Source organism: Chenopodium quinoa, unplaced genomic scaffold (genome assembly GCF_001683475.1).
Source record: "Chenopodium quinoa cultivar QQ74 unplaced genomic scaffold, ASM168347v1, whole genome shotgun sequence".
NCBI classification, from domain to species: Eukaryota; Viridiplantae; Streptophyta; class Magnoliopsida; order Caryophyllales; family Amaranthaceae; genus Chenopodium; species Chenopodium quinoa.
In genome coordinates, this window is record NW_018742738.1 from 6,764,602 (window position 1) to 6,836,690 (window position 72,089).

At 39.3% G+C, this 72,089-nt stretch overlaps 2 protein-coding genes and 1 long non-coding RNA gene across 3 annotated transcripts; 2 read left to right on the forward strand and 1 right to left on the reverse strand.

Annotated features, from left to right (window-relative positions):
* The first annotated feature begins 20,991 nt into the window (after window positions 1-20,991).
* Window positions 20,992-22,115, forward strand: LOC110724171. Its single transcript, XR_002511880.1, has 2 exons — window positions 20,992-21,357; window positions 21,845-22,115. It is a non-coding gene; the product is annotated as an uncharacterized LOC110724171 (long non-coding RNA).
* A 2,849-nt stretch (window positions 22,116-24,964) lies between these two features.
* On the reverse strand, window positions 24,965-34,799 carry LOC110724172 (PRA1 family protein A1-like). The gene is made up of 9 exons (XM_021903573.1): window positions 34,611-34,799; window positions 34,168-34,361; window positions 30,554-30,594; window positions 30,370-30,448; window positions 29,538-29,624; window positions 29,372-29,460; window positions 29,219-29,290; window positions 28,972-29,095; window positions 24,965-25,343 (listed from the first exon to the last, which is right to left on the reverse strand). Exons 2-8 carry the CDS (start codon window positions 34,323-34,325, stop codon window positions 28,992-28,994), a joined length of 630 nt encoding a protein of 209 aa, XP_021759265.1. The 5' UTR covers window positions 34,326-34,361; window positions 34,611-34,799; the 3' UTR covers window positions 24,965-25,343; window positions 28,972-28,991.
* Window positions 34,800-69,314: 34,515 nt separating this feature from the next.
* LOC110724050 lies at window positions 69,315-70,715 on the forward strand. The gene has a single exon (XM_021903449.1). It carries the CDS (start codon window positions 69,315-69,317, stop codon window positions 70,713-70,715), a length of 1,401 nt encoding a protein of 466 aa, XP_021759141.1.
* The last annotated feature ends 1,374 nt before the right edge of the window (window positions 70,716-72,089 follow it).

A 72,089-nucleotide genomic window follows, 5' to 3' on the forward strand; every position in this document is an offset into this window, starting at 1 on the left:
GGAAATGTTTATGTGCCTTTTTCTAGGTACATGACTTGATATACTTTGGTGCATTGGCTTAAATCAACAATCAAGGAAGATTGACTCCTATTTTGCTTGCATATAGAAAGCAAGTTTCAATTCTTGAGGAAATTGGCTTTGTTGAATTGGCTCATTTGCGGGTATTTACACCCACCTAATCCGGTAATATATTTCCTTGATCTCTCTATAATGGTTGATGCCTTGTTGGACATGTGTTAGTAATGTTGGATTGATCTCTTTGTTTTCCCCTCTAGGGGAATATTTGATTTATGTTTGAGCATGTTGTCTCATTCAAGCTTGGGGGAGGGTATTCTATCATGTTTGGTGGAATGTTGATTCATATATGCCATGCACATTTGTATATGCATTTCCATGTTCTTTATTTTGAAAAAAAAAAACTCCAAAAAGATTTTTGTTTCTATCAAGGCAAATTGCATTGTGGTGTGTTTTGTTCTTGATTTGGACATAATACTTTTGGACTAGTATAGTTGAATGATTTTCTTCTTAAATGGTAATGGTGTGCACGATTTGAGAGTACGCTTGGTTGATTCTAGGATAAAGCCTGCTAAGGTATTTGGTTAGAACTAGTAGGACTATGAAACCGGATTCTACTTGTTTGTGGCATGTTGGTAGTTGCTTCCTATAGTCGAATTGACACCAATAGTGAGTTTTTGCTACATCCATGTGAGGTTCATTATTTTTCAAGCCTTCAACATATATTTGCATGAGCGACATAAATCCTTGACTATTGCGGACCTAATCTAGAATCTTGACTCATAATTCTCAAACTCGAGACTGAACCATTTAGGGAGGACAAAGGCATCATTTCGGGGTGGTAATTTTTCTTTTCTAGGATAGTTTTCTTATTTTTGATTTTTGGGTTTAAATTTACCTTCTTGCTAACCATTTGAGCCTTTTCCCTTATTTTCAAGCCACATCTTTAGATCTTGAGCCGTTTGTTTCATTTTCGTTTCCATTCTTGGTTTTTGTAAAGCAATTGATCATTATTGTTGGAGTTTGTGCTGGAGGAGTCTGGATATTTGGTTCTTTGAAAGCAAGTTTGTGTTGTGATTTTTGTGTGAATAATGGCAAGTGAATAAAGAAAAAGTCGTCCAAAGTTAAACAAAAGGCAAGGCCAATGCAAATGCAAAAATTGTAAGAGCCGTCCTAAGTTAATGAGGCATGGACAATTGCTTTGAAAGAAATATAAAAAAACAAATGAAAATAAGAAAAATCAAAAATATTTTGATGTGATTCTTTTCCCCTTTTCAAACATTGAGTACAATGCTTCCTTTAAGATTGGGGGAGAAGCGTTTACGCTTTTTGTATATATGATTGTGGTTATAGCTTTGAATAAGCTTGAGGGAGTTAGTTTGTTTTTGTTTGGCGATTGCTTGGTCATGAGGAGAAGGTTTGGTCATCCTTTGCTTCACTAATTAGGAATACCGCCATATTCTAAATTTTAAGCCTACCCTCAGCCTTTTGTCCTTGCATTACAACCTTTGGGAAAGTCCTTTTGACCTAGAGGTTGAGTCATATATTGGGGGAGGGCATTATGAGTTAAAGCCTAGGGAAAGGGGATGCATTGTTAAGACGTCGAGTAGCCCAAAATTATCACTTTTTCCGGTTCCTTCGTGGAACTTTTGAGATGCTCACTAGGGGAAGATATGACACTAGTAGGGAGAACGCGGTAAGACCGTTTGACGAAAGTGGATTACATTTCTCTAGTTCCTATGCTTAGCATATTTATGTTTCAATCAACCTCGGGTATCTTGGAACGTGCACTCCCTTACTTGTTTAGAAAGATTTACATTCATTTGTGCTTGTACATTTGGAAAAGTCCTTTCATGGACATGTGTTTGCTCTTCTTTTCTTTTGATTTCCTTCTCATGCCTTGCCTTGTTTGTATCATTATGAGAGTTATAGGTTAATCTCTTAGGAAACCTTTACGAGAGCATCACTCGTCCTCTAGGGCGATCTAGGGGTTTAAATGGCTTGTCTTTAGTTGCTAAAATTGACCGTGATTCCTACGAAAGTGAGTTAGTGTATTTTCCCATCTTCTCTAGTTTTCTTGTTTCTTTCTTTGCTTAAATAATGTCTTCATTTTTCCCTCGGGTTGGATTTTGTTTTGCTCGAGGACGAGCAAAAGTTTAACTTGGGGGAATTTGATCTGTGCCATTTATGGCACCTTTAGGCTATGTTTTCTTTATATTTTTATGCTTGTTTTTTGTCGTTTATGTCGTGTTTTTAAGGAATAATGCTCGATTTGCGTGTTTGTGTGTTAGTTTAGAGAAATGTGTGCTTTAATGGTTTTCTTATTATTTTATTCATTTCTCGGCTATTTCTCTCGCTTCTCCGTTTCTTTGTGTTGTTTTGTAGGTATGTCGAGTTCCCCCGGATTTAATAATAAAGGAGGGAGCTCAAGTGCATTCAAGGAATTTAACTAAGCCAAGTTAGGGAAGCCAAGCACGCAAGTCAAGCCAATCCAAGCAAGCTCCGCAAACTCCAGTTCTGAGGTGGCGATCTCGAGCGTCAAGGAAGCAAGCCTGAGATCCTAGAAGTGCAGCAGCCCGAGCACCCTTGTGCGCAGCACGAGCAGCCGCGCACCCAGCAGCGCAGCAGCAGCCGCGGGGTTGCTGCAGCCTCTAAGCAGCCATTCCGACCAGGAACTTGGAGAGGGCACGAGCTTAGCCCCGCGGGCGCGAGTTCTAGCCGCGGGCGCGGGCTTTGGGGTTTTCTCCTCCGCAGGCGCGGCCAATTTCTCTGCCTGCGCGGGTTTCTGGGCTTTACTTGCGATTTCATTTACTTTCTCCTTTTGTATATATATTGTACGGCCTTCTTTATTCTTCAGACATGAAATACTTTAGATTAGAATAGTTTCTCTCTCCTCAAAGGAGGATTAGCTTAGATTAGGAGTTCCTCTCACTAGATTAGGAGTAGTTTTAGAAAGAGAAAGTGAGGGATTTCAATGGTGATTGAGGGATTGAAGATACATGGGTGACAATTGTGCTGAAGATCTTCTCTATTATCAATGAGCATTCTTAACTCTATCTCACCTTATTGCTTTGTTTAATTTCATGTGTGTTTGGTTTCATTTTGATGTTTGATGCTTGATTAGTATAGTTGTTCTATATATTGTTGATTTTTTATTTCTTTAGTTGATTGTTGATAGATGATGATATTTGAGTAGTTGTCGGCTAGGAATTGGGTGAAACTTGTATGATTGATTAATTGTGATTAATTTGGGAATTGTGTTAATTAATTGTTGAGATTAAAGTGATTAATGAAGGTTTGCATGTGTGTAATTCGATTAGGCCTTGAGAATTATTCTAGATTGCATTGTAATTGCTAATGACACGAACAATTGATTTAGGAATTGCGATTATCGATTAGTTTTGATTGTGATTCTCTTGGTTTGTTATTCATAGTGAACCCTAGCTTAACAATTAGGAGATAGCTCTTTGATTCCAATTGATTGCTCCTATCGTTAGTCATCACAACCTTTGATGGGCATGATCTTTCCAAGTTGTTGCAATTGACATGATTACTTGTTGATCTTCGTTCCTAGTGTTTTATTTCCTTGGTTACTTGTTTTGTTAGTTGTTAGTATTCTCTCTTACCTTCGTCTTCGACCTAGCTTAGGCGCATAATTGAAAGTGCTTGAACATTACCGTTCCTTTGGGTTCGACCCTTGACTTGCCTCTATACTTGTATTTAGGTTTGTTAAGTATTTATAAATTTAGTTTGACCAAGGGAAGATTAGATAATGACCTAGTTTACGGCTCTATCATATAGGAGCTACAAAATAAGACTTAATGCATTAAGATGGTTCAACCGGGATTGGCAATGCGTGTGAAATGTGAAAGACTATGAAAATCTTTTTTTTTCCAAATATCATAACAATTAGATACTTTAAAAGCAAGGGAAGGAAAATTAAAAATATTAATGTACATAAGCTTATTTTATTTGAATAAGAGAGATAGTGCTACTTCATGTATGTCAAGTTTCTAGTAGCCTAATGCATTATAGATTTATAGGAGGAAGTTAACACTAGCCATTTGTTGATAGGTGATAATAAAACAAATAAAGTTTGGACCTAAAAAATAATTGAGAATTTGAGATACTTCATTCCATAGCAAGCAAATAGTACGTATTACTTCTATTAAAATAAATAAATAAAAAATTAGTGTGTATTACTTGAGCGGATTAATAATTGATAATTTGAGATACTTCCATAGCGAGCAAATAGTCCGTATTACTTCTATTAAAATAAATAAATAAATAAATAATTAGTGTGTATTAGTAGAGTGGATTAATTCATTCCTTTCAAATTAAATAAAATTAGAATGTATTACTTGTGTCTAAATTCCACCTTACAGAGCTTGAATTAATCTAAGCTTGCTTTTGCTTGCTGTGAAAAAAAAAAAAAAAAAAAAAAAAAAATAGTTGAATTACCTAAAAGTTTTGTGATCGGAAAATTAAAATTGAAACTATCAAATTATTTTATGAATGCAAAATAATATATTGTACGAAGTATAACTTAAAATAACTTCCTATTGACCCAATCATAATACGCTTAATTTTTTTATCTTATCAAAGATCAATAGTTTTCTACTGAACAAGCACTGTCATAATGCAAAACAATAAGCGCAAATTGTATCAAATGTATCTCACACATTACATCAATAACACTTTGATAAATAAATTCACCAAGGGACTCGAATCTAACCACTTAGAACTGATCCCTGATTCTGGATTAGACCAAATGATGAACCGGTTAGAGCATAAAGCAAACAAATCACCTTTTATTACTAATTACGTTAATAATTAGTACACTACTAGCTTCATTTCCTGCAATAACAAAAAATCAACAACAATTAGATTCACTCAACTTTATTTCTCGACATACAACAACAATCGAAACACAAACGATGTGCTCAAGCCGATACTAAGACAATGTACATAGTTTACACTAGGTACATAGTAATAACATATAACTTAGACTGTTGTGGGATTATTTGATTTGATAATCAAACACGTTTTGTTGTCTTTTCGAGCACCTAAACATGAGATTGTGCTTGCATCTATAATCCTTATAATCTCATAGTTGTACTTGAGGGTTTGGGACAAGGGTTAATAAAGGGGTTCATTCGGTCAAGGATTATTTGAGGGGTTACTCGATCAAGGGTTACTTGAGTGGTTCGAACAAGGGATACTCAAGGGGTTCACTTGGTCAAGTATTACTTGAGAGGTTACTCGGTAAGGGTTTACTCGAGTTACTCATTCAGAATTACTCGATAAGGACTAACTCAAGTAACCCCTGACCAAATAACTTGTGTAAACTCAACAACTCGAGTAACCCCTAACTGAGAAACTTGAGTAACCCCGACAACTCGAGTAATCCCATATCGAGAAACTCGAGTAACCCTTGTTGCACGGTACAACAAGCTGCATACAAAAATTTGTGATTTTATAATATAAAGTATAGTTAATAGGATATATTTATTTATTCGTAGGTAAGAGAAATAATAATAAAAATAAATTTGTAAATGGGGTTCGTAAAAGAGAAATAATAAAATAGTTGTGGAAACTTACCAAAGAAAGTAGTGTTGCAATTATTGTGAAACGGACTGTGGCAGGGTTACATGATGAATTAGTCGAGCAAATCGGTTAGTGGTTACTCAGTCAGGGTTATTATGTCAGGAGTTTGTTTAGGGGTTACTTGAGGGTTTAGTCAAGGGTTACTCAATCAAGGGTTCGGTTAAGGGTTACTTGAGGGGTCCAGTCATGGATTACTCGAGGGGTTCAGTCATGGATTAGGGGTTACTCAAAAAGGACTAACTCAAGTAATACCTGACCAAATAACTGGAGTAACCCCAGCAACTCGAGTAACCCTAGACCGAGAAACTCGAGTAACCCCGACAACTTGGAGTAATTCCATACTGAGACACTTGAGTAATCGTTGCTGCACGGTACAACATGCTACATACAAAAATTTGTGATTTTATAATATAATACTTCCTCCGTTCTATTAATATTGCAAGAAGGAGGAAATTACGCATCCCGAATCACATTTTATATGCTAAATATCTATAATTGTGTAAGAGTAAAAATTATAAAAAGTTGATATTGTGAAAGTATTTTATGAGACGAATCCAATAAGATCCCACATGACTATATTTTACTTGACGTTTAAATTTATATTAAAAGGTCAAAAAAGAGTGATGAACAGTGCAAAAAGTCCATTGTTGCAATATTAATAGAACGGAAGAAGTATATAGTTAGTGGGTGTAGACACCCATTTGTGTCTCCCCAAAACCAAACCCAGTGATGAATACCTTTCACGTCGAACCATAATCGAATGAGGTGAAAGTGTGAAAAGTCTAGTGTTGCGGTTAGTTTTTGTTAAAATTCTTTCTTTCTGTTTTCGAAAACCCACTCTATTTTATGAAAACGTCCATTCCAGTTTAGTTTGGTCCATGATAAGGGTCCAATAATGGTGTATTTGGATGGGGCTTGAAAAAAACTTTCCAACGATATATTATAAACCCAATTCCGATGGATAATGAGGAAGTTATGGCCAAAATACTAAACTGGGCCCAAACCGGATTTTACCTACGACCCAATGATCATGAGGAGGGTCCAAAGGTTTAATCCTATTCCTAAACTAATTAGGATTGATTAGAATCTTCTATAAGTTTCTAAAATATCTTAATTATCCTTTTTTGAAAAGATTAGATTAAGGAATTTGATTTAAATATAAACTTCCCTTTTTTATAAAACTTTCCTTTTTAAAAGTCCTAATTCTATTCGGATTTAAACATGTTCAAAGACAGTCAGATATTATTTTCGTGCCTCATAATTTTTATCCAAATTTTAGATGGTTGGATATATCTTGAAATTATCTTTCTAATTATATATTATAATAATAATTCCGAGTTATAACGGAAAAGATATGAATAAGATATCAAACTCTATCCAAAACTGACACCGTCTCACTATTTCGTTAATATCCTTTATTCTATAACATATTTTAATCTGATTCTAATTCGATTAGAAAGTAGACTTCAAGATCTTTCCAACGACATCTTATTCATCTTATTCCGATTCCTGGATCAAAAGATATGATAAAAACAAAATCCGCAAAAACTGTTGTCTACGAGTTTTATTTCGATTCGAATTTGGATTCTTTTCTTAATTATTCGACCCTCTTTTTTCCTATAAATAGAGGTCATATCTCCCATTTTTCAATCACCAACTCTCATCAAGATTTTCTTGATTATTCTCTCTCTTTTCTAAACTTTTTTTTCACATACAAAATTCCGCATTCGCAAGATCTAGAAACACCTAGCCATATTCGAAGTTGTCTTCGCCCTAGACGTGAAAGGTTTTAATTTCTGAGGGTTTGGTCCCAAATCTCTATTTCAATTATTTTATTTAATTGCTTCGGTTATTATTTTTCCTTGAAGTTACTAACGCGTGTATTTTGTTATTAGAAAGAGGTACGAGGCATCTAAGTAAGTACTTTATTGATTAATTGATATTATGATGTAGAAATCATGTTTACATTGTTATTATGATATTCCTAGTATCATGTCTACGGTAACTTTAATATTAAATATGATTCCTGCGATGCTTCTGATTAGGGGATTTTTATCCACCAATCACCGTCTGACAAGTGGACCAACCAGGTTCCGCCACGTGTCATTCACGAAGGCCAACAGGAGCTTGCCACGTGTCAATCACAGATACGTCCTCCACGGACCACTTAAGACACGCCATGTGTCCACCCATGCCAAATGGGACAACCGGCCATCAAGGCCCAATTCAGTCTAGAGGCCCGATCAGCCCTAGGTTTACCTTAAACCTAGAGAGTTGCACGCTTCCCAAGGCTATAAATACTCGATTAATCCTCATTAATCGGGGACCGAATAATTAAGAGATCAAGCAGAGAAGAACAGACTTATTAACAACCGGCTAATCTCGCTAACAACGCAGATTACCAACACTAAGCACTCTCACCTAGAGAGATCTCATTACCTTAATTTCTGTATTGATTACTCCTTAATCAGGTACTAACTTGACCGTTGGAGGCGGAGCTCTCAGGAGTCTCCGTTATTTTGCAGGTACAGGCGTCCGGTTCCAGTCTCGGAATTGTAACTCTCCCGCAGGACATCAGAAAACCCCGAAACATTTGGCGCCGTCTGTGGGGAGAGTACTTCAGAGAATGGCATCCAAGTCTGTACCGATTCCAGAAGAGAGGCGTCCCCTAGACGACCCTCAAGTTCAGTCGGACCATGATACCGAAAGTGAATTTGAAGTTGAAACTCATACAGCTCCAGACGGGACCCTAAGGGCCCGACGTACCCGTCATACCGAAATGAGGGAACGGGAGTATCTTCAAACAGGAAGCGAGCCAGCAGGCGCACCGCTTGCTCGGCAACAGCCGACTGATGGGTCTGCTCCCATCACAAGGAACGAACTCATGACCTTCATGAGGGACTTCAAGGGAGAGATCCAAGAGTTGATCAACAAAAAACCGCCTGCTTCAGTCAAAGAGCAGTCGGCCAAGAAACCTTCCACTTCACTAAAGAGGAAGCCAGTTCAAGGGCGAGAGGCGACTCCCCATCCTAAATCCAAGAAGCGGGAGCCGTCTGCTCTTGATTTCACAAAACTCCGTTATCCTACGGGAAATAGGAAACCGGTTCGTCATATTCAGGCGGACGGGTCAAAGCAAACGTTCACAGATGCTCGGCACCTGCTAGAGCAGAAGAAGAGTGACCGATTATCAGAGTCGGCTTCTACTTCAAATTTTCAGGACAGTTTGCGAAATGCCTCGATGAGGCCAACTCAGTCGTACCATGAGAGTCAGTCAGGCGGCACCTCCCGTCAGTCCGGCTTTCATAGTGCCCAGGCGGTACCAAACTTACCATTTGTGCCGCAACAACAGTATTTTATGCAGCCACCTCCATTTGGTGGACCTGCAGCAAAAAACGTCCAACCTATGGACTGGCAGCTACGGCTGCTTAGACTTGGTGAACAGCCGTCGGCCTTCTCCAAGGAAATTACTGAAGCCGCTCAGCCGGCCAAAGTAAAAAATATTCTAGTAGGCGCCTATGACGGCACTACTAACCCAGAAGACCATCTGATGGCATTCACCAATCTGATGTACCTTCAAGGGTTGGATGACCCCACCTGGTGCAAGTGTTTCCCAGCGACTCTCAAGGGAATCGCACAGCAATGGTTCGGCAACCTGCCGACTGGTTGTGTAAACAACTTCAGGACGCTTGCTTACTTATTTGCCTCCAATTTCGCTATGAACATCCCTGCGAAGAAAACGACCCTTGATTTGGGAACAATTCAGCAGGGCGAGAAAGAGGGGCTTCGTTCCTACATCAGGCGGTTCAACCTGATGAGAATACAGATTCAGGGGTTACCGGATGAGGTAGCTTATACTGACTTTTTTAGAGGTCTCAAAGACGGGTCTACCTTCAAATTTGATTTAGTTCGAAAAAGGGTGGCGACTCTTCAAGAGGCCTTGATTGAAGCAGAAGCCTATATACAGGCGACTGATCTGTGTACGATAAAACAGTCGGACGGGAAGAGGTTCGACAACAGAGAAGGACGACAGAAACAGTCGTCCAACAAAGATGAAAAAAGAAAAGAGGTCTGGGCGGCTGATTCCTCTAAACAGCCGGCCCAGAAAAAGAAAAAAGAATTCAAACCATACTCCCCAAAGTATGTGTTTAACAAGGATAACCAGTTTATCCTAAAAGAAATAAAGGGACGGCTCTCAATTGAGAAGCCGCTCCCCATGAAAGGTTCTGCGAGCAACCGGAACCAAGACAAAATCTGTGCTTATCATGATGACATTGGTCATCACACCAATGACTGCATCAGTCTCATGCGGTACCTAGACCGCTTGGCTGATCAAGGTGATCTTGACACTTATGTCAAGAAATCTACGGGGAATACTTCCTCAAAAAAGCAGTCGGCCAAAAAGAATCAACAGGCCGACAGTTCCGATACAGATGATGCGGTCGTCTACACCATTGCAGGCGGCTTCTCAGGAGGCGGCCCCACTATTAGGGGCAACAAAGATAATATAAGGCGGTTAGATGTAAATTCCGTTCACCAAGAACGGCCGTCTAAATATACATTTCCTGAGATTGTCATCACTGAAGAGGATCTAGGAGGAATAAGGGGGCCGCATGACGACCCTCTCGTTATTGAATGTAAAGTGGCCAACCAGAGAGTTGGTCGAATCCTCATAGATACCGGGAGCTCTTCAGATCTTATCAGCAGCAAATGTCTGTCAAAACTGAAATATCAGACGGACTGCATACATCCGGCCTCCCACCCTTTAATAGGTTTTGGAGGAGGAGTCGTCCACCCACTGGGACGAGTAGATCTACCCATCCGCCTGGGCGAAAAAGGGGAAGGACGACACATGGTAGTCCGGTTCCTAGTAGTAGAGGAACTCTCGGCCTACAACATGATTCTGGGTCGACCAACCCTGAATAATTCCAAGGCTGTTATAATCCCGTCACTTATGCTGCTTAAGTTTGAAAGGGACAATGGAACAGTCGGCTCCCTAAGGGGAGATCAGAGGATGGCCCGAGAGTGTTATCTCTCGGATGTCAAGCCCACTGTTATGGCCACTGGGTCAAGTGGAGAAAAAACAGACCTTGACAATGTCAAGGAAAGTGCGCCTGTTCAAGAAACAGGCGACAAAAAGAGAAAGGCACCCCAGACTGAGTCCGCAAGAAAAGCAAGAAAATAGCAATCATTGGCAGAGGACCGGCCGGATGAGTTCCGCCCTCAGCCGGCTGGTGAGCATGCGGACCTGATATTAGACGACTCCCATCCTGACCGAACAGTCAAAGTAGGGACGACTGCTCTGAGAAACCTTGGGGACGACTTTCACAACCTGTTGAAAGAATACAAGGACATCTTTGCATTTGAAGTCCATGAAATGCCAGGCATTAGTCCTGATCTGGCAGTACACAAACTCGCTGTGGATCCGAAAAAGAAGCCGGTACGACAAAAGAAACGGAACCATGGTGAAGAAAGAGGTCAGGCGGCAGCCGCCGAAGTCAAAAAATTACTTGATGCAGGGTTCATTCGGCAATGTTACTTCCCAGATTGGGTTGCAAATGTGGTACTTGTTAAAAAGCCGAATGGCACCTAGCGAATGTGTGTAGACTACACAGACTTGAACAAGGCGTGCCCCAAAGACAGTTACCCTCTGCCTAAAATTGATAACCTGGTCGACTCAACAGCCGACCATGCTTTGGTGAGCTTTATGGACGCCTACTCTGGTTTCCATCAAATTCCTTTATGGAAGAAAGATCAGGTGAAGACGGCCTTCGTCACTGATCAGGGGTTATACTGTTACACGGTCATGCCGTTTGGTCTTAAGAATGCCCCGGCCACTTTCCAGCGAATGATAAACACTGTGTTCTTTGATCAAATTGGGAGAAATGTCGAGGCATATATTGATGATATGATTGTCAAGTCTAAACTTCAGAAAGATTATCTGTCGGACTTCCGAGAAACTTTCTCCACACTCAGGCGGCACCATGTCATGCTCAATCCCAAGAAATGTGTATTTGGAGTTGAGTCTGGGAAATTTCTCGGATTCCTTATCAACCAGAGAGGAATAGAGGCGAACCCTGAGAAGGTACAGGCGGTCATTGACATGCAGTCGCCTCGTACCGTCCGAGAGGTTCAGAAGTTAACAGGTTGTCTGGCGGCCTTGGGAGGATTCCTAAGTCGATCAGGCGACAAATGCCTATACTTTTTCCAGGCAATTAAGAAAAAGGCAAGGTTTGAATGGGGGCCGGATGCTGAGGCTGCCTTCCAGAAATTAAAGGTTCACTTGCATTCCTTGCCGAGGCTGGTCAGCCCTTTGCCCAAAGAAAATCTCTACATGTACCTGGCCGTCTCTGATCATGCGTTAAGCGCGGTGCTCCTTGCTGAAAGGGACGGCTGTCAAGTTCCGGTCTACTTTGTCAGTCACGTACTGAAAAATGCCGAGTTGAGGTATCCCCTAGTGGAGAAATTTGGTCTTGCACTCTTCATGGCTGTTAAAAAATTGAAGCCCTACTTTCTGGCACATGCAGTCGTCGTGTATACCGACCAACCGATCAAGCGGCCCCTTACCACCATGGAGTCCTCCGGACGAATGATCAAATGGGCCATAGAAATGCAGAGTCTCGAAGTTACTTTCGAGCCTAGAAAAGCAGTGAAGGGGCAAGCCTTTGCTGACTATTGTAGAGATGACTCGTCCTCCTGACTCTCAAGTTCCAGACCAAGTCTGGAAGGTATATGTGGACGGAAGCTCTACTTCAAACGGTTGTGGAGCAGGCGTCGTATGTCAATCTCCAGAGGGCGACAGGTTCGAGTATGCTCTACGCTTCAGTTTCCAGGCTTCAAACAATGAGGCAGAATATGAAGCTTTACTAGCCGGGATCCGCATGTGTAAGGCGGCAGGGGCAAGGAAAATAGACGCCTGTTCTGATTCACAACTGATAGTGAGTCAGTACAATGGCGAATACGAAGCAACACATCCGGCCATGATCAAGTATTTACAGGCGGTCCGACAAGCAGTCGGCTCCCTTGAGGATTTCCATCTGATCCAAGTGCCGAGATCAGAAAACAACCAGGCAGATGCACTTTCGAAATTAGCATCATCCGCCTCCTCCGATACTCCTCGAACTGTGTTTTGGGAAGTAATGGAGAAGAGAAGCATCGAGGAAAATCCTATTGGAATTCTAGACAGAAGCTCAACCTGGATGGATTCAATCAGGGCATATCTGACAAACGGTACACTGCCGGATGATCCTCAACAGGCGGCAGCACTGAAAAAACGAGCCTCCTGTTTTGAATTGATACAGGGAGAACTTCACAAGAGGGGGCACCTTCAACCCTTCTTAAAGTGTGTTACTCCTGAAAAGGGACGAGAGATACTAGATGATCTTCACTCTGGTTTCTGTGCTTCCCATATAGGTGGTAGGATGCTTGCTCAAAGGGCAAGGCGGCAGGGCTACTTTTGGCCTACTTTGGAAGCAGATGCAATGGAGATGGTGAAAAAATGTGACAAGTGCCAAAGGTTTGGCAAATTAATTCACCGTCCGGCTACTGACCTCACTACCATTCACAGCCCACTACCGTTTGCTAAGTGGGGCATGGACATTCTGGGTCCATATGCGCCTGCTACAGGCGGCAGAAGGTATATACTTGTTGCCGTTGACTACTTCACTAAATGGGTAGAGGCGGAGGCTGTAAAGGGAATCAAGACGAAAGATGTAATTTCATTCATTTGGAAAAACGTCATCACTCGGTTCGGGGTTCCCATGTCTATGGTTTTTGATAATGGTCCCCAATTTGAGACGCCTGTTCTCAAAAGCTGGTTGGGAGACCAAGGAATTGCACATTACTTTGCATCTGTCGGCCGTCCACAAGCAAACGGCCAGGTAGAAGCCTTTAATAAAATCATCTCAGATGGTCTCAAGAAAAAGATTGAACGAGCAGGCGGCCTATGGGCAGATGAACTACCACATGTTCTTTGGGCCATTAGGACGACTGAAAAAGGGGCGACTGGAGAAACTCCCTTCCTCCTAACTTATGGTGCAGAAGCTGTTCTTCCAATAGAACACTACGAGCCGACTCTTCGGGTAATGCTATATGACGAAGAGGCAAACTGGGAAGCTATGCGCCTGGCATTAGACTCACTTCCTGAAAAGAGGGGCAATGCTGTTTTGCGCCATGAGATCTATCGCCTGAGAATGACCAGATCATACAACAAGAAAGTACACAGGCGTCCACTCAAAGTAGGGGACTTTGTACTTAGAAAAATGGAAGCAGTTGGTAGGGCTAATGAGTCTGGAAAACTAACTCCCAACTGGGAAGGACCCTACCGCATCTATGCGGAAGTCAGGGACGGTACCTACCGTCTGGAAACACCAGACGGACAACCGTTGCCCCGAACCTGGAACGTAGATAACCTTAAAAAATATTTTTTCTGAATGATGTAAAGTAAAGAGCTACTTAATAAAGTTTGCACTTACTATTCAATATTGTATTACGAGGGGCATGCCGTCTGTACCTTTACAGTCGGCTACTCTCCATTGAGTTTCACTCTTTATCTTTAGAGGGGCATGCCGTCTGTTCCTTTACAGTCGGCTACTCTCCATCGAGTATTTTACTCACAATACTTAGCTAAAAAGATTAGGGCCTGGCCGATCCTGTAACTAACAGGCGGCTACCCTTCTTTTACTTAGCACCTACGTTCACCAAGAACTTACCAAGGCCACCGGCCGAATGATCAGACCAGGCGCCAAGCCACCTGATCAAAACTACAAAACTAATTCGACCTGTCCCAACATCATAGCAGGCGTCCGACGGCATCCCTCCGGATGAAATTCGTCGCAGAGAGCAGCTCCCTTTTGGGTGGAACATTGTTCTATAAACTAATTACACGGCACCTATACGACTGTCCCCAAGGGCAACCACGTAGCCGTTTTTGAGACAAAGATAACTCTATCACTAACCAAACCAATGGTAGCAGTTGACATCTGAGTCAGATAACCGCCTGTATTACTTGGGATAAATGCAGGGGGTACCTATTGAGTTAATAGCCAACAAACATTGGCGAATCAAGGGGTCTAGCCGGCCTACGCCGCCTGGTACCTCTACTTCTCAAACAAAAGTGACGGCGACTGAGTAACTCCAAAGTTAACTCATAGTCACTCCTTCAAATTTGGTATGGAACCGAAAAAGTTTGGGTCGTCCGCCTGTTTTAAACAAACAAGGGCACTCGAACCCTTATTCCTACTGGATAACCTATTGAGTTAATAGCTTACATTGGTGAATCAAGGGGTCTAGCCGGCCTACGCCGCCTGATACCTCTACTACTCAATCAAGATTGTGACAAAGACTAAGTAACTCCTATGTTAACTTAATAGTCACTCAAACTTAGTATGGAGCCTAAAAGGTATGAGTCGTCCACTTGTTATTAATAAACAAAGGCTCTCAACCAATACTCTTGCTAGGTTAACAAATAACAAATTAAAGGCCAACATTGGCAATAAAGGGAAACAACCGGTACCCGCCGCTTGTTTTCCTACTTAATTCCTTGGCTACTAGGTAATTCTATTTACTTGGTCAAATTGAATAAAGAGTTCGAATACCGATTGATTAAATGGCCGACTGATCATCTATCCTGGAAACAGACAACCAGTCGTCCAGGGGCATAGGCGGCATACTTACTATTTGTACCTGTCTTAACGTTCGGCCATACACAACAGTCGGTCTAGTGAGCAAATTTCAAATACTTAGACAAATTTGAACCAAAACAAAATATTTGATTAAAATGAGCCGGCCATAAAAGACCAGCAGAATATTCAAAACCCCGGCCCCCTGGCCGGGTAATTACAAAGCAAACGGCACGCAGGCCGTGAAAAAAAAAAAAAAAAAAAAAAAAAAAAAAAAAAAAAAATATACTTAAAGCTTAAGAAGGGGGCAGTTCAGTATCAGCAGCAGCCGCCTGGTCAGCACTCTTCTTGCTGGACTCGGCCTTAGCTGCACCATCTTTTGATGCCTTACCCCCAAGTGGCACAAGCGCCACAACCGGCTCTTCCTCCTCCAACGCAACGTCCAACGCCTCTTCTTCAGCAGCCGCCAGGATCTGTTGATTATATATTTCCGAACACTGGCGGTACGTTCTTTCCCATGAGGCAAAGTCGGCACTGGGGAACAGTCGTTCCCAGGTCATGCGTTGGATTTGGGCAGAGTCTTCCACCATCTCCCGGACGAGCTCTTGTTTCTCTTGCTCGGCCTTGTCCGAGAGCTCTTGGGTGAGACTCTTCTCCTGGTTCACCAGGCGTTCTTTTACGTTAGCCAAAGATTTCTCCATGGCTTCGTAAGAGTGCATTTTTTGGCGAAGGGGTTTCAGCTCGGCTTTAAGGTTGGTGACGGTCCCTTCCAGCTCGTCAACCTTCTTTTGGGCCGCCTCTAGCTGAGCCCGAACAGCGGCGGTCGCCTGCGCCTGATAATAAAGAAGATCAATGGTCAGTACTTCATTTTGGGCAATTTGAAACATTGCCTTATCACAGCTGGAGGCGGCCATAGCCTTTGCGGCCTTTACCTCTTTGTTTTTCCGATCAATCGGCTTGCGAAGGCTGTTGACTCGGAGCAGGGCCTAAGTACAAAGAAAAACAGGCGTCAGTTTCCAATCAAAAGAGTTAACAGGCGTCCTAGAACTCAAAAGCTCAAAAAGGTGCTAAGTATACCTCAGCTAGGACCCCTGAAATTCCATCGAGGTCAAGGGTGCCGGCACCCTTGACCGCCTCCCTGTCAGATGGAGGAACTACTCTAACCATAGACTTGGCTACCTCAACCAAGTCTAGTCCCTGGGGGCCGGCTGCATTAAGCGAAAGGAAAAAACAAGTTAGATCTAATCAAGAAGGAAGCAAGGGTGAGTTTTAACAAGCAAGTGTCCATACATCTAGGCGGCCCCGCCTGGGTTTTTGAAGAAGTGGCCGGCTGCTTCTCAGCCGCCACTGTTTTCCTGGAAGACCCAGGAGAGCTTGCAACAGTCGTCCTCCGGGCCTTGGGGTCCGGCTGTTGCGAGGAAGAAGCCCTTGGAGTGCCAGACTGAAAACAAAAAGAGTTAGTATATGCATAAGACAACTAAAAGGAGAAGAGTTTTCAAAGCTTACCAAGGGTGCCTCCTTGCTGGGGGAGTCGGCATACGACTGCTTCATTAGCGAGACCCGCAGCATGGCCGCCGCAGTCTTAGATGCTGTTATTTTACTCATGGCGTCGGCTGAAAGAAATAAACAGCAAAGTTAGTAAAAATCCCAAGTAAACAAAGCGTGAAAAAACAGAGTATTCGTCAGGCCGGCTACCTCTAGAGCACCGACTGCCGAGGCCACAGGCGGCCAAGAAGTACTCGTCATAGAGCCACTTGAAGCTCGGGACGCAGTTTAGGGGTACTTGCTCTCGTACCCCTGAAGTAGAGTTCACCCTAGTCTCTACTTTGAAGAGTCCTTTGTCTAGGATCTCTTTTTTAGCTTTTGGGGGAACAGGCGGCATGCTGCGACCGCCTGCGAGAAGAGGCGGATCCCTGTTCCACTTGTTAAAACGTTTGTTCAGCTCCGTGTCTGAACTCTCGATAATAAGGAAGGTGTTCCGCCAATCCTTCCATTTGTTTGCCTTACCTCTCGTCATGAGGTAACCCCTATGGCTTGTTAATTGATACCAGCCGGTACCTCCCGACTTAGGGGTCCGGCTGAGATAGTTCATGTGGGCGAAAGCCTCAAAACTTGGCTCCACCCCGTTCAGTTCGCACCCGGCCACATAACCGAGTACGTTTACCCAAGAGTTGGGGGCTAACTGCCATAACCCCAGATCATACCCATCTAAAATCCGCTGAACAGCCGGATGTAATGGGAAGCGCAGTCCAGCTTTGATGGCCGCCACATAGCAGCCAAAGCAGCCGTCACCATAGCTGGTACCAGCCGGCCAGACGACAGTATCTTCTGGATCCGGCACAAACAGTAAATACTCCGGGCCCATTTTGTGGTTAGCAATAAAGCTCGCCACGTTGTCTCGCATGGTTGCAATCCGGCCCCGGGGCACCCTGCAGTAGTAGGGGGCGTTTTCCTCTCTGTAAGAGGCGGACGGCTCTGCCCAATTATCCCCCTTCTCCACTGCGTGAGAACTTCTCGCCTCTTGTAGGCGGCTATGTTTTTCTTCTGAGCCAGAAGAACTATGGTCAGAAGAGCTGGATTCGGACTCGTCCCCTGACGAGTCCGAAGAGGACGACTCCTCCCCTCTCCTAGAGGGGCCCGCCTCCTCTCCCTTAGAAGGAGCAGAAGGTAAATTAGACATGTCCACGGTAAGATGGGAAGGGAACACCTTGGTCCCTCTCTCAGAACTGTCAGCTTGACAGTCGCCTCGTTCTACATCTGGCGCCTGGTCAGATGTTTCACTAAGGAGCACCCTTTGGGAGGAGCCGTCTGAGTTTGATATCATAGCAGTCTTTTTTGTTCTGGCCATCACGTTCTGCATAGACACAGATTCAGTCGGACTTTGTATAAAGGGCAAAGATGGGTCCAGAAAAGGGCAGGCGGCACTCCTAGTCCTAGATTCAGCCGTCCCCGGTGACCGGCTGATCACTAACTTAGGGCGTGTCGTGTGCTTCCATGGTGCCATTTCAAAAAATAAAAAGAAAATTAAGAGTAAGAGAACTAAGTTACCTGAACGGGTGAAGGTTGATGAAGTCCTGAAAGTTCGGGTCAGTCGGCTTGTCAGAACAGGCGGTAGGCAGAAAAAGTCCGAAATGTCAGAGCAAGTTCAGGGGTCCGAATGTTCTCGCAAAAGTTCTCAAATGTGAAAATGACCGAAGTCAGCACTTCCTTTTATAGGCAAAATGAGAAGGCGAAGGGTCGCTTCCGAATTCAAAATTTGGGCGGGAAAATCTCTCGGCCGTCTGCAAGGTGACACCTGTAACGGGCCGTCGCCTGTCACCGTGCGACACCTGTCACAGGCGACACGTGACCAGTCGCGTGCCACCTGTGAGGGGCAAATGATTAGGGGATTTTTATCCACCAATCACCGTCTGACAAGTGGACCAACCAGGTTCCGCCACGTGTCCTTCACGAAGGCCAACAGGAGCTTGCCACGTGTCAATCACAGATACGTCCTCCACGGACCACTTAAGACACGCCATGTGTCCACCCATGCCAAATGGGACAACCGACCATCAAGGCCCAATTCAGTCTAGAGGCCCGATCAGCCCTAGGTTTACCTTAAACCTAGAGAGTTGCACGCTTCCCAAGGCTATAAATACTCGATTAATCCTCATTAATCGGGGACCGAATAATTAAGAGATCAAGCAGAGAAGAACAGACTTATTAACAACCGGCTAATCTCGCTAACAACGCAGATTACCAACACTAAGCACTCTCACCTAGAGAGATCTCATTACCTTAATTTCTGTATTGATTACTCCTTAATCAGGTACTAACTTGACCGTTGGAGGCGGAGCTCTCAGGAGTCTCCGTTATTTTGCAGGTACAGGCGTCCGGTTCCAGTCTCGGAATTGTAACTCTCCCGCAGGACATCAGAAAACCCCGAAACAGCTTCCTATGTTCTTCCTAATATTTATGATTGTTAGTATCATGTTAGGGTTAAAGATTTGATTTTTATTGCTTAGTGACATGCTAGGGTTTGTTATTAATCTTGTTAGTATCATGCCTAGGATCTTGCTATTTTTATTATGCTTTAATATTAACATGAACATGATTATGATTATAATTGTTATAATTTATGATGATTGTGAATATTATTGTTATTATTATTTTGATGATGATTATTTTATTTATAATTATTATTCATGATATTGATTATTTATTATGTTGCTTGATTCTTATTATTTATTGCTTGATCACACCTTTTATGAATGTTTAAAGGGAATTTGTACTTGTAATCACGCTTAATAAGATAATTAATAATCTTGTTAGGGTTAATTGTGATTATAATTCAAGTGATCACCAATAATAGTTTATTTGTGCATTAAATTCAACCGACATAGATAAACAGGTTTAGGGTTAATCCTATTGATTGTATGTTAATCAGAAAGCGCACATGAATACGAGCAGAATAAAGTTGAGGCCTATTATTAGGGAAGATTCAATATCTTTTAGGTTGGTTTTGTACCTTCATCCCCGAACCCTTATTTGGTTCATGACCTTATGGAGTTGACGATCTCTTGGATCGTTAAGAGGTGTAACCTTCACCTCGTGAATGGTTTACAAGTTCCTAAAAAACTTGTTGGCAGCTCTTTTGCTCTATCTTTTTCCCTTTTGGACGCCACCGTACTTTAGTGTATGATCACAGTGGGGTTCAAGCTAGTGGGATTTAAAGCTTGAAATTATTCCCTACAGTGGGATATATTTATTTGTTCATAGGAATAAGAAATAATAATAAAAAAAATGTGTAAATGGTTTGGTCATATGGAAATAATAAAATAGTTGTGGACTCTTACCAAAGAAAGTAGTGTTGAAATTATTATAAAGCAGATGGTGGCAGGGATTACCTGAGTTATTTTGTCAGGGGTTACCCGAGTTAATCGGTTAGGGGTTACTCGAGTTACTCGGTCAGGGGTTACTTGAGGGTTTAGGATAAGGATTACTCGAGGGGTTTAGTCGGTCAAGGGTTACTTGAAGGGTTACTCGATCAAGGGTTACTTGAGCGGTTCGGATAGAGGTTACTTTAGGGGTTTAGTTAGTCAAGGGATTCTTGAGAGGTTACTCGGTTAGGGGTTACTTGAGTTATTCAGTCAAGGGTTACTCAAGGGGTTACTCAGTCATGGGTTACTCAAGCTACTTGGTTAGTAGTTACTCGAGTAACTTGGTCAATGGTTACTCGAGTAACATTCTATACACCATGCTTACATATTTACAAGTATCATCCAAATGCTTCATTTTTATACTTCATTTTTACTCACTTTTATATATTTACAAGTATCATCCAAATGCTAAAATAATACGCTAAGGTATATTCCTTCTTAGACAACAAAATAGATATCTACTTACAAATTCTTATTCTATATTCAACGAGATTTATAATAAGTAAATCAAGTCAAGACATATAAAACATGCAATACTTAAAATTCGTTACAATAACACGAACTTCCATAATACATCTAAGTCAATAATACATACACTACTACAAAAATAGCCAAAGAGACCTAAGATAAGAGACCGCTTTATTAAATAACGGGTCTCTTTGTTTCAAGAGACCCAATATTAAAAATAACGGGTCTCTTTGATACAATCTTAGGGAGGTGGAAATTAAGAAAGACCATTTTTCAAAGATAACCGGTCTCTCTTGATTTTTTCATTTTTAATATAAAATTGGAGAGACCAGTTTTCTAAAAAAACGGTCTCTGGACCTACACCTTAGACCGCCTATTTAAGTTAGGCAGTCTCTTGCTTTTTTTTCCAGCTTTCACGCACTTTTATTTTCTTTTCTGTCACATTATCTTTAATCTCCTTTACCCCAACGGCCCAACCCACTCCTTAAAAACCCTAGCTTGCTTCTTATATCCACTATGTCTATTCCACTTCTTCCGCAACCACCTCTCATCTTTGCACTTCCATTACTCTCACTCACACTCCTTCATCCATTTTCTCTCCTCATCTCAACCTTTACCACCAACAACTTCGCCGCATACATCACCGCTTGTCGCACGGCAGCACCGTTTGCAATCAGCTTGTCATTCCCTTGCTCTGAACATTCAGTACTCTCTCTTTGGGTTCAAAGGTTTGTCTCTCTCCCCCATCTTCATCTTTTATATCTTTTGTATAATTATTTTCTGAATGAATTGATTTTCGATTTTCGATTTGTGGGTAATTTTTCCTTCTGTAATTTATTTGGTGAATTGGTTTTGAATTTTGAAATTTTATTTTTTGAGCAAACTCAATTTTCACATTTTTAGCAAACTACCAAACGGAAGAGTATATTGAAAGTGAAAGCCAGATCTCATTTCAAAATTTATTTTATTTATCTTATCAATTAAAGATGACTCATTTCAGCGAATTTGTTTAATTTCTTTTATTTTTCGCAAGTTATAAATGATTTTTATCAATTCAATGGGGGTAGAGTAGTTTTTTTAGGGTACTCCGTCATCTATATTGTGGATTTTTTAATTTGCTTTTGAAATTCTAGATTTGGATGTTTTTTTTAGGTGGAGGTAATTGTTATCTACAATTTTATTTCGGTTAAGCTAACTTTTATATGTTAATTGCAGCTTATTATAATCATATCGTTCAGTTCATATTTGAAGCTAAAGACGAAGATCTACACGAATCGGTTGTTAAAGTTCGCGATGAAGAAGATTAATGTTTTTTTTTTATTTAATTATCTGGGTTTCGCATAATTTGTACTTTGTACCATGTACAATATATTTAGGATGGCAATTTTACAATACATGTATAAAAATCAATTGGTTATTTTGATGAATTGTAATTTAAAATTTTTAAATTACGTTTTGAAATCAAATAAATAAGCTATTTTTTTTTTATTTGTGAATGACACCGAGAGACTTGTGAAGTGAGAAAAGTGGTCTCTCTTTTTAAAAACAAAAGTCTATGAAGTAAGAAAAGCGGTCTCAGCCTAACATCAATAACTAGTTTTAGTTTTCTCTTTCTAGAGACCGCCTATCAGCAATAGGCGGTCTTAGTTTTTTCATTCTAGAGACCGCTTTTATTAAAGCAGTCTCTTAGTCAAAGAGACCACTTAGGTAGAGATCGCCTCTAAAGCAGTCTCTTTGGCCCTTTTGGACGGGTCTCTTTAGCCTTTTTTGTAGTAGTGATAGGAAAAATTGACAAAAATAATTCCAACTTTTGGCCGTTCGCTCAAAATAATCCCAACTTTAGATTATTTTTAGGAAAAATTGATTCTAATAATCCCACCTTTGGTCGGTTCGCTGTTAATAATCCCACCTTTAGATTATTATTTAATAATGCCACCTTTATAGGGGATCTTCTCCTGTTGGTCCCTAACCTGTTGATAACCGGTTTTTACAGGTTAATATGCCATGTGTCGTGTTTTAATTGGTTGAAAAATAAAACCTAAAAAAAAAAAACTGAAAAAATAAAAAACAAAACAGAAAAAATAAAAAATAAAAAAACAAAACTGAAATAAAAAGAAAAAAAAACCCACCAGCCACCTCCTCGACTCCACCCACCTAACCTTACCTCAGCCCCACAAAAACCGGCCGGCCGCCACCCAAACCCGTGAAATGGCCGGTCGGAACCCCCCATTACAGAAACCACCACAGCCACCACCGACCAAAATCAACCCCCCAAATCATCTCCTAACCCGAATCCCATCCCCCAAAACCACCACAGCCACCACCCTAAAGTCCCACCCAACCGCCGAAACCCCCTCTACTCGCCGACAATCCCCTAAACCGCCGTATACCACCGGAAATCCCTGAAACTCTTACCCAAATTCAACCTCAAGCCATCTCTTGAAATAAATTCATTGTTTTTTTTTAATTCCTTGAAATTAAGGGCTTCGACGGTTTTCATGGGTGAGGGTTGGAATAGAGCCAGTTTTTGTCGGGGAAAGGTGGGAACGAGGTTCAGGTGGTGGGGATGGGGGTTCAGCGGTGGAGGAGGGGCTGCCGGAGGTCGGGGTTAGGGACCTTAAGGTGTTCGTTGGGGCTGGCTTGGTTTTTAAAAAAAATTTAGGTTTTTTTTTTACACCATTTTTTTACCAATAATTTAGTGACATGTGTCACTCAAATTTTTTTTTAAAAAAAGTTTACCCGTTGTTCAGGTTACCGGTCATGAGGGACCAATAGAAGAAGATCCACTATAAAGGTGGGATTATTAAATAATAATTTAAAGGTGGGATTATTAACGGCGAACCGGTTAAAGGTGGAATTATTAGAATCAATTTTTCCTTATTTTTAAATAATCCGAACTTTAGGGTTCATTGGGTGGAAAAAAAATTATTACTAAAATAACACCAAACTAGCTTTCCAACCCACGAACCACCCTCCCCACCACCAGAGTCCGACTACCCTCCTCCCACCGACACACCCCAAGCCACAAGCTTCTGCACACCTCTCCTCTCCAACGTAATTCCACCAATGCCAACACCTTGCTGCTACTACCAGCAACCAAGCAACCCCCATGATCTCCAACATCGCATCAGCAGCTCCACCCAACTTCACAGCCCACACAGCCACACCGCACCTAGCAACCCACCAAATCGCAGCCTTCACCGAACAAACCCTTCATCATACTACCGCCCAAATTACCTCGCCAAACTGCACCCCTCAATTACAGCAGCCCTACAACCATTATTGCGGCCAACCACCTTAAAAGCCTGACCACCGCAGCAACCAGCTCCATCTCGCCGCAACTATCAGCCCTTAACCGACCACTAATATCCAAACCAGTCTTCTCACACCGTTCCCACCATTTACAACCAGCTCTGCCCAAAAACCTACAACCCCTGCTCGCTACACAATTAATCACTTCCGACCACCCCTTCACAAATTTGCAAACGATCAAGCAACCCCAATTCGGCAATATTAATTGGGGATTTGGTGGTTCTGGGGGAATGGGGCAGGGGAGGGCGGTGCGGGAGAGGAGAAGAGGTCTGGCGGAGCTGGGGCAACGGCCTGGAACCTAGGTTGTGCCGGTGGGAGGAGTGCTGCCGGACGCGGGTGGTGGTGAAGTTGTCGTGGGCTGGGTTTTTATTTTTGTTTTTTTATTCAAGTTTCTTATTATTTTGAACCTTACGTGGTGACACTTGTCACCTAAAAACTATATATAAAAAAATACCTCTTGAACAGGTAACCGGTAACTTGACCCCTAAAGTTCGAATTATTTAAAAATAATCTAAAGTTGAGATTATTTTAAGCGAACGGATAAAAGTTGGGATTATTTGTGTCAATTTTTCCTAATACATATTAAAAACTATGCAAAAATAGTTATCTAAATTGTTGACTTATTTGAACAAATAATATTATGTAATTAAAAGCTATGCATACAAGGAAAGCAATTTGAAACATATTTTAATATAAAATGACTTATCTTACATATGTATCTCACGAATTCAAGCACAAAATAATAATGGCTAACCCAAATATATTTATTAAGTGATTCACTATTAGAATCCTAATTTTGATTAACAAAATGGTGCGCACTTTAAATTTGTAACAATAATATGAACCTCCATAATACAACTAAGTCAATAATATAGTTATCTAAAATGTTGACCTAATTATATACATAATAATACATAATGAAAACGATGCATGCAATACAAACAATTTGAAACATATTTCAATAAAAAATGACTATATTTTACATACTCATTCAAATAGTTTAAATTTCATAATACTACAAATTAAACCAGAAAATATTAATATCGAATCCAAATATGTTTATTTGATCCTTCACTAATGACATCCTAATTTAAATTTACAACACGGTGCGCGCGTAAAAAAAACTAGTAATGTAAAAAACCAATTTAAGTTACGCAGACATAAAACATACGAAGTGCTAGTTAAGTATAAACCACTAAACTGTGCATGCTTATACAACATTGCTTGTGCTTTAACAAAAAAATGACAGATGTGAAAATTTACAATTCCACAAGTTATCTGCCGAAGGCTTTTAAAGATATGTTACGACCTTTAGTTTCCAGCAAACTGAGGTATTTGTTGCCGCCACCGCTGGATGTCAAGCTTTAAGACAAAGGTCAGCCTCTCAATCAATGCTGTGAACCTTAAGAAGAAAAGAATAACACAATAAAAAAATGTTCCAAAAAAATTCAATCAAATCATACTATATTGAAAACTATACATCAGTCCTCAGAAATCTAAGGTCATAAAGCATTATTTTATCATAGTGTGTTAAATATAGGGGTTAATTCAAATATCATAGATTTGAAGCATCAATCATGAAATGCATGAATACCACATGCCTTATTATTCTATGTCAAAACAACCAATGAGTCAATTCAAAACCATTTGGAAGAGTGCTTAAGATTTAAATAGCATTTTAGAATCTGTCCCCCCCCCCCCCCAAAAAAAAAAAAAAAAAAAAACAAAAAATGTGACAATCTTACATATTCAAGTATCTTTATTTACTCAGGCAACAATATTTAAAAACATTTGAAGAACCAAATAAGATTATCTGTTCAACAAATTTCAGATTATAAAATATCTCCATTCTCCACTATATGTATCTGCACAAACAACACTAGGATATATATATATATATATATATATATATATATATATATATATATATATATATATATATATATATATATATATATATATATATATTCCAAAGCCAATAGTTGAACCACTCATATCCAGCACTCAAGCCAACAATTTTCCATCATTGTAGCTGAAAATCCAGCAGCTGAGTGTCACTTTAATCTCATGCCCAAATAAAGTAGACTTGCAGTGTATTAGCTACCGTAAAACATTAATTAATAATTGGATACCATTGGAACGTCCACTTCTCGTCAATGTGCTGCTCTGCCCACCCAAGGGTAGTGGAAAATGTGTAAGGGTAGCCAAATTGTGGCCCTTAAAGACAGTAAGGGCTGTTGTCATCTATGTAAGGGTTCTCACATGATAGACAAATGCAGGTAAGGAAGCTAGTCCCTTGTTTATAGTAAGGGTACTAGGACACATTTTGGGATATGGAATTTCAGTTCTTTAATGGTAAGTTAAATAGAGTAAGTAGAAATTATGGAGAGGAAAAGAATCAAACATTCTGTGTCTCCAGGACCAAGTTGGTTAAATACAAGCTTTGGTACTCTCCAAAAGGATAAGTTTAAGAATAAAATGGATATTCTCATTGCTTGGAAGTATGTTGATAAATGTAGTGGAGGTATCTTGAAAGTTGTTGTCCAAGTGTAAAGAATTAAAAGGGAGCAGTCAACAAGTAAAAAAAAAAAAAAAAAAAAAAAAAAAAAAAAAAAAAAAAAAAAGAAGAAGAAGATAAGATTGAAGAATTCAAAAGAAAAGCAAGGGATGACACCATTCTTAAGGTTTGAAGATGTTTGAGAATAAGAGGAATTGAATGGACGACACTTTTGAAAAAGTAATAAGATTTCATAGGAGGGGGAATAGCATCTTAATGAGTCATACTGAAAAAACTTTTGGATAAGAACAATAGCAACGTCTGAGGGATCAAACTAACGAGTCATGTTATGAATCTTTTAGAGCAAGTGATTTAACAAATGTTGAGAAGCTTAAAATTTAAGGAGAACCAATTTGGCTTTATTCTAGAAAGATCAACTATGAAGGCAGTTCATCTTAGGAATATGTAAAAAAAGCTCAAGGCAATAAAGGTCCTGCTGCGCCTAGGGCTCAATGCACTTCAAAATCTTTGAAGTGAGGCACACAATATAAAACAATTAGAGGAATTTGCTTATGTGCACCTCACTTGTGCCTCATGCACCTTAAGTAGTTAAGTGCGCCTCTTTCAATGCCCCTCGATTAGAGCTAAAAAGGCATTCTACTCTAATCCCCTAGAGCCTATTTTTATACATTGATCATAGGAGACAACAAATAGAGAACTATTGAGAAAAGAAAGATGGTATATACATGGTTTTTATTGATCTCAAGAAGGTACATGAAAGTACTTAGATGGTTTTTCATAGGAAAAGATATTTCACATAAATATATTGATTTGACTAAAAAGAAAGGATGTGAGAGCTAGCACGATTGTGTGAACTAAACTACCTTTGGGAAACCAAAAGAATTCTCTATTACCATAGGAGTAAAACAAGGTTCTACATTTAGCCCTTTTCTTTTTGCCATAATAATGCACAAATTGACAAGTTCAATTAGGGAAAATACAAATGAGATAAAAGAAAGCGAGAAGGGTAAGGTATTGTGGAGAAAGACTTGAAAATTTCAAAGATTTAGGTTAGGCAAAAATAAGAATTATTTGGTAAGCTACAAGCAAGGACAGAAACGTGAGATGGGAGGGTTTTACAAGGTCCTAATTTCTTACTCTATCTATGATCTATTATTCAAAAGTTTAGGAAATAGGATGGAAATATCTCATTGAATATAAAGTAAATTGATGGAAGTGGAAGGGTGTTATAAGGCTTCTATGCTTTTATGTGATTTAAGCACGCCCCATAGATTGATGGGAACATTCTACATTTCTACCTCACAACACTATTGTATGGTGTGAAAAGTTGGGTGTCCAACATTGTCATATTCGTTTTTTAATACAATAGAGATATAAGCTACATTGGATGTAAGGCCATACATGAAAGAATCCATTGAAAAATGAAATAATTTACTAGTAGGAAGAAATTAGAGGTAATGCCTATTGATGAGGTGAGGAAGGTGGTTCTGCCATGTAAGCCCGGAGATCGAGTGACAAGCTTAGTAAGAAACTTGTCTAATTATTGGGATTAAGGGGTAAGGAAAACCTAATAAAACTTAAAGAAGAGTGACCAAGTATTATGAGTATTATACTATGTGATTCTGTTGGGGATTAAGGAAAAATTGGTGGAATTGGAGTGGAGGAAAAACATATATAAAGTAATAGAGATGAGATGACGAAACTTTATATAAGTAAGTACATTTTTTTACCATTCCTTTTTCATTAAGTCATCAGTTTTGCAAACTTTTCTCCCCAAGTAAGGAGTAACCCAACCTGGTAAAGTACTACATAGTGAAGGACCAAGGAACTAGAGTCCACTCCCAAACTCCTATTGATAACCATCAGTTAAAGAAAAAGAAACATAACTGATCATTACAGTTGCTAGCCTTTTCATTGTCACCATCCTTCATTTATACTAATTTTGGATAGGAAAGTTTGGAGGAAAAGGAAGTGAAGGGAATTAAGGGATACATTTTCCCTTATTTGGTTAAAATGTGCGATAAGGGATCCATCTTCCTCTTTTAAGAAACTAAAGCAGTAAGGGATCCTTCTTCCTCTTTTAATTAAGAAACTAAATCACTCCATTAGTGGAAAGATTTGAAGGGAAAATGGGCGCTCAAATTTTCTCTCTGCTCACCACCCTTTCTAGTGCCTCTGTTTCCCTCCTACCTTTTTTCCTCCACAATTGCAAACCAAAAAGTGTTAGAAAGATAAAACTGCTCCATTTTAAGTCACAATTATTGTCCTCTCTATTTTGGTATGTTACACAATACTTAAAAGTATCAGTTATATCCAAACAATTTTAATGCACAGTTCCATTGCTCCACTATCAATTGACTTATCTAATGTTCTAGAATATATGAAAAGTCAACTACGATAAACACTATAGAACAAAATAGATTTATCACATACAGGAACTTAAACTGCTTAAACAACTGACGGTAGTACTTTTGAAAAAGCCAGCAGAGTCAAGAAACATGAATATACTTACATTATGTTCAGCTTAAAAAACTACAGCTCACTATAGTTTCGCCAAACTGCGCGAAATTCTTCTCGGAATGTATTTAAGCGTGCTTTCAAGTTTGGAGTCCTAAAGCTTGCATGAAGGAGAGTGGCTGATGGAAAAAGTTGGAGTCATTTTTTCAAGGCAATGAAATTGTTAAATAGAAATCCAAGATAAAAAAAAAAAAATAAAAAAATAAAAAAATAAAAAAACACAGTTAGAGAGAATCATTTACCAAGAAGTCCGATTGCAAATGCCCATAGAACAGTGAGAAGACCACAAGAAGCAAACCAAAGGAAAAAACTCACTAAAACAAGATGATTGGACATATTAGCAACTCTATATTAATTAACTTGGAGCAGGAACGGAAATTAAAGCATGGACTTACCCGAAGAAAAAATCAACACAAACACCCAACGAGGCCGTCCACAAATATATATTGCCCTTTTGGCTGAAGGACGTCCTCGGATGACAGGCCTGGTACATTCAAACTGTTTGTAAGAGACACAGGGACACAGATTTGGCTGGAATAAATACAAGAAGAAGTGACATACGTAAGTGGAGGCCTCATTTTTGCAGCCATGTGTGGAGAAAACCGCCTCACAGTCCTTGTTACCTTCTCACTAAATGTACCAGCAAAGCTACAAAAAATAGTATTGCCAACAAAATACATATTACACAAATGTCAATACCAGAGAAAAGAAGAGACTAACATGTGAACTAACATGTTATGTGAGTTATTTTGGGAAGGTAAAAAAAAGGGATTAGGTAATACAAATGAAAAAACATCAATCTGCATCCTAATACTGACTAATAGCCAAGTGAGAACAAGAACACAGCTTAAGAGGAAAATCACTTTTGCCCAATTAAGAAAATAAATAAATTAATAATGACCCTAGGGGACAGAGCTCTGTTACCTTGCTATCCTCAAATGATGATGCCAGAAAAAATGTAAAAATTTGTTAGACTGCAATTAAAAAATGTTCAATACAATAAAGTGAATAAAAATAAATACAACATTCGCAATTTCAAAGGGGCAACCATCTTTTCAAGGCCAAACTTCAAATAGTAATTCTTTCCAATATACGTTGACAAAAAATACATAAAAAATAAAGGAAAAAAAAAACTAAAAAACTGCTGGGAAAGACTAGTTCTCAAATATGAAAAAATGAAAAGAGTAGGTGAAATGTGACTTGTTACATGATAAGGATTAATGAAAATTTACTTTGATAACAACGTAATAAAAGATATCACCTCATAATTGACTAGATAATACTTGTACAACATTTATGGCATTTAACACTTAACAGCTAAAGGGATACGGTGGTTCTAGCAAATAATGACACAAACTATTTCATACGAAGAGCAATGACTACATGAGTATACCTGTCATTCAGGAAAGCAATGGTAAGTGCGGTTAAGGCAGCAGCAAAAATTGCAAGCGGCCTCCTGAGAAAACCCAGGCCTGCAAATTCGGTTAAATGTGTAAATGAAATGAAAGAATAGCAAAGCGTGAACAGTTTCAGCAAATAAGTCTTTCTTAGATAGAAAACTCAATGTAAATACTCACCAAGAATGCAGATAACCATGATAAAGTAGTTTGTCCGATAGCTGTTTAACACAAATTAAAACAATAACCAACATCAACAACATCTATTATCTTACCCAAGTATTTGTTTTTAAATTTGAAACAAGGGCCAACATGTTTGAATTTAGAGTTAATTACTAACAATTTTAAGGTCCAAACAATTCAATTCACCTACCTGAATAAAGCAAGTCCTAAAAATCAAGGCATAGGGACCATCTCCGAGATATGGACAAATGTACAGAGACATAGCAATTATATTATATTATTATAATATAAATTAACAAATAAACTCTGCCAGTGGGTTTCCCGTGGCCAGTCTCAAGCCTAGATAAAAGAGGAGGGTTACGATAAGGCAGCCAATGTAAACTTTGTCACATCGCTTTACATGAGCCACAATGATTATAGTGGATTAGGATAGGCAACCTTCTAGGAAGTCCTCATGCTAAATCATGTAGCCGACCACACTTATGTGACTAAGGTGTACAAGCAAAAAAGAAGAATATAAAATATATAAATACAAAAAGGTGCTAAAAAGCAAAACTAGTGAAAAGGCCAACGATATGCCATAAGGTTCTTTAAGGAACAGTTAAGTAATAGGTGATTGTTTAATACTTCTTGCTGCTAATAAATACTACACTTACATGTAATGTTTAAATTCTTCTGGTAACTAAAAACCTCCATTAGTATTTACACTGAATTCCTTTCCTTTATCATTTTCTAGATACAGAAAAGGCGTTGAAGCACGAGCATGGAAGAGGAGTTGCGCGCGCAAAAGAAGTGCACATGGGCAACAAGTTGCAAAAAATGATGCATCAGTGGATTGGCTCGAAGGAGATGAGAGCTACACGAATACAACATAAGAGTCAGCGCATGCAGCATGTGCGTGGACATTAAGCTGGGTCGAGCTCTGCATTTCTTGCGGCTAAGTGAATAAGTAACATGACTTATTTTTTGTTCGTAGGATCATTTCTTATGTCTAGAACTATATATACTCATGTTATTTCATTATTAGAGTATGATGAGAAGTTGAAAAAAAGAAAGAAAAGCCTTATGCAATTACTCACAGGCTTTGGACGGAGAGGTGTGAGCATTCAAGGTGTATTGAGAGCTCATCATCATCAAGTTATACTCCATAGTGGTTTGGTGGGTTTTAGTCAGATTCCCACAGTAAAATCTTGTTTCATTGCTTGTTTGTTTTTCATTCTTCGTTGTTATTGATTATTGTTTATCACAAACTTTTTAGCACATACTTAACCCTTAACACTTGTGGCTTGGACTCGGGTACCAATATCCAACACGAGTACATATCCAAGTAAAATTAAGTGTCTAAGGGTCTTACCAGGTGAAATGAAGATTGTAACATAGCCTTTGGCCACCATATATTCTATATAAAGGTATAAATTACATGCCCATATTAATTCATCCATGCCATATCAACTACGCACCAGCTTCACCCACCCCTTAAAACGTGGAGAAAAAATGTGCAACAAAGTATTACAACTTATCAAAATTTATTGACAATCATGGGTAGAGACAGTGAAAGAGTAGCAAAAAAAATGAGGGAGTGTGCATACACAAGAAGTTGTTATCAAGTTGAGGGACTGTCTAAGTTGATGACCAAATAATTATTTGTGTTTGAGAAGTATATTTAGAGATAGTATAGTTGTTTAGAGATATTTTCTAGAACACGTATTGTACCATTTATAGTTGTTATGGGGCTATCGCTATACTACAAAAATAATTTCAATAATAAAATTTCTTTCCCTCTTATTTTTGGAAAGGATTTTATGTGGAATTCTTGTGTCTGATTTTATTCATATTCTATATGACTTCTCCAAGCAAAAATTGTATGATTGTCCACCCTCTCACAACAAGTACGCCCTCAATTTCATACAATCAAATTTTTAATTACCTTAATTGTATCATTTGATACGCACGATATTACTTGCTTATTACAAATATTTTAAAAACACTAACACTTTGTTTGGATCGAAGAAAATGGATTTATAGAGGGAAAGAAAGAGAAGAGAAATGGAAAGACGGAGTATAACAAATGAGGAAGCAAGGAAGGAAATTGGAGAGGAGAAAAGTAGAAGAATTAAATTATAAGAAATTGAGAGATTTAAAAAAAAAAGTTTATCTTTCTTCCATCGCCTCCCCTTCCCTTCCCACCCCTTCCTCTCCCTCTCCATCCCCTTCTTTTACTTCCTAATTATCTATCCAAACAAATTGTAAAACTATGAATAAATTAAAGGAATGGAAAGGAAAAGAAGGGAAGGAAAATGGAGGAATGGAGCATCTTTTATTTGGATACAAATGAGGAAGAAAGAGGATTAGAGGGGAGAGAAATAAAGGTATTAAATTGTAAGAAATTGATCTCTCCGACAATGGCGAAATCTAGTAGGAAAACTCATCTTTCTCCCCTCCCCTTTCCCTCCCTTTCTTTACCTTCCCAATTATCTATCCAAACACACTGTATAACTATGCTTAGATTGAAGGAAAAGGAAGGAAAGGAAAGCAAGAGAAGTGAAATAGAGGGATGAAGTATCTTTCGTTTGGATATAGATGAGGATGGAAGAGGATTGGAAAGGGAGATAAATGGAAGGATTAAATTATAAGAAATTGACCTCTGTTACAACGGGGAGAGATTGGAAAGAAGACTATTCATTCTTTCTTCCCCTACCCCTCCCTTCCCTTCTTTTTCTTCCCCTTTCTTTATCAAAACACACTGTAATGCTTTGTTTAAATAGCAAAGAAGGAAGGAAAGGAAGGGGAGAGGAAAGGTGAGCTCCATTTTTCCTCCAAATCTCTCCATTTTTGGAGTAATTATACTTATTTATGAGGAAGGGAAAATGGATTACTCCCTCTCCTCCCCTTCCCCTTCCCCTTCCCCTTTACCTTCCTTCCTTCCTCTAATCTTTTACCCAAACAAGAGTGATTGTCCTCATCCCTTAATCTTCTCTTCTTTTCCTTTCATTTACTAGAATCCAAGCAAAGTGTAAAGCCAATACTTTGCAATGCGGCCACACTACTTCCATTACAAAAGAGTTGCAAAATTTCCCATTTAGATGAAACTTTAAAAAATTGACCATAAATTCTCACTATTATATAACAGAAAATAAATTCAAATGATATCTTAATGTTTAATCACAATATTGACTTTAGAATTTTTGTTTAATTAACACACAATTAAAGATATTCATGGTAAAACTAGTATATTCAAGCGGTGAACAGTAAGTACTGCAAAACGAAGTATTTAGCAAGGAACGAAGTATTTCAGGATAGAGGGAGCAAAAATAAAATAATAATAATTATCTCCCTAACTAAATAAAACTACTTTTCTACTTCATGAATCATGACTCTTCCGTTATCATTGAATAACACAATAGAAATACTGAGCTAACAATTTGACTGAAATTTAAGCGAATTCAAAAGGGCTTTACTCCTTACGAAAATCCATTACTACCAAATATATAGAAAGTACTAATAACATAAATACCAGCTCAAAAATCAAAGTAAAATAAATTAGCAACAAGAAGAAAACATACTAGTAGTAAAGATTGCATATATTAATTAGAAACAAGAAGGAAACATACTAGTAAAGATTGCATTTGAGGCGGCTGTTCCATTTGGCATAAGAGCGAGGAAGGGTAAATCTGGAAAAAAATTCAGAAAATGGTCGGGGTGGAGACGACCAATCAACTTCTCTCAAAGCGTCCATCAGATCCTCCGCTGTTACGCTTCCCCAATCCATTTGGTTCCCAAATCAATGTCCCCAGATTATAAGCGACTGAATTAAACAAATCGATTAAATAAAACGATTAAATTAGATAAAAAGATTGAATAAATCGATTGAATAAAAAATTTTATTAAACAAAAAGATTGAATCAATCGATTAAATTACGACTACAATCGACTGAATAAAACGATTGAATTATTTCTACGGTGTAATTGAACAAATCGATTAATTCAAAACTGCTATTAAATTGACAGATTCGATCAAAATTATTGCAGTAGAGGAGAAGTTCGAAAGCCTAACCGGACAGAGCAGTAGAAGAGCGGCGGTCAGAGGCGCAGCATTGCGGTGGTGCAGTGGCGCGGCTGTACGGTGGTGGATCGGCGCAGTAAACAGTTAAGACGTGAACCAGAATTTCAATAAAGTTTTTCTTTGGGAGGTAAAAGGCAAAACAAGCAAAACATAAGTGGGCGTTCGGTACACAAAATAGTACTTTCTCCGTATGCACATAAATAAATATAATATTATAAGTGGATGAATAAATTATTATAATAAAAGTATGATAGGGACCATGAAAAAGAAAGTATATGAGAGAGTATAGATATTTTACTATTTAAGTGAGAAAATAGAAGAGAGAGAAATGATAAAATAATTTGAGTGGGGTTTAAAGTAAGAGAGGGAAATAATAAAATATAGTATAACTTTACCAAATATAGAAGTGATGCATATAAAAAAAACACTCATAAAAGGAAAGTGATGCATATAAAAAAACAGAGGGAGTATGGGTTAGGCCTGTTCTTTTGAGCTTCTAAACAGAGCAGAGCAGGGGTCAGAAGTGCAGAGCTGATTAAGGCCCTATTCATTTCAGCTTCTACGCAGGGCAGAGCAGGGTCAGCAAAGCAGAGCAGATTAAATTTCAGTAGAGCAGTTTTCAGGATAGCAGAGTAGAGTCGAGCCGAGCAGAATATATTTCTACATATTATTAATACTATTATTGATGTTATTATTACTAATATTGTTGTTGTTGTTGTTATTATTATTATTATTATTATTATTATTATTATTATTATTATTATTATTATTATTATTATTATTATTATTATTTAGTCCATATACCATTGATTTAGGTGAGCGAAAACATAAATAAATGTGTACCACATTTAACATATATTAATAGTACAAAGATAAAAGACAGCGGTTTATTTATATATATTTCACAAAAAAATTAAAATAAAATGATTTAATGAGTAATAATGATTTTAGTTATAAATTTTTCTTAATCATATATTTTTAACCCTCAAAATGATAATGATATACAAAATACTACATGAAAACAACCTCTTTTTTAATTCTTAAATTGGATGGAAATATTTGAAAAATAATTCAACTCAATGAGCTAACAATCAATACCCACATAAAATGTTTCTACACGTTGTGATTCTAATATCAAATATTTATAAGAGAAATTGTTATTAATATTATTTATTTTTTTGAAAGAATTATTATAATTATTAGAAATTAGTAATTAATATATTATTAAATATTAATTCTTAATAGTTTGAATTATTAAATATTATTATTGATAACTATTATTATGATTAATAAATATTGATTATTATTAATATTAATAATTATTAAAATTATTATTAATATAATAATTATTATTATTATTTTAATATCAATGATTATTACAATTATTCAAAATAATAAATTATTATCATCAATACAATATTAATTATTATTATTGAATATTAATTATAATTTAATTGTTATTATTAATTATTATTTGAAAATAGAGAAGAGAAGAGAAGAGAAGAGCAGAGCAGATTTCTTTTGAGCAGAGCAAAACAGATTTGATTTGAGCAAAGCATAACAAAGTAGGGTTTAGCAGAGCAGAGCTGTGCAGAGTAGAGCAACTCTAAAGAACGGGGCCTTAAGGTGGTATCGATTTGGAACTTGATACTTAGTATCATGTGTTTGATTCAATGAATGAAATCTCATCCCCTTGATACCATATATTTGATACCTAAGGGAATAGAATGAGATGAGATATGGGTTTAAAATTCATAATTTTGACAACCAAACATATGGTATGGGTTTTAATCATTATAAACACATACCTCATACCTATATTCCGCAAACCAAACACCCCCTGATATTACGCTTATTTGAGGGCCTTTGTTTAATTTAAATGTAGATTCTAATGTCCCTTCCCTTGTATAATAAAAATAAAATGAAAAATTGACACAAACAATCCAACCTTTTAACAATCTTCTACAATCTTCATATATTGATCCGAAGTTTCAATTAACTCAAAATAATCCCACATTATGTATCCTTCTTCTTAAAATGGAACTTAATGAAGCACGAATGATTATAGGAAAACTTGTCATGATTAATCCCAACTTTACCTCATCCGCCTAAATTAATCCCAACTTTGCCTCTATTGGGTTTCGTGATGTCCAACACCGCACGGAACAAAACCCTCCCAAAATCCGCACACAAATTATAGTAACTAAACAAGCATATTAATAATTAATCACATAACTAACTAAGAGAGAGAGAAAGACGGATATAACTTTGACGCGTACTTCGCTCAACACGAGCTCTTACTTGAACGCGTTCAAAACTCCGCACTCGCGTCAGTCTCTAATGGCTCTCGCCCTCAAGACTCGACCCGAACGACCCTTGCCTCGGAGCTTAGCCGGGGCTAGACCAAAAGGTAATTATAGTATTAAAACGAAAGTGTTCTCGCTTGTGGAGATCTTTCAAGTTCATAAATCAAGTGATTTTCCCAATTCCCCATGTTAGGTATTTATAGGAAAATCCTCTCAAGAATTCCAATCTCCCATCAATGTAGTAGAATTGGCAAAATGTCTTTTTACAATTTAATTTTATTTCAAAAATCAAATGAAAAGAAAAACAAACAACAAGTGTCACAATGAGGGTTAAGTGAGGACCACAAGGAGGGACCAACCACCCCTTGCTTCCCAAGAAAAAACCTCTCACACAATCGGCTCCCACATGGCCTATTGCATCATGCCACCTACCCCCAGCCTTGGGCACCAAGGCGAGCATGCTGGCAACCTGGTGCTCGGTTGGGCCTGCCAGCGTGGCGATGTGCTTGCGCGCAGGCCAGCCAGCAAGCCACGCATCGCATGTGGGCTGCTGCTGGGTGCTGCGATGCGCCAAGCACTACCAGCACGCGTAGCGCGCTGGCCAAGCTGGTCATGCCCCACCAGCTTGCTAGCAAGAAAATGCTAGCATGCGTGCTGCTAGCAAGCTCAACTTGGTGTGGTTGCCTTGTTGTTTGCCCCTAGCTCTCGGATTGCTCGGGGTATTTTGAGGCCAGGGGTATATTTGTGACTTCGTTGTTTTCTTGATTTTTCGTCTCGTTGATTCCTAAATTTGACTAGACTTGCTACGCTCAGTTTCGACGCTACTTGCTCGATATCCGAAGTCTTTGTTCATAATACTCTAATGACTCATTTAATCCTTTTGAATTTATTCGTCTACTCGAATCGGTTACTCGATTGGGTGTGACCCAAAGGGTTCTGTCAATATTAAGATGTAATATTAATTATGCATTAATATTACTAATCGGAAGCTGGGCCTCCAGATAGGCATTCCGATCACTTGACCTCACTAAATAATTAGCTCTCTAATAATTCCGAACCCTCTATCGGAATAATACACTTGTTTGAAGGACACCATTCCTTTTAGCCTCATCCACCCAAATTAATCAAACTTTGGAGAAAAATTGACAAGAATAATCTCTACTTTGTCTCATTCGCCCAAATTGATTCCAACTTTGGATTTTTATTTTATAATTTGAACTATGATATGAATTTTCTTCAAATGTTTCTAAGTGACAGGTAACCTGTAGAGTCAGTGATTTTCTTAAGGTTTAATTTACACATGTCACCACGTGATTGGTAAAAAATAAGGTTTAATTTTTTTATAAAAAACATGATATTTGTCACTAATTAAAACTTAATAAACTAATTTAAAATTAAATAATTAAAAAATAATTTTAAAAAAAAAAGCAAATTAGTATTGCAAAAACCAACTGTGAGCAACTGGTAAAGACCCAGCCACCTCCACCACCTTACCTCCCCAGTCCAACACCTACCCCTACCACAACCACCGTAACCAAACCGGTTATCGGCACCCTAACTAAATGCTTCCGTTGCAGAAAAAACCCAAGAATAAGAGCTATAACTGCATCAGCAACCTCCTTGGACCAAGAAACATTGATGTGGATAAGGCGGTGCTCAAGAACTATGAAAATTTTTTGCTTGAAAATGGAGGTAAAATTGCATAGGATTGAAGAAAAACTGTCGAAATACATTTATCCATCACTAATCAGCGCAAAAAAACAACCTTTCAAATGTCGAAAACTGATAACATGCTATTTTGTATGATTATATAGTGGTTTTAACGTTAAATATGAGAGGAATTGATGCCTTAGTCCATTATTCACTCTATTTTTATGCATTTTCATGTATTACATGCTTCACGGGGATGTTATTGTTTTTTACGACATTTTAGGTTCAATGAACGCACTACGAAGTATCCTGGGAAGTATGCAAGGAATTCTGAGCAATGAGGAAATGGAGTGAACCAAATTTGAAGTAGAAAGAAGCAAGATCGATGAAAGAAATCAAGGCCAAGAAGACCCTGCACGGCCATGCTAACTCTTGCACGACCGTGTAGGGGCGATCCAGATTGTGGATTGCTACTGCCCAAGTTTGCATGACCGTGAAACATCAAGCACGCCCGTGTAGCACCTTAGGCACGGTCGTGCTCCACCCTACATGTCCGTGTAGGGTTCCTTAATCCAAAACAGAAGGTCTGATTCAGCACATGAAGACATGGACGACCGTACATCATTTGGCACGACCGTGCCACAAAAGCTGGACGCCCGTGTCATTTCTGGCACAGTCGTGCAAAACGCAGGGTGCGCAAAACATTAGCTACTACTCCTAATGTTTGACCTTGCATGGTCGTGCACAGGGTGGCATGTCCGTGCAACAAGGGCTGCAAGCCCGTGCCAAGCTTGGCACGCCCGTGCAGGCGTGTAGTCGAGTCGATTCTTGTTTTCTCTGTCCTTTTTATTTAGGGTTCTTATTTATACATCCATGAGCTCATTTATACAGGTCTTCTTCTCTCTTAACTCCCTTAGGCTTATTCGCTTAGTTAGTGCATAGTTTTCTTCTCCCTTAGCTTAGGCCTTGTTTGACATCGTTTTTTGTTTTCAATTTTCAATTTTTTTGAAAAAAAAACTCAAAAACAGGAAACAAGATAAAGGTGTTTCCACTTTTCTGTTGTCAGTTTTCAAAATTATCATGATCTTAATAAATTTAACTAATTTTTTATTCATTATATGACATATATCATATGATTTTGAAAAACAAAAAACCAAAGAATAGAAAACCACAACGATTCCAAACGAACCCTTAGATTTCCAAAAACTCAATCATTTGTAAGAATTATTTGAAGTTTTTTCTATCAATTTCAATAACAATTATTCTCAACTTTGGAGCATCAATTAGTAATCTCTTTCTCTCTCCTTTGCTCTTTTATTTTCTGATTTTATCTTTGATTAATCTTAGTTCTTTGCTTAATATTTGTTAACTGTTCTTGCATGTTCAACCATCCTTGTTTAGTCTCTCTCCTAGTTTAATTGAATTCATGTTAATCCTAGATTTAATTGTTAGATTGTTTTCCACCATGTTTAGTGAGTAGTTCTTTAGTTAGGGGTTGGGTGAAAACACAACCAAGCCATGAATGATTGACTTGGATTCCTTCATGCTTTACCTTGGATTAATAGTTGTTTGTGCTTGAATTGATTGTTGCATGTGTATTTTGATGGCCACTTTATGCTCATGTGTTCATCCCTCTACTTACATTTAAAGATGGGGTTTTGGAGTGAGTACGTTCTTTCTTGTGCAATTAGATTATGCTACTTTCATGATTATGGATGTTTGGTTTCATTGAGTAGGATATTTAGTGTGGTAATTAGGTGAGAAATCACAATTATTTGTGCTTTATGCTAGTTCAAAACGATCGAGAGACAAACTCGAGCTAGAAACCCACTTCCTATCCTTGATGCTTAATCCTTGTCATTTTGGTGCTTAATCTAGGAAATACTTATGTTGTAACTAAGAAAATGTTAAGTTCCTATTCTATCTTCCATGTGTGCTCATGATTTATCCTTGTTATTGATTTTTTGGTTTGGTTGGTATTGAATCTCGTTTCCCCTAGCATTCCTCTAGATAGAAGTTAATTAATCAAAACCCAATTTGTGATAAAATTAGCTTACAACTGTTTCATACTCTTGGTGTTCTTCACCCATTCCCTGTAGATACGATCCTCTACTTACCCTAGACTTGCTTAGGTTGGTCTAGGTAGAATTACTGTTTGGTTTTAGGGTGATTGTCCAACGACCAATTATTTCTCTACCAAAATGGTGTTGTTGTCGGGTAATGATGTTAAGCATTGAGTTACTTGTGAAATATGTGAGACTAGTTTATTTTATTGCTTTATTATTACTTATTTTCTTTGACTAACCTACTAATCTCCCATCTAGTATTCTTTGTTTTATGCTCAAACGTAACAATAGGACACTTCCTCTTGTGCCGTTGAACCTCGAGCTTGAAAAAGTGGTAAGGGAAAATCGAAGAGAAAAGAGGGTGATTGCTAGTGGTGCTACATCCAGTAAGCCACAAGTGGTAGTTGAGTCCGATCGTTCTAGTTCTAGTGAATTTAGTGGAGACACCACTCCATTAGAATCACCAAGTACAAATTATCCAACTTCTCCACCTCCTTGCCAATACAAAATGACTGCTCCAAACAAAACTTTGAGAGTGTTTGGTGTCCCTCCACCATATCAAGAAGCGAGTGGGATTGTTACTCCCACCACCGAGGCAAACAACTTTGAGATAAGGCCCGCCCTTATCACCTTGATCTAGGGTCATCAATGATCCAAGGCAAAGCATGAGGATCCCATTGCATATCTTAAGCAATTCACACGGTATTTTAGAACTGTGAAGGCAGACAGGGAGACTCTAGAGTACATTTTTCTAAGCATGTTCAAATTTTCTCTTCCGGGGAGTGCAATTGATTGGCTTAATAGGTTGAATCCGAACTCATTAAGAACTTGGAATGAGGTAATTTCGGCATTCCTTGGGAGGTTCATACCTCTTGGAAGAATAGCGGATTTAAGATCCAAAATTTCAAATTTCCAACAAGAACCCGATGAGTCTCTCTATGATGCTTGGGAGAGGTTCAAGAGCTACCAAAAACAATGCCCACATCATGGCATGGAAGATTGGCTCTTGTTACATGGGTTCTATAGGGGTCTCTTGAGGGAGGATCGCATGCTATTGGATGGAGCATCGGGTGGTCCACTCATGAACAATCCACCATTAGAAGCACTTAAAATCATTGAAGATGTGGTGCAAAATTACATTGATTGGAGTCACAATGAGAGGAGCATGATGGGTGTCATTTGATGCGCATTTAGGTTGTTTTTTACCTTATTTTCATAGCCTTCCTTCTTAATAAATGCTTAGTTTTATGCTTTTGCTCTTTGTTTTTACCTTTTTTCTCTTATTTTGAGGATTTGTGCATTTCTATGGTTTTTCTAGTGTTTTCTCCTTTATTTTCTCTCTTTTCGTGGTTGTAGGTATTATACGAGGTTCGGGTCTTGATACGGATGGAAAACTAAGGTGGAAGATGCTTTTGAATCAAGTTCATGGCAATAGGAAAGCTCAACATGCAAGGAAGTAAATTCTCCAAGTTCTAGCTCTTACGCTTTTAAGCCGCGCTATCATGAAGATGGGGTGTAGAACCCACTGTCAAGTGCTTTTTGGGACAGCCACTCTTGGTGTCCAACATCAACATTCAGTGCGCTCATTCGAAGCCATTAGCGAACGCATGAACCCTCGAGAAAAACTGAAGAAACCTAGAGGAGCGCGGGCACGTAGCCACCACGCGTGAGCGCGCGGGCGCGCCCCTCCGGGTCCTTGCTTTGCTCGATTTCGTTTCGCACCTCCTATTTAAACCTTTGTAACTCGAATTTTGAAAAGATTGAGATTGAAATTAGATCATAATTTTAGCTTAGTTGAGAGCTTCTCTCTCTAGTTTTAGGGTTAGTTTAGGAGTAGATTTTAGGGAGAGAAAATGAGGAATTTCAATGGTGATTGTGAGATTGAAGATTCAATGGTGACAATTGTGTTGAAGATCTTCTCTATTATCAATGAGCATTTCTAAATCTATCTTATTTTATTGCTTTGTTTAATATTCATGTTTGTTTGGATTGATTTTGATGCTTGATATTTTATTAGTGTATTTGTTCTTCATATATTGTTGATTCTTGATTTCCTCAGTTGTTAATTGATTAGATGATGATGTTAGAGTAGTTGTTTGGCTAGAGATTGGGTAAAACTTGGATGATTGATTGATTGTGCTTAATTTAGGGATTATGTTGATTAGTTGTTGAGATTTAAGTGATTAATGGAAATTGTGCATGTGTGTAATTCGATAGGCCTTGAGAATTATGCTAGATTGTATTGTAATTTCTAATGATACAGATCATTAATTTAAAAATTGCAATTGTTGATTGAGTTTGATTTGTGACGTTCCTAGTTAGTGTCTCTCGTAGTTGGCGCTAGTTAGACCTCTAGGAGATAGCTTGTCGAGCTCTTTTGATTGCTCTTACCATTTGTCTTTGCAACTATTGATTTGCATGTTGTTCCCGAGTTGCTATAATTGTCATGATATATTGATCCCCATTCCTTAGTGCTTTATTTGTTTGGTTCTTTGCTTGTTACTTGTTAGTTATTAGTGTTTGTAATGTGTTTTGTTTTGTTCTTGATTTGGACATAACACATTTTGACTTGTATAATTGAATGTTTTCTTCTTAAATGGTAATGATGTGCACGGTTTGAGAGTATGTTTGGTTGATTCTAGGATAGAGTATGCTAAGGTAGTCGTTTAGAACTTTTGGGACCTTGAAGCCGGTATCTATTATTTTTGAAAATTTGTAATTGCTCCCCTTTTGGTGAATTTGAAACTAATAGTGAGTTATTGCTACAACCATGCGAGGTTTTATTTCTTCTTGCTTTCAACAATTCTTGATTGAGCGACGCATGAATCCTTGGCTATTGTATGCTTTATCTAAAATTTGACTTTCATCTCCCGAGATCGCGACCGGGCCATTTAGGAAGTACAAAGGCATCTTTTCGAGGTGATAATTTTTCTTTAATAGGATAGTTTTCTATTTCTTTATTTTGGGTTTCATTTTCCTACTGTAAGGAGGGTGTTCCCATCGTAGGGGATCCTTCTCCTTAGATGCCCATGGCCCTTTGAAAGCCTAAGAGTTTACACTTGTTAGGGTGTATTAGAATTTGAATTCCTGACTATTTGGGAGACCTTGAATTAGAAATGATACTCTCATCACGCTTTTTTGTAAGAAACAAGTAGGAGTCGGCAATGAGTTTTAGGAAAACTCATAAACCTCGTTCATGCCTTTCTCCCAATTAGAGTTCAAGGGGTAATGAGCACAAATCGTAAGTTTACCCATGCCCAAATTGGTCTACATAAACCATAAATGAGTTCTGGAGCGAGGGTAAAATAACGTTCTTTTTAGGGAGGAATCGCTATTCTAGCCTTAGTTACGACCTCTACTAGCTCTTTCTTTTTCACAATTTCATTACCAAACAATATATGCAACATGATACCTAAAAATAAGTTAGTTGATTTTATTTACACACATTGATCACTTATGAATTACATTGCAAAGTCGTTATTCTTTATTTAATTCAAGTTCGTGAGAAAAACAAAATGAACAAGATTCTCCTTGGCTTAAGTGATCACTCAACAATTAATTATTCAATTCTATTCTTATTTAGCGCAAGATGCTATGTGTAATTGATTAATTAGAAATTCGTTTAAAGTGATCAAACAACACTAATTAATTAATTAAAGTTATTTTAAACAATAAAAATAAAGGTGATTGATCTAAGTGCTCGAGAATTAACCACTTCTCTTTGCTAGATATTTGTTTAGAACACTAATGGACTCCTTCTTATTCGGGAACCTCCACCGTAGTAACAATTATTAAGAGGGGTGAGTGTTTAGGACAAGAGGGTTTGGTAGCACACAAGTTTACCAGAAATTTGTCAGCGTTTTAGGTTAATTTCCGTCTATTTGAGCCTCGTATTAAGCCCCTATTTATAGGGAAGGGATACAATTAGGGTTTTGAGCATTCTACCGTATCAGGTATTGTGCGCATCTGAATAGGTTGCGCGCGACTGACTGTAGGCGTCTCTCGAAGTGCGCCTACGTTAAAGCATGTGTGAATATGCTTGGCACTCATAGGAAGTGGGAATTGACATAATACGATTAGGGACAAATAAAGTAGGGAGCCGCCAACAAGTTTTTGAGGAACTTGTAAACCGTTCACGTATCATAAAAAGGTAACCACGATAAAGGGACAACGAAGGCAACAACGATTGACCCGTGAAGGTTACACCCCATTAATAATCCATGAGATTACTAACTTCATATGGTTCGGAACCACGAAATGAGGATCGGGGATAATGGTACGAAGTGAGTCATGGAGTCACATTCGCCCGTATTGGCCTCTACTCGATTCTTATAGTGAAAAATAATTCCTGCGATCTCAAAGGCATACAAACAAAATATTCAATTCGCTCCAAACTATTATTATGCTAAATTGGTTTAATATTAATGCAACACATAATTCTAAAATATTTGTGATCACTTGATTTAACAACAAGATTAAAAAGGAACCTAAATCGGTCGTCCAAATTATCTTATTAGGCGTGATTTTCAATTACATATTCCCTTTAAACATGCAATGTGGTGATCATAAATAATAATAGAATAAACATTAATATTGGAAGCAATTTAACAATAATTCTAACAATATAAAATCGTTAGAAAAATAATAGAAATAAAAGGAACATAATTCTTACTTTGATTCTGTTTGCTTGCAACTACAAAATAATAAACAAGTTAGTAACTTCAAGGAAATAATAATAAAACAATAATTAAATTAAATTAAGTAAAGTAGAGTAGAGTTGATTTGGGGCCAAACCCTCAAATAGTTCTACCTTTCACGCCTTGGCTTAAGGACTGAACCACGAGTAAATTACGGACTCCTGAGAGTGCTTGAAAAAGGAATTTTGAAAGAATAAGGGTAAGCTAGTGTTTAGGCTAGATTATAGAAGAGAGAAAAAACTAGAGAATTAATTGATGCCCCGTACATCAGAAATGAGGGGGTATTTATAGAAAAAATGTGCCGAGGGAACACACGGAACCCTAAAATGATAAAAACCCTAAAAAAGTATACCGCGACACGGCAAAGTGTGTCGTGACACGAGAAATCCCACCGTCAGACGGGAAACATTCCCGTGTCACGGTGTACTTTTGTGTGACGCGGGAAATATATGCTGAACGGGAGAGAAAACGCGTTAAGGGTTTACGCGGAAAGGACACGAAAACCCCCGTGTCATAGCAGGTGTCCCGTGTCACGGGGAACCCCACCGCCAGAAGGGAAAGTTTCCCGTGACACGGTGGACTGTTGCCGTGACGCGGGAATTTTCAGTCCGCTTTTCCGTATAAATTCATTTTTAACCCTAATTTCGTTCAGCATTTTAAGTGCCGATTGATAATTTCGGGCCATTTTCTGATTTTATTATTATTTGGGCTAAAATAAATAAAAAAGTTTGGGCCAAAATAAATAATAAAACAATAAAATAAAAAAGGTTTGGGCTAAAATTAAATAATAAGTTTGGGTTGAAATTAAAACTATGCTTTGACCAAACATCAAGACTGATCCATGGACTATTCCAAAATTGAATTTTATTAAATACGATATTTTAAGCACTCTTGGGATTAAATACTGAACCCCACCAATAGTAGCAGTGAAAGATCGTTCATCATCAGGTTTGGTTTTGGGGAGACATTTTTAGGTGTCTACAGAAGCCCCCACTTTGACCGAGTTTGTAGAAACGTTAGTTTCGAAAATGATAGTCAAAGTAGCCGATAGGGACGGAGAATAATTTAAGACGTTCTGCGATCCTAAATCACTCTGTATACGCTGATACTTGCAGAAAAATGTTAATTCCACGCATAAAAGAGTAAAAGGATAGAATACGTATCTGGCACCAGTGTATCGGTGACAAATGAGTTTGGCAACTTCCTATGCTTAAAGGAATCCACCAGATGACGTTCATTGAAACGCTTACCATGCCTAAGGAAAGCCGACTGAGGAATTTGGTAGCTTTCTAAGCTTGAAGAAACCTACCAGATGATACTTTGCATGCTTGAGGAAAGTCGACGTATGAATTTGGTGTCATTTTATGCTTGAAGAAATCTATCGATAATGCTTTCCATGCTTGAGGAAAGCCGACGCGACTTGGCGGTTTTCTATACTTGAAGAAAAATCTACCGATAACGATTTCCATGCTTGAGGAAAGCCAACTTGGCGGTTTTCTATACTTGAAGAAAAATATACCGATAACGCTTTCCATGCCTGAGGAAAGCCGACAACTACTGTAATCGCTGAAATTTGCAAGTGTATGATAGTTCAATTATCCCCGAACGTGGGCCGCAAATGATTCACACCTTCAAATCGACTATTCGACCATATTAGGTATTCAAAACATCGACAAAATTGATTTTGACGCTTCCTAGGGCCAAAATAGTAATTTTGATACCCTTCAAATGTCAGTTAGAATTTTTCGCGTAATTTTACTGAAAAAAATTAACTGCCCAATTCGCGCGGAAAATCTTGCAATTTTGGTCAAAATGCCAGGAATATTCGCTGCCAGCTTCGAAAAGTGTACAGGACAAAAGCCTAAAATCCGTGCCACGTGGATCAATCCCGCGACACGGTGCTTGATTGCCGTCAGACGAGAGGAATTACCGTGTCGCGGGATTTCTTTTGGCACAAAAATCCCACGCGCCCCATACCACGCGCCTGAACACCGTTACTCAGTAACGGGACATGTGGAACGATAACGGGGTCGTGTAACGGTCATTTTTTGGCTTTAAATATCAGACATTGCTCCCATTTTTTTTTCATTCACCATTTCTCTTTCTTCTCTTGCTCTCACTTCTCTTCTCCATTTTTCATTTTAAGCTGATCAGATTCCCGTGCCACGGCGGCTCGTCACCAGCGTACGGTCGTTTATACCGTGTCACGAATTTTCTCACCGTGACACGGCGGCGCTGCTAGGTTTCTCTCTCTCTTTTTTTTTTCCGCCACTGCTCGTTGCTGCTGCTGCTTTCGCCGCCACCTGAGGTCGTCGCTGCTACTGCCGGAGCTCCATCAAATCCTAGGCTCACCTTGACACGGGCCTTGGTTACCGTGTCACGACTGTTGCTGACCGTGTCGCGACGGTTGTTCTACTGTCTTCACGGCTTTTCGAGTTTTGGAGCTCAAATTTTCATCAATTTTGCTCTAAATTTTTGCTTACTTTCTTCATTTTTGGTTCTCCACAAGGATCTATGTAAGTTTCCTTTGATTTTGTCTTGAATTTGCTTCCAATGAGTAATTTCATGAAAAAACCCTTAAAAATCAATTTGGGGATTTTTTTTATTTTGAGGTTTATGTTGAAATTCTTGCCATGAATTTACTTGTATATGTATGTATGTGTGTTTGTGAGCGATTTGAGACAAAAATTGCATGATTTGGCGAAGAATTGAGCAAATCACCATTCTTGGTACTACTTCTGGGAAATGGTGTTCTTGTTGTTCATGTTGTTCTTTTGCACTTGAAATGATGACATATTGGTTGTAGATCTTGTCAAATATACCATGACGCGTCGATTTATTGTTTTCGTGCAATTTTGAAAAATGTTTTGTGTTGTGTATGTACTACATTGTCATGGAGAACATGGTATCATGCAATTAGGAGAACATAGTATTAGTTCGTCATGGAGAAACTAAATACTATAAATAATTCCATTATTTTGCTAATTTTTAGCCTTGAGGTAAAAATTTAGCGTATAATAGAAAACATAATAAATAACTAAATAACTTAGGAAATGATGCTAAGCATTTAGGTTTTTATTAAAATGCGACTCGATATAAATAACTAAATATCTTAGGAAATGATGCTAAGCATTTAGATTTTTATTTTTATAATAGCATGCCTAGACGACGGGATCGCGATCTTTCCACTCATGGCCGACGTCAGGCTTTTCGGGAGGACACTCCCACGATTCCCGAGGGTATGGATGATGACGTCTTAGAGTCTGAGCCTCGACCCTCTACGGGTAGAGATAGGTGGGCTCCACCTCTGTGGACACCAGACCAGTTGGTTTTCTGTCGTGAGAACCACGTTTCTCATCGTCCACTTGCCGGCATAGTCGACGGCACGCTTCGCTATCACGGTTCTGGGGCCAGAGATTTGATTCCTCGGCTTCATTGGATTATCACGAGGGATCCTATTACGAACGCCTTATGGGAATCAGCTGGTCTAGTAGACTTTTATTCGGCGATTGTAGGGTTTTGGCCTGTGGTTTTGACATGGAGGAGACACCACCTGAGTAGCGAGTGCGGATCTTCATTTTGATTCTCATTTCCATGACTCTTTCTCCTGATAGGAGTTCGCGTGCGCTCGTTTTCTATCTTCCTTCTTTAGTCAGGATCAGTGAGATAGGATCCTTTAGCTGGGCCAGCCTCAGATATGCCGACCTTCTCTTGTCGTTACGTCATGGCTGTAGGTAGTTGAACGACGAGTCCCCTGTCACTGTCTACGGTTTATGGAGAGTCGTAGAGGTGACTCATGTGCTCAAATATTACTTTTCATTGCAGCTATGGTTCTACGAGTACTTTCTAGGATTGACCCCTCGGCGGCGGCGTGGAGCGGTTCATGACTTCCCTGTCGGGGCCAGCTGGCGTGACCGAGGAGAGTCACGGGTGGAGTTTATCTCTATGCTGCGTGGGCTGTTACGCCGAGGCACCTTTTCTGTTGGTGTAAGAATTACTTTTGTAACCTGTTATTTTCTATCTTGACATTATTTCCGGTGTTTCATTGCAACTTTTTATGGTTTTCAGGTTGCTATTGATGTCTAATATCGTTCTTAGGCTGGGATGACTAATCTTCCCGAGGCCTTGCAGCTTTCAGCGTACCGCACTGTTTTTGTTGGTACCGGACGCTTTGTCTGGTATCTGGGGGAGCTTGTCGTTCTTCAGCACAGTGGTGATCGCTTTGTGGTGCCCTTGTCTCCACCGGAGTCGATGCTGGACTCGCGCTTGCTTAGGGAGTTGATAACAGGGGAGAGCGCTACACTTTTCCTCGGCAGGAGCTTATGCGCATGGAGGGTGATTATGCGCAGGACTTGCTTCCTTCTTTGGCTCCTCCACCCCGTCTTCCTGAGGTATGATTTCTTTTGAGGTGTTTTGTCGCTAGTCTCTGTTTAAATAGTCGAACAACTTGAATATTTGATCGTATTTTCAGACGACTGTTCGCCGTGTGGGGAGGATTGAGATTTCGCCTCAATCTGTCCGCTACCCAAGGTCGATTGGTATTACCGAGGACTATATTGCTGACGCGCCAGAGGGTTTTAGACATGCGCAGGAGTCTATGCCTGATGTTTTTGAGCCGGTAAACTTTTGATACATTATTCATCCTTTTTAATGCCGCTTGTTACTGATTTTTATCTGTTTTGTTCTCAGCCTACCCGCCCGGAGATGATGGGATTCATGAAGCTGGTTGACGCTCTGAAGTACTGCATCATCAAGCTTCGGCGTGGTGCGAGTTGTCGGAGCAGTTCTGGCGATGTTCTTGAGGTATGTTCACTTTTTCCCATTTCTACCATTTGTTTTATTTTGCATTGTTGACGTCTTTTGATTTTGTATCCTTTAGGAGCAACGGAGGTTCCGCTCGCGCTCGAGGCATAGAGGCTCGGACGAGAGAGAGTCTAGTCGTGAGGTTCATCGGCATTCTCAGTGTCAGCGGGAGCCTCAGATTTCTCAGCCGTTTCAGGAGGCTCAGTGGCAGCAGCCTCAGTCTTCCCATCGCCTTCAGGGTCAAGGTCAGTGGCAGCAACAATCGTTTTCACAGCCTTCACAGCCTGAGTTTAGGGCAGTTATCACTCCCGTGGATCCTGAATTATATTCAGCTCCATCGTCTGGGGTTCCTCCACCGGTGTCGAGCTTGTTTTGAGTTCCAGTGTATGGGACGATGCCTCCACCGACGATTCCTGTTTCTTTGAGTCAGTGTATACCGTTTTCTAGTTAGACGGGTCCTGCTTTGAGTTTAACTGCTACTGGAGTTATAGGGACTAGTAAGGATACTACTCCTCGTACTCGGATGACGGCGGGACTCTTTGGCTCACCGTTCCCATATTCACAGGCTGGAGATGACACTGATCCTAACTCGTCTAGTTCTGCAGATTTTTGACCGAGGGTCTTTATTTGTACATACTGTGATGACACTTGACGCTGCTTATTTATTATGACTCATTTTGTACATTATTCACAGTTTATGTATTTATTAGTGTGTGTTAGTGTGTGCTTGAGACTCATTGTGTGTGATTGTGTAGTTATTAATGACGCGACAAAAAACGTAAGTGGAGTAAGTGGAGGGTAGAAACCTTCCCTAAAAGAAAAGAAAAATATGAAAAAGTCTTACAACTACTCCAAAATAAATATGTTTGGAAATGGGACGTGGTTTATAACTTCCCCCAATAAAATAATAATAGAAATAAGAGTAAAAAATAATATAAATAAATAATAAAGATGAATAAAATAAAAGAAAAAATAAAAAATAAAAATATTAATAAAAAAGAGTTGAGAATTTTATTAGGGATGAAACTCTCGAAAAACAGAAAAAAAAAATACACGGTGAAGATAAAACAATAAAAAAAATCTGGATAGATACAAGAACAGGATAAAAGAAGAAAACGCGTGGGCGCCGCGACACGACACTTGTAGGGAATATTTCAAGCGTTAATCCCTAGCTTGAACCCCACTGTGATCATACACTAAAGTACGGTGGCGTCCAAAGGGAAAGAAGATAGAGCAAAAGAGTCGCCAACAAGTTTTTTTTAGGAACTTGTTAACCGTTCACGAGGTGAAGGTTACACCCCTTAACGATCCCAGAGATCGTCAACTCCAATAGGTCTTGAACCATGACTTGTAGTTCGGGGATGAAGGTACAAATCCAACCTAAAAGAGATTGAACCTGCCCTAATAATAGGCCTCTACTTTATTCTGATCGTTTTCATGTGCGCTTTCTGACTAACATGCAATCAATAGGTTTAACCCTAAACCTGTTTATCTATGTTGGTTGAATATTAATGCACAAATAAACTATTATTGGTGATCACTTGAATTATAATCAAATTAACCCTAAACAAGATTATTAATTATCTTATTAAACGTGATTACAAGTACAAATTCCCTTTAAACATGCATAAAAAGTGTGATCAAGCAATAAAAATAAAATATAATCAAGAAACATAATAATCATAAATTATAACAATAATAATCATGTTAAAGCATAATAATAGCAAGATCCTAGGCATGATACTAACAAGATTAATAACAAAAAACGTAGCATGTCACTAAACAATAAAAAATCAAAGCTTTAACCTTAACATGATACTAACAATCTAAATATTAGGAAGAACATAGGAAGCATCATACTTTTAATCATACTTGGTATTAAAGTTACCCTAGACATGATACTAGGAATCATAATAACAATCGAAGCATGATTTCTACATCATAACATCAATAAAAACCATTAAAGTACTTACTTGGATGCCTCGTACCTCTTTCTAATTACAAAATACACACGTTAGTAACTTCAAGGAAAATAATAAACAAACAATTAAATTAAATAATTGAAAGAGAGATTTGGGACCAAACCCTCAGAAATTAAACCTTTCACGTCTAGGGCGAAGGCAACTTCGAATATGGCTAGGTGTGTCTAAGTCTTGCGATTGCGGAATTTTGTATTTGAGAAAAGGCTAGTTTTGAAAAAAGAGAGAGAGAGAGTAATCAAGAGATCTTGATGAGAGTTGGTAAATGAAAACGGAGTTTTTAGAAGTCTATTTATAGAGAAAATCAACCAAAAAGATAAAAAATCAAAACACAGTTCTGACGCGTAAAACCAGGTTAGCGCCAGACGCTGACATTAGAAAATATTGTCGCGTTTTCTAAAATCAGATAGAAATTGCCGTACAGGAGGATAAAATCGTATTTTCCTCAAATACGTTCTTTTATTCTGATTAAAACTCTAAAAAGTCAACAAAAATCAATTTATCAATGCTAATTGAATTAGGAATGAAAAGAACCTTTTAAAAGAATCTAGAAGATTAAAAGCATTCCTAATTGCATTAGGAATGATAAATCTATATTAGGCCCTCAACTAGATCATTGGGTCGCATATAAGGCCCAAACCAGGCCTAGTTTAGTAATTTGGCCATAACTTCCTCAATATCTATTGGAATTGGGCTTATAATATATCGTTGGAAAGATCTTTTTAAGCCCTATCCAACTACTCTACTATTGGACCCATATCATGGACCAACAAAACAGGATTGGCTGTTTTCTTAAAATAGTTTTTCAAAAACAGAGAGAAGAGAAAAGAAATTAAAATTATCTGTAACACTAAACTTTCCACAATTTCACTTCATTCGATTATAATTCGACATGAAAGGTACTCATCACTGGGTTTGGTTTTGGGGAGACACAAATGGGTGTCTACAGAAGCCCCCACTTTGACTGAGTTTGGAGAAATGCACGTTTTGAAAACAAAAGTCAAAGTAACGATAGGGACAGAGAATGATTCAGAACGTTCTGCGATTCTAAATCATTCTTGCAACGCCGATACCTGCAAACTAGCAGTAGTTAAACAGATAAAAGAGTTAAGAAACGCGTATCTTGCACCGTCAAGCACACGTCTCTGAAAGTAACCGATTTGTTGCTGCTTTTATTTTGATGACCTCCTGCAAGCTAGAGAACGCCATCCTGCTTGAAGACTGCTACGCTTGTAACTGCCTCTAATTCCTCCATGATAATCTTCCACAAGCCAGGGAACATTATCAAAGATTGCTTTGCTTGAAACGATCCCCTTCCTCTTTGTGACCATCTTCCACATCTTAGGGAATAGGATCGAAGACAACTTCGCTTGAAATCACCTTCACTTGTTTGTGAAAACTCTCCGCAAGCTAGGGAACGCTACCGAAGATATCCTCGCTTGAAGCTATCCTCATTCATTGCGATAATTTTCCAAAGAAAATTACCGAAGACCTACGCTTGTCGATCTTTAAAAGTTCGCTTGAACTTTGCTTTTGCTATGCCTGTACGTCGACGCTTTTGCTGCTTGTGAACCTGTATGTCGGTGCCCTTTGCTGAATTATGAAGCAGTATGTCGGTGCCTTTCTGAATGAAGTAGTATGTCGGTGCCTTTTGCGATGAGCCAATGCTTAGGCGCTTTAAGCTAAGTGAGACGATCTTTCATCAGGTCGATCACTTTATGTAATCAAGCCGATTACTTAAAATCGTGTCAAATTTCTTAGAGGGGCTAACTGGCCTACCAAGGAACCCAAAATTGCTGCATAAGGTTGGAACAACCATACTGAGAAGCTGGACGTTCTGGCACCGCTGAAATAACATCAGCGCCACTTATCTGGCTGTAGCGCCAGACGTTGAAGCTAGCGCCAGGCGCTAAAGCCTATTGACTGATGCCAAGGTCTGACGCTTGGCGCTAGAGTCGGGTTTTCCTTAAATACCCTTCTCTTCCTCATTTCCGCTGCTGTTGCTCGTGTTTCTTGCTCGAGAACTTCTAGAACTTCAATTCACTTGTTCTTTCTCGTTTCTCAACCAAATTCGCTCAAATTTGTTGCAAATCAAAGCTTATTCCATCCATTTTCCCGATCTATGTAAGTTTCCTTCAAACTCACACCGGTTTTAATGAATTTTGCATGTGTTTATCCACAAATTTCTTGAAAATTCGAAATTAGAATTGCTTAATTCTCTTTGTTTATCAAATTTTATGATATGAAATTGCTTGATTATGTTTATATTGCCTTGGGTGTAATTTGAGACTTGTTTGACTCAATTTGGTGAAGAAATGAACAAATCACCATTGTTGAACCTCTTAAGGTCGAGAAAACAATGTGGCTTGTTCTTGATGTTTTTGCTAGCAATTCTTGTCCAATTTGTCACAATAATTACTATATTATTGCAAGAAATTGTTTGGTTTCTTGAAAAATGTCGTGTATGCTCAATTTGAATTTGTGCTCTGTTTTAGTACTACGTACTCTGTTTTTTTTGTGAACATAGTATCATGCGGCTAGGAGAACCTTAGATACCATAGAACATTAATTTATGATAATTCTGCACAATCTAGCATGGCTAGACAGCGAGGCTCTGGTTCACGGTCCCGAGACATTCGACGGGAGCACGAGCCCGTAGAGGACGATGGCGAACCGTCCACTTCGCTCAGCCGACTCCCTGAGTGGGATGAGCGGAACTTGTACTTTTCCCCCGTCCACCATATCTCTGAGAGGGTGAGATGGGGCATCACAGTTGGGAGGACATGATGTCATGATTCCGGTTGTGACGGCTTGGGCGATCTGTACAAGATGTACATCGCCAGAGACGATCAGACGAGACTTCTATGGGAGTCTTGCGGGCTTACTGCACTGTTCGAGACCTCTGAGGCCATGGTTGCCTCTAGTGGGGGTCATCATGTAGTCCGTGCTCCGGTGGAGTTCTTTTGGGAAACCACCAACACTTTCCACTTCCCCTGGGACGAGATGATGGTCACTCCCACCGACTTCAGTCTCATTACAGGACTGGAGTTTAGCTCCGTGCCACTGCCGTTCTATAGCGGGATCGACGTCTTTTCTCCTGAGGTCGAGGAGCTGTTGGGTCCGATTGTTATTCGGGCTCGAGCTGAGCTAGAGTCGACTCAATTCAGTGCTAGGGGAATGAAAGGAATGGTGTCCTTCGAACAAGTGTACTATTTCGTTAGTGGGTTCAGAATTATTAGAAAGCTAATATATTCAGTGAGGTTAAGTGATCGGAATGCCTGCGTGGAGGCCGCTTCCGATCAGTAATATTAATGAATAATTAATATTACAGCTTAATCTTGACTGAACCCTTTGGGTCTCACCCAAGCATTCAACAAACCGAACCGACGAATTAATTCGGAAGGAATTAATGAGTCGACCGAGTAATATTTATTTAGACGTCGGAAATTCGAGCTTAGAGCGTCGAAACCGAGCGTCGGAAGTCGAGTCGAAAATATTGAAAGACGAGACGAGAAATAGTAATAAATCAACAAAAGACCAAAATACCCCTAGCATCAGAATGCCCAAGCAAACCGAGTGCTAAGGGCGTATGGCCTAGCATGGTGGCTAGCGTGCGCACCAAGCCGAGCCTAGGCTGGCTGGTGCGTGCAAGCGCACCCATGCTAGCATCGCAAGGCTAGGCGCTGCCTAGTGCGTGCTAGCATGCTAGGCGCAGCCTTGTGCGCGCAATGGCTAGCAAGCCATGCCGCAACAAGCTGCAGCAGCTAGCACGCTAGGCGCGCCAGCTCGCCACAGCTAGCAGCAGCATGGCTAGGCCATTGCTTGCTGCCTAGCAGCGCTGGCCAAGGCACAAGGCCAGCAGCAGCCCGCACAAGCATGCTAGGCTTGCTGTCCAGCAGCGCCTGGCAGCCCGCATGCGAGTGTTGGGCCTGCTGGGCTTGCTGGGCGTGGCTGCCACGGACAACAGCACATGGCAGCCCACCTTGGCTGCCTTGGTGCCCAAGGGTGGGTGCCATGTGGCTTGTGGTCCTTGAGTGTGTGTGGAGTGAGGTGGCCGGTTATGGGAGAGGGAGTGGGGAGTAGGTTGGTCCCCCCCTTCTCCAAGTGGTCCTTACCTAACCACTCACATGAGCTTGCCACTTGTTGATTTATTACTAGCTTGATTATTAATTTTATTTTAGCTTTAAAATAAAATGGAAAAATCATACTATCCCACATTGATGGGAGAGTAAATGATACTCCCATCATTTCCTATAAATACCCAAGTATGGGCATTGGGAATGTTGCTTGAGTAAGAGTTGGAAAAGGCATCACAATTAGTGAAAACCTTTGAACTCAATATAATTACTCGGGTTTTATTGGTCGGGTCTTGCGAACCCCAAGACATTGGACCTAGTCGGTTTTGCTGGTGCGGGTGGACTTCGTTGGAGGTCTCCGTGTGAGCGGGACTTGAAGCTTTCAAGTAAGAGCTCATTTTGGAGCGAAGCACGCGTCAAAGGTAATTAGCTTATCTTAATCTTGTGATTAATTTAATTATGTTTATGGTTTTATTTATTGCGAGTGCGGTCTTGTTTTTGGGTTTGTTTCCGCGGTGAGTCGGACTCATCAAACCCCAACAGGGAATTCGCCGCTCGACTCTAGCAACGACTTTTGACGATGGTGCGACTACCCGAGAGCAGCGGGTGCGCATCTTCGCACTTATCTTGCTGTCAGGGACGTTCTCCTTTAAGAAGGGTAGTAGGGCGGTGCTTTACTACCTTCCTGCCGTCCGTGATCTACACCGGATCGGGACTTACGACTGGGCCAGCGTGGCCTATGCTGATTTCATTCGAGCGTTGCGGGACTCGTGTCGGCATCGGTCCTTTGCGGGAAACATTGCTCTATCCGGCTTTTGGAGGGTCGTAGAGGTATACTTTATTCCCTATAAAGTTTAGCTCTACATTCTAGTTAGCACTTGCTGATAACTTTAGTTTCTTGTAGATCTGGTTCTACGAGTACTTCCCCTCAACTGCGCCGGCGAGACCGTCGCCGCGCAGGTTTCCTGTTAGTGCTTCCTGGGGCAGCCGCCGTGTGGGGATGTCCACTGCCGCCGTGTGGGGATGTCCATTATCAGGGGACATATGGGTCGATTGAGGAGATGATTCCTCCTGCTCCTGAGGGCGAGCGCTTTGTGGAGCGGTCGATTCCTCGTCACCAGACTCGGGTAAGCTTGTTTATTTGCAACTTTTGTCCATATATGTTATGTATGTTTACTGACTCATTTCTTTGACAGTTCTCACGCGAGGTGGTTTCGGCGATGGCACGATGCATATATGCCTTCCGTAGCCAGCTTGTTCGGATGAGGAACGTGGCTATCTGCCGTCGAGACGACGCTGTTCAGGAGGTAGCTTCCCTTCTTATGTTTTTGTATTGCCGCTTTTATTTTGCCTGTTTCTGATTTTAATTTCTTTTGCAGGGTCAGCCCATTTCTTTTGCAGGTGCGGAGGGATCCGGCGAGGTCTAGCTTGAGACGTCGCCGCACTGGTTCGGGAGGTCGGGGCAGTCGTTCTGAGGCTGCTCGTACCGAGGTGGTAGAGGGCTCAGGTTCTTCCTCTAAGGGTGCACATGCTGCACCGGTAGGCCAGAGAGAGGCTACCTCGGCTCTTAGAGGTGGTGGGATGTGCGAGGTTGGCTCGTCATCGCAGCAGCCTCCGCAGCCTCAACCTCAGGTTGATCTTGGATGGACGGGTCCTGTGTTGAGCTTTCCTCCTCCCGAGGAGACTGGAGCTGGAGCCGGAGCTGCTGGAGAGGTTACTCCTCGCATGGCGCAGTTCTATGAGATGATGGGTGTACGTCCACCGGCGCTGTAGTTTATTCCTGTGCTTTTTATTTATTTTATTTTGACTTTGTATAGAACTTTGCCTTTTAATTAGACTCATTATTTAGACATGTTTTGTATATACATACTATTATGAGTTTATTATTTATTTATCACGTTTTTTCATTTATTATTATTATTATTATTATTATTATTATTATTATTAGTATGTGCATGTTTGTGTGTGCAAGGAAATGTGAAAAATAATTTTGCACAAACATTCCGTCATTTTTATTATTGATGGAGGGTATCCGACTTTCTCCCCCCCCAAAAAAAAGAAAAAAGGAAAAAAGGAAAAGTCAAATAAAATATTGGATTTATAAAAACTTGGAAGTTAGTCTAAATAAAATCAGAAAAAATAATATAATTAATATAATAGCTATATTAATTAAAAGGGAGGAATAAATGAATAATTAGAAAAAGATAAGGAAACCGTAAAGTCATTAGCAGACTCGAATCAAGTAAAAAATGCGGTTTTTTAGAAAGCGCGTACGATGAGGCATATTGGCGCCAGCTGGCGCCATGCGTTTTGGCGTAGCGCCAGGTGCTACACTTAGCGTTTGGCGCCAGACTCTGGCGTCAGGCGCCAATAGTTGGCGTCTGGCGCTAATGAGCGCTGGCTTCGAATCCTTCCTGGATTAAAACTACTCCGATTTTGTGCATAAATAGCCCCCTGCCCAGCCGATTCTCTTCATAATTTCAGCAAATAAAATATTTCTTAGCTTTTAGAAAAATAACATCATGTCTCTAGTCTCCAAAAATTTTACCAACTATACCCATGAATGGTGTCGGTCTCTTAATGCCAAAGAGAGAAAAGAATTAGATGTGTTTCACTTGGGGGGTATTTATGGTATCAAAGGGGTAGATCTTGATTCAGATTTTATTCATACCGCACTAGAATATTGGGATGTAGATACTCATTGCTTTAGAATAGGGTATGATGAAATTAGCCCTTTGCCGGAAGAATTTGGTGCTATTTTAAACTTTCCTGCGCTAGATATTGTAGTAATCCCTAGAATAATTGAATATTATTATAAGGATTTTGAGTGCTTCTTCAATTTAAAAGACAAAGATCTATCAAAAATAGTAGATGATAACAGAGTCAATTTGAAAGAATTTGCTTGCCATTACTTTGATAGACCTTATTCTGAATCTTTCCATGTTTATAGAAGAAGGGCTTTCTTGTTTTGCATGATTAATCAATTTTTTATTACTAGTGGTAAACATAATGAGGGTCAATCAATTATATCCACTGTTTTAGAACAAATTGAATCAGGGAGAAATTCAATGCCTTTAATAGTTGGAGAGACCATGCTTAGTCTTGATGAATTAAAGAGAAATTCAAAAGCACCTTTTCGGGGTTCTCCAATTTTATTACAGGTAGAAAAATAATATTTTTAATTACATAAATCAAAAATATATTTTTGTATAGTAATAATAATATATTTGCATTGCAATTTTTACAGATGTGGCTAATGGAAAGACTGGAATTAATTAGCCTCCGGACAACAATGAGAAGTATACTCCAAATTGCTTCGTGAGAAGGAAGAAACGCTTCTTTAAAATGGGGCGCCATGAATGAAAGAAGGTCTTCGAGTCTTGTAATTTTGCCATCAAGTGGGTCATCCCTTGGTTGAAAATAGAAAAGATGGTTGGTGTCAACAAGCAACCTTTCTGCCGTCTTCCAAGCTTGTCTCGTATGACTTTTTATTATCCCTGCAGGGTAAAAAGACAATACGACCTACTTCAGACTATTCCTTCCGGCGATCTTCGTCGTCCCTACGAGTTCCCCGCCTCCCAGGAAGTAGACAAATTTGATGCTTATTGGAGTGCTAGACCTTTATGGGAGGTAATTACCCAAAAGGTTCCCCCTTCTTTGCCTAATGATGTGAAAAAGTGGCTTATGAAGAAACCTTCAAAGGACGTGAAGAAAAATCAGAGTAAAACTGATGTGAAGAGCCGTCTAGGTGACAAGGTGATTCCTGTTAAGGAACGCTTAGGTGAAAGAATTGAGTTCAAAACACCTATAATGCCTAGGAAGAAGAGTACTGCGAAAGATAAGGGAAAAAGGAAAGCTGGCACCACAGAAAAGAAAGCTTGGGTAGAAAAGAAGCATGGAGTCCTAGCTGAGGGGGAAACTATTTACTCCAAGATTGAATGTAGGTCCTCTAAAGGATGCCTACTAGCTAAGGTTATGGATGAGGAAGAAGAAGCAGACAAAAATTGGAAAAAAGCTAAGAAAGAGAAAGAAGATTAAGAGCATTGCTTAATTTCCAATTATTAGACTTAGTTTTTTTTTTTTTTTTTAAATTTAAAGTTAATTTATTTAAGCCTTATTTAAATTCCTTCACTAATTTAATTTATTTTATCAATGAAATTCTAGCTTTTTAATTAAATTATTTACTTTAAATTTATTTTATTAAAGCAATGAAAAACGAAAAATTAATTTTCCAGAAATCGAGTACGGAAGTCGAAAATTTTCCGAAAAACACTGAAATGTTCCCTGAATTTAACTGTAAATTGGCGCCACAATTTTGCGACTGGCGCCGGCTGCGGCAGTCTGGCATCAGGCGACGGATGCCGTCGTCTGGCGCTAGAAATTTTTCCGTGACGCCGATGTTTCGTCGATCTTCTATCGAATTTTTTATTAATTCTGGGATGCGAGATTTAAGAAAAAATAAAGTGGCTGCACCCGTAAAAGGGTTGCCTACGTATCCTTTCTTAAGGAATCAGGCTAAATGTAGCTCTCTTGAGTATCCTACTCAAGTAATTATGGGTGGTATTTCTTAAGTTGGTCAAGATTTGTCATGTTTGAGAACTCATTGCCATCCATATCAGATAAATTTTGCTGCACCTCCTGACAGGATTGTTTTGACAATGTAGGGTCCAGACCAATTAGGTCTAAATTTTCCCCTTGGATCTAAAACATTTTTCCTTAATGCTTTTAACACCAAGTCTCCTACTTTGATGTTTCTTGTCTTGACCTTCTTATTAAAATTCCTAGCCATACGAGTTTGGTAACACTGAGTGTGATGTAGAGCTTCTAGTCATTTTTCATCGAGTAGAATTAGCTCTTTATATCTTGCTCTAGTCCATTCAACTTCATCGAGTTTACTTTCTAACGCGATGCGTAGAGATGGAATCTCTAGTTTGACAGGTTGTACGACATCCATTCCATAAACCAAGGAAAATGGCGTATTTCCTGTTGATGTGCGAATTGACGTGCGATAACCCCACAATACGAAGTGAAGTTTGTCAGGCCAATCCTTATAATTTTCCGTCATTTTCTCGATGATAGTCTTTAGATTTTTATTAGCTGCCTCGACTGCTCCATTTGCTTGAGGCCTATAAGGGGAAGAATGATGATGTTGAATGCCATATTTTTGTAGCAATTCTTCACATTCGGCTTGAAAGTGAGTTCCATTGTCACTTATCATTTCATGTGGGACTCCGTATCGACAAAAAATATTTCTCTCGATAAAGAGTGCTACATGTTTTGTAGTGAGTTTAGCGTATGATTGCGCTTCGACCCACTTTGTGAAGTAATCAATTGCCACTAGGATATATTCGTGGCCTCCTGTTCCTCGGGGAGTGATTTTGCCAATGATGTCAATTCCCCATGCAGAGAACGGCCATGGCGACGTGTAGGTGTAGAGCAAGGATGGAGGAACATGTTGTAAATTGGCATAGATTTGGCACTTAGGGCATCTTTTTACGTATTGATGGCAATCCCTATTCATTGTAATCCAATAGTATCCTTCTCGCATTATCTTTTGGACTAACATTTTGCCATTTATGTGAGTTCCACAAATTCCTTCGTGGACTATCCTCATTGCTTTTTGGGCATCCTTTTTTTCTACACATAAGAGAGCTCGACCCTTAGGTACCCTTTTATGTAGCTCGTTGTTTATGAGTACATATTGGGAAGCCAAGAGTCTTAATGCTTGTTTTGCTCTTTTGTCAACATGGGGAGGGTATTCTGTTTTGGTGACGTAGTTGAGTATATCTTTGTACCACGGTTCTTCTTCTTCTTCTTCGTCTTGGACTGCTTCATCATCTTCTATAGCTTGAATATATGATGGTTTGTGCCTTTTTTCTATAGTTAGAGGCATTTGCTCGATTTCCGTGGGAATCCTAACCATCGAGGCTAGTCTTGCCAAGGCATCAGCAAATTGATTTTCTTCTCTAGGTAGATATGTGTATTCTACCTTCTCTAACTGATTAGTAAGGGTTTCCAGATAGGTTTAGTAAGGGGCCAGACTTTCGCTCCTTACTTTCCACCTTTTGGATATTTGATTGATTATTAATGAAGAGTCTCCGAATATCCGTAACTTTTTTACTCCCAATGCCAAGGCTGTTTCAAGGCTTACCACGCATGCTTCGTATTCAGCAGCGTTGTTGGTAACGTCGAAAACAAGATTTATGGAGATTGGAACATGCTCTTCTTTAGGTGATACTAGTAGTACTCCAACGCCACATCCCTTTTGGTTTGAGGCTCCGTCGAAGTATAAGGTCCAAGTATCATCTTCAGTGACCATTAAGTCTTCATCTGGAAACTCATTGTCTTGTATTGGCGTCGAGTCTTCTATTAGAAAGTCTGCTAGAAAGTCTGACACCACAGATCCTTTGATAGCTTTTTGCGGCATAAACCTTACATCAAACTGGGCTAAATTGACTATCCATCTTGATATGCGTCCATTGAGCGTAGATTTCTCGAATAGATACTTGAGTGGATCTAATCGGGAGACTAAAAAGACGGTATGCACTAACATATCATGTCTTAACTTGGTTGTGGCCCATACCAAGGCAAGGCACAATTTCTCAAGTGGCGTATAACGTGCTTCATATTCGAGCATTTTCTTGCTTAAATAGTAGATTGCGTTTTCTTTGCCTTCTACTTCTTGTGCTAGCATAGCTCCCATTGTCTCTTTGCTAACTGTTAAGTACAACCTAAGAGCTATTCCGGGAAGTGCTGGTGCTAATACGGGAGGATTTGCGAGATAGGCTTTGATCTTTTCAAAGGCTTTTTGACACTCGTCATCCCATATTACTGATACATTTTTCTTAAGCTTTTTAAAGATTGGTTCACATATCGTTGTCAATTTTGATATGAACCTACTTATGTATCGCAACCGGCCAATAAATCCTTGAATCTGCTTCTCGGCTTTGGGCGTGGCATTGACATGATTGCTTTGATTTTGGTTGGGTCTATCTCTATCCCTCTAGAGCTTATGACATAACCCAAAAGCTTGCTTAAGGTGACTCCAAAAGCACACTTAGATGGGTTCAACCTCATATTGTATTTTCTTAGCCTTTCGAAAAATTTTCTTAAGGCTACTTGATGGCCTGGGCGGTCTATTGATTTTACAATCATGTTGTCCACATACACTTCGACTTCTTTATGCATCATGTCATGGAGTAAGGCAGACGCTGCATGTTGGTAAGTAGCACCCGCGTTTTTCAACCCGAATGGCATTACCGTGTAGCAGTAAGTGCCCCATGGTGTTATGAAGGTTGTTTTCTCCATGTCTTCTTCTGCCATGAGAATCTGATTATAACCTGCATATCCATCCATGAACGAGAGAAGTGCGTGATTTTCTGTGTTATCCACCAGAATATCGATGTGTGGTAAAGGGAAGTCATTCTTTGGACTTGCTTTAATTAGATCTCGGTAGTCGACACACATTCTTACCCTTCCGTCTTTTTTTGGAACTGGGACGACGTTGGCGACCCATTCAGGGTATTTAGATACCTTGATGAGACCTGTAATTACTTATTTTTGGACTTCTTCTTTTATTTTAAGAGCTACGTCGGGTTTCATTCGACGTAACTTTTGTTTTACAGGTTTCATTCTCGGAATTAGTGGTATAGTGTGTTGAGGTATTTCTCTATTAATGCCTGGCATATCTTCGTATGACCAAGCAAATACATCGATGAATTCTTTAAGTAAGTTAAATAAATCGGTTCTTTCTTGTTCATTAAGTGTTAGTCCGATTTTAACCTCTCTTTTATTGGTTGAATCATTTAAGATATCAACCGTCTCAGTTTCTTCAATTATTGGTGTTTTCTTTTCAAGTGTTTCTATTTCTTTAATAAGTTCTTTATCTTTTTCATTGTTAGTTAAGCAATGCTCGTCATCTTGAGTCAAAGAAAAACACAAGAAGTAAGGAAAAGAAATTATATTATTATACTCTTAGATCATTACATCAAAGAGTGATATGTCCTCAGGGACTTGATCACTAACTATTCTAGGAGAAGAGATAGAAGGGGAAGGTGCTACTACTAAAGACCTAGATGACTCTATAGGGAGAGACTCTGACACTGACTCTGACGACTCTTCGAACATCGATCCTTGCCCTGTCGTGATGGATATCTTTCTTCTACTTGGAGTAGTCAATTTGACGGTCTTGCGCCACCCTTGTAGTGATCCTTCCGCTGGAGTGATTAGCTTCGAGGGATCGAAGTTTTCACTTTGTAGGACTGTTTGAATGAGCGAGGAGTTATCCTCTTTGTATGTCGGCTCATCCTTTTCTCGCCCAAAAAAAAGTCCCATGACGTTAAAGTCAAAGCATGGGGGTGTTTTCTCCTTATGGACAGGAGTTAGGATTTCATCCGTGAAATAGCAGTCCAAGAAATTTTCAAATCCCGGTTGCCTTATGCCGTTTACGACAAATGGTTCAGGAAATTCGTGGCATGGATAGTCCTCTCCTTCTTTTATGAATTGACCATTAAGGGTAAGAGGGTACTGATCCATTGGGATTGCTTTCTTTTGAATGCGAGCGTTCCTACGTGCCTTTGATTTTTCTTGGGCTCGCTTAAGATCTTTCTAAGTCGGTTCGAAACCAAGTCCGAAAGTATCTAATTTAGGGAGGCCAGGTGACTCCAGCGGTTTTTCTATTCCCTTTTTCTTTCCTAGGGTCGTCCTAGGAAAATGTCCTTGTTTCTTTAGAATAGCATTCACGATCATGTTAGAATGGGGGTCGTGGCAGAGAGGGGTCCTTACATCCTCCTGGATCAAAGAAACCTCTTCGTTAAAGCCCCATAAGTCTTTATCATCCTCATCGTGCTCCACGTTAATTATTGGATTTTCTATAGACTTGATTCTCATAGGTGAAGCATCGATGGTGATAGGAATTCCCCCAACTATGGCTTTTACTTGTTGGTAGAGAGATGAGGGGACGACCTTTAGGTCATGAAGCCAAGGGATTCCCAACAATAAATTGAATGAAGCTTTGGTAACTACTACTTGGAAAGTAGTAGCATGTTCTATCGCTCCCGCCGTTATATTCATGGTAATTTTACCGAGAGCTTGACGACGAGTGTTGTCGTAGGCTCTTATTCCTTGTGTTGACGGGGTTAAGTCTTCATCCCTTATCCTAGCATCCTTGCAGTTCTAAGTGGACAGACGTTAACGGCTGATCCATTGTCTACAAGAGTCATAGGGACGTTCATTCTCTTACAAACTAATGTGAGATTTAATGCCTTATAGTGTTTGTCACCTTCTGGGGGTAAATCCTTGTCAGAAAAGGTGATCAAATTGATAGGACTAGGTAGGTCACTCGTGAGGAAGTTAGCCAACCCCTCAGGAGTGGTGTCAAAATCTATCCCTATTTTGTCCAAGGCATTCATTACAACCAACCTATGTTCTCGAGATGTCGCCAGAAGTTTCCATACGTTCATTTCAACTTTTGTTTTCTTGAATTGTTTGACGATGTCATTATCTTCAATGATAGGTATGGGAACTTGCTGTGTGGTTGGCATGGGTTGTGTTGAAACGGGAGGTTGCATTCTCCCGGATCTTGTGAGGACGTCTATTTTTGAATCTTCTTCAACCCAAAAGTCATCCATGGCATATGACACCGAAGGTGGAGGTCCTACCATGTCTTTTAAGTAGACATCTTCTTCATCAATGTCCCAAACTCCATTAATACTTGCATCCTCTTCTTGTGGAACTTGGACTAGCTTCTTTTCATCAATCATTTTCTGAATTAAATCCTTGAATTTAAAACAGTTTTCGATAGTGTGACCTCCTGATTGATGATATTGACAGTAATATCTATATGTCCTTTTCAATGATTCAAATGGTCTCGGTTCGAGAGGTTTGATCTCGCCACTCTCGGAGAGCATTTCGAACATTTGTATATATGGGATCCCAATTATTGGAGTGTAGAGTCTATTACTCTTCTTGGGTTTTTCGGTGACTTGTAAAGGAAAATGTTTCGCCTCGTAAGTCGTTCCCATGGGTGTGAACTCTCTCTTAGGTTCATTTTTCGGGAGTGGAACCTCGTTATATTTCTTCTGAAGTTCCTTTATAGCCTTGACAATTTCACGTAACAAGTGCGATCTTTCCATCATAGACAGTGTGAGCGATTGTATGTCCTCTTTACTTGCTAGTTCTGGAAGGTTATCCATGGCGTCAAAAAAGATCTCCTCCTCTTCTTCGATAGCATGGATTTCTTTAACAAGTTTGATGAGAGACGAGGGGTCAACCTCGTTTTCCTCATCAGAAATAGCCAAGGAAAGAGCGAGGGGCGCTTTATCAATACTTGGCTTCTTACTGGCAGGGGGCAATGGCAGCTTGTTGTTGTCGATTAAGTCTTGGATAGCTTCTTTAACCTTCCAATAGTTCTCGGTGAGATGGCCCGTACCTTGGTGATACTTGCAATGTGCATTGGGGTTCCAGTTAGCCGACCTCTTTTCGACTGGTGGGTCCCCAAATGGTCCAATAGGAGTTATAAGACCTTTTGCATCTAGTCAGTCAAATGCGGTGTCATAACTCATGCCAATAGGAGTAAATTTCCTCCTAAATGGTTTCTTTTGTCCTTGATTATTCATAGCAAGGACTTCACCTAGGTTAAAAGTGCTAACATTGTTTGAGTGGGTGGTTTTGGAAGAAGAAGGATTGTTGTTCTTCTTGCCTTTCCAGCCACTGTTAAAGTTATTGTTGGCAGCTTTCAACTTAGCCAGGTCGTCTTCAATATTGATTCCAATGTCATAGACGGCCTTGAAGGTATAAAGATTATTCTGATACTTGAGATGCTTAGAGTATTTTTCTTGAAGGTTTTTGATAAATAACCTTACAGACTCTTTTTTACTTGGCACCTCAATCATCTTAGCTGAGGTTTGTCTCCATTTGTTAAAGAAGAAAGTGAAGCCTTCGTTCTCCTTCTGCTTGAGGATTTATCACTAGTAGAAAAACGTACATTTGCGTCGCCACATTTGCGTCACTCATTAGAAAGAACGAAGAAAATGTTTAATTTTAGCATCCTGAAAAGTTATTTGCGTCGCATATTTATCAAGAAGCGACGCAAAAGTCAATTGTATTGCAGATTTTTAATATTTGCGTCGCTCTTATTTATTGAAGCGACGTATATAATAATCTTATTTGCGTCACTCATTTATTGACAAGTGACGCAAATGAGTGAGTGAATAAATTGCGTCACTCTTTTAATAAATGAGCGACGCATATGAAAAATGTACAACATTATGTTTTATGTTATTTGCGTCGCATTTTAATAATAAAGTGACGCAAATCTAGCTTTTGCATTTAGGTTATTTCAGAATTTTGACCTTAGCTTTTGCACGCCTACCTTTCACGACTAAAAAAAGAGAAAAAAACAAGTTGCTACTCCAGTGAATTTCTACAGCTAAAACACCCACAAATTCGACCCTTAAATCCAACAAATTCGGCCAAAAAAACACCAATTCCTCAGCAAATTCAACATCCAAAATCGCAGTCAAGTTGAAGACCTATAATCGGCAGCAAATTGAGCAATTTCGAGCAAAAATTTGGACAAAAAACCCTAAGAAATCCGAACCCATAAACCCCAGAAAAATTGAGCATTTCCGACCAAAATTCCCCCATTTCAAGCAAAAAATCTACTCAAAACCATAGGAATTTGAACCCTAGAAACCCCAAAAAATTAAATTAAAAATCCTGGCCTAATATTCGAGCAATGATGAAAATTTTGACTGGAAAATCGATTAATTTCGCCCCCAAAAAACCCGAGGAAGTTCTAGCAAATTACAACAACAATAATTGAAGTTTGATTAGTGTAGCAGTTCAACCAGTGTTCGCCCCCCTCATATTACTGCATTTAGGCACGACATTGTTGAATTTGTGAAGTTTATTTCACCTAAGGTAAGATTGCTTGTATTTAGTGAAGTTGTCTTTTTTTTTTTTTCTGTCCAATTCGTAAGTTCTGTTCTAGGATTTTTTTATTTTTGATTTGTTTTTCTGTAATGCGAATACATTTCATGAAATTGAAGTTATAATTGCGATAGAAGCCTGAATACTTTTGTTTGTAATGGGATTATTAGAATGCCTCTATAAAAATGGGTTTGAGGTTGCTGAGAATGGCTCATTCATTTAGTTTATTTTTTTGAGGGAATGGCTCATTCATTCAGTTTAAAATGCAATTTATAATTTCTGAAAATTGTTTGCAGTTTTGTTCTCTGAAAATGTGTTGATTGATTTTGTTATCTACATTGTGTGCTTGGAGAACTATAGGGAAATGCTGCCGGATTTTCTTTAGAACCAAACTTTACAAGTAGTTATTAGTGAGATAGGACATTCAAGAATGGGTTAGGTTGGAGTGATAAGGACCTTATTGGTTCATGTCGATGCATTTACATGAGATAAACTTTGAATGAAAATGTTTGATGCCTTATATTCTTGTTTATGGTTAAGGAGCTATATATGTTAGAAAATATACACATTATCTTAAAATTAGTTTTGTTATTCAGTGGTTGAAAATGGATCGAAGTTGGATGTATGGTAAACGAAATTGTACAAGTTTTTTACGAGGAATTGAAGAGTTTAGCACTGTTGCCTCAAAACACCAAACATAGAATAAATAAAAGATTATTCTTTGTCCTTGTTGTGACTGTAATAGTTCGAGGGGATATCGTGATATAGTTGATATTAAAGATCATCTAATCCATCGTGGGTTTAAAGAAAACTACGCAAGGTGGACATGGCATGGTGAGAGCATATATATTGAGGCAAGTTCTAGTTATTGTCCAAGGGAAGATGAGAATCATTGTGATGATGATAATGAACACCAAGGTAAGGATATCGATACAACTGATATTGGTGTTGAAAGTTAGAGTGAAGTGGAGAAGGACAGGATAGATGAAATGATGCATGATGTTGAAGACCATTTCACAGAGTGTCCCCAGACATATGATAGTATTTTGAGAGCTGCAGAAACCCCGTTATATCTTAGTTGTACAAAGTTCACTAAATTTGGTGCTATTATGAAGTTATTCAACTTAAAGGCGAGCAATTGTTGGACCGACAAGGGTTTTACGTAGTTGTTAGAAGCCTTAGTAGAAATGTTTCCCGAAGGGAATGAACTTCCAAACTTCACCTATGAGGCCAAGAAACTTATGTGCCCCTTGGGTATGAAGTATGAGAAGATACATGCTTGTCCTAATGACTGTGTGTTGTATCAAAATGAGTATGCTGATTTGCATGAGTGTCCAAGGTGTGGAGTTTCTCGTTACAAGATGAATGATACTGGTGAATTGTGTAAGAAAGGGTCTTCGGCTAAGGTATTATGGTATCTTCTAATTATACCGAGATTTAGGAGACTCTTCTCGAATGAAAAAACTGCAAGATTATTGAGGTGGCATGCTGATGGGAGGAAGAAAGATGGGTTAATGAGGCATCCTGCTAATTCCCCACAATGGAGGAACATTGATCGAAAGTTCAAGGACTTTGGTGAAGAAGATCGAAATCTTAGGCTTGGTCTTAGTACAGATGGAATGAACCCATTTGGGACACTAAGTACCCAATATAGCACTTGGTCGGTTCTTCTAACTATCTACAATTTGCCTCCTTGGTTATGCATGAAGTCTAGATACATTATGTTGTCCCTTCTAATATCTGGGCCTAAACAACCTGGAAATGACATTGATGTGTATCTAGCGCCTCTCATTGAAGATTTGAAATTTTTGTGGAATGGAGGTGTCCAAATGTTTGATGCATATAGTAAAACCAATTTCACTTTACGTGCCATGATTTTTTGTACGAAAAATGACTTCCCAGCTTATGGGAATTTGTCGGGGTACACTGTGAAGGGAACAACTCCTTGCCCCATTTGTGAAGATGATTTGGAGGCATTACGCCTAGACAATTGTGGTAAGCATGTATACATGGATAATCGCAGACATCTTCCTGAAGACCACCCTTTTCGATTTAATAAGGATGCTTTTAATGGAAAATTGGAGTTGAGAGAAGCTCGTGGCCCTTTACGTGCAAGTGAGGTTTATCAGCGGGTCAAAGACATTGAGAATGAGTTTGGTAATCCTTACAAAAGCAAATCAACTGGGGGTTACAAGAAGAAGTCTAAGCTATGGTCTTTTCCATATTTGAGACATTTAAAAGTTAGACATTGTCTAGATGTAATGCATATTGAGAAAAATGTCTGTGATGCCATTGTGGGAACTTTATTAAATATGCCAGGAAAGAAAAAGGATGGAGTTAAAGTAAGAAAAGACATGGCTGCTATGGGTCATTCAGAGTTGGCACCCGAATCTCGAGGAAAACGCTGGTATCTTCCCCTATCTTTCTTTACCTTGTCTAAAAAGGAAAAAACTAGCTTCTGTGAGTCATTGCATGGTTTAAAGGTCCCGGCTGGATTTTCTTCTAATTTTCGTAGACTTGTGTCAATGTCTGACTTGAAATTGGGTGGCATGAAATCTCATGATTGTCATGTCTTGATGCAACAATGATTACCAATTGCCATTCGAGGAATTTTTCCACCTCAAGTGAGGTATACGATTACAAGATTATGTGTCTTTTTTAACACTATCTGTAGCAAGGTCATAAATCCAAGTATTTTAGATGACTTGCAAGCAGATGTACTTGAGACAATGTGTCGATTTGAAATGTATTTTCCCCCATCTTTTTTTGACGTGATGCCTCATTTGGTTATTCATCTTGTACGTGAAATTAAAATTTGTGGACCAGTGTGTATGAGATACATGTATCCTTTTGAACGAGAAATGGGTGACTTAAAGGGAAAAGTCATGAATTCGGCCAACCTGAAGCTACTATTGTACAACGAACAGTTGCTGAGGAAGTGGCAGCATGGGTTGCTCAATATCTTGCACGTTCACAGAAAATTGGGTTGCCAAAGTCTCGACACGATGGGAGGCTTGGAGGTCAAGGAACTATTGGCAGGAAAAGGATATCCATGGGCTTTGAAATGAAAAATAAGGCTGAGCTTTTTGTGTTGCAAAATCTTAGTGAGGTTTATCCTTACTTGGACGAGCACATGCTTTTTCTTAAAAATAAATATCCTTCCAAAAGTGATCTTCAGCTGATAAAGGAGCATAATTGTTCATTCTTTACATGGTTCAAGGAACGAGTGATGTCCCAACTATCCACCACACCTAACGATATATCTGACACATTGAGATGGTTGGCATATGGTGCTAAATGTCAAGTCAGGTCATATGAGGGATACGACATCAATGGGTATTCTTTTTACACTAGCCGACAAGATGACAAATCAACAATGAAAAACAGTGGTGTTAAAGTGGTAGATTTGTCATCTGAGTATGTTAGTGCACATGATAAAACACTTATGGATAAGAAGAAATTTTATTATGGAATCATAGAAGAAATAATAGAGCTGGATTATGTTGATTTCAAGATTCCTCTATTTCGATGTAAGTAGGCTGATAGTAGCCGTGGTGTAAAAAAAGATGAACAAGGGAACTTGACCCTTGTAAATATTGGTCGACGAGGGCATCTAGCTGATCCATTTATATTAGCTTCACAAGCAAAACAAGATTTTTACATGGCTGACCCAGTTGATTGTAAGTGGTCAGTTGTTTTAGAAGGTAAAAGAAGGATACTTGGCATTGAAGATGTGGTGGACGAGGAAGAATATGATGAGCAATTTAATGAGTCACCACCTTCTGTTTGGAGCATCCCTCCAATAGTCGATGATTTTAACACACCGTTGAAACGAAAAGATCATAATGAAGACTTTTATGTCGCAAAAGAGAAGAATGAAGTAGGTATGAATTCTGTGATTTTTTTTCCAATATGTGTTACTAATTGCATAAATTGCTTATTATTGTTATGTGTACAAGTTT

Bases quoted from the DNA above. Each gene is read 5' to 3' on its own strand.
- LOC110724172 (XM_021903573.1), bottom strand. From the start codon at position 34,325: ATGGATTGGGGAAGCGTAACAGCGGAGGATCTGATGGACGCTTTGAGA. The intron at 30,595-34,167 runs GTATGTTTCCTT...TGTGTTAAACAG, and splicing joins CTCAAATGCAATCTTTACTA to CTATCGGACAAACTACTTTA. The intron at 29,291-29,371 runs GTAAGTCCATGC...ATCTTGTTTTAG, and splicing joins TGTGTTGATTTTTTCTTCGG to TGAGTTTTTTCCTTTGGTTT.
- LOC110724050 (XM_021903449.1), top strand. From the start codon at position 69,315: ATGTTTCCCGAAGGGAATGAACTTCCAAACTTCACCTATGAGGCCAAG.